At 37.4% G+C, this 72089-nt stretch overlaps 5 protein-coding genes across 6 annotated transcripts in view; 2 read left to right on the top strand and 3 right to left on the bottom strand.

Annotated features, from left to right (window-relative positions):
- Positions 1-17356: 17356 nt before the first annotated feature.
- LOC140780963 (uncharacterized) lies at positions 17357-18380 on the bottom strand. The gene has a single exon (XM_073126697.1). The coding sequence runs from the start codon at positions 18266-18268 to the stop codon at positions 17723-17725; it is 546 nt and encodes a 181-aa protein (XP_072982798.1). The 5' UTR covers positions 18269-18380; the 3' UTR covers positions 17357-17722.
- A 13047-nt stretch (positions 18381-31427) lies between these two features.
- Positions 31428-36761, top strand: LOC140780924 (uncharacterized protein At2g34460, chloroplastic). The gene is made up of 5 exons (XM_073126643.1): positions 31428-31621; positions 31710-31913; positions 32025-32141; positions 35976-36248; positions 36360-36761. The coding sequence occupies exons 1-5, from the start codon at positions 31445-31447 to the stop codon at positions 36522-36524; spliced, it is 936 nt and encodes a 311-aa protein (XP_072982744.1). The 5' UTR covers positions 31428-31444; the 3' UTR covers positions 36525-36761.
- Positions 36762-39057: 2296 nt separating this feature from the next.
- Positions 39058-41393, bottom strand: LOC140780923 (GDSL esterase/lipase At4g10955-like). Its single transcript, XM_073126642.1, has 2 exons — positions 41177-41393; positions 39058-40178 (listed from the first exon to the last, which is right to left on the bottom strand). The coding sequence occupies exons 1-2, from the start codon at positions 41260-41262 to the stop codon at positions 39317-39319; spliced, it is 948 nt and encodes a 315-aa protein (XP_072982743.1). The 5' UTR covers positions 41263-41393; the 3' UTR covers positions 39058-39316.
- A 16265-nt stretch (positions 41394-57658) lies between these two features.
- Positions 57659-61770, bottom strand: LOC140782607 (GDSL esterase/lipase At4g10955-like). The gene is made up of 2 exons (XM_073129267.1): positions 61586-61770; positions 57659-58856 (listed from the first exon to the last, which is right to left on the bottom strand). Exons 1-2 carry the CDS (start codon positions 61669-61671, stop codon positions 57878-57880), a joined length of 1065 nt encoding a protein of 354 aa, XP_072985368.1. The 5' UTR covers positions 61672-61770; the 3' UTR covers positions 57659-57877.
- An 8545-nt stretch (positions 61771-70315) lies between these two features.
- LOC140782606 (probable disease resistance protein RXW24L) overlaps positions 70316-72089 on the top strand; it is a 4352-nt gene continuing 2578 nt past the window's right edge. The window contains exons 1-2 of one of the 2 annotated variants that reach the window (XM_073129264.1): positions 70316-70770; positions 70889-72089. The exon at positions 70889-72089 is cut by the window's right edge and continues 1974 nt beyond it. In XM_073129264.1, coding sequence (XP_072985365.1) covers positions 71150-72089 — 940 coding nt within the window. In that variant the 5' untranslated portion in view covers positions 70316-70770; positions 70889-71149. The other variant, XM_073129265.1, reaches the window with a different exon arrangement.

The raw sequence follows: 72089 nt of genomic DNA, 5'->3' as shown, positions 1-72089 counted from the left end.
AATTCCAGCTATACACTAGAATATCGTCAAAGAAGACGAGCACATACCGACGCAAAAACGGGCAAAAAAGGTCATTCATTAGCCCTTGGAAGGTAGTCAGTGCATTGGTGAGTCCAAACGGCATGACTCGAAACTCATAGTGGCCATCGTGAGTCCAAAATGCTATTTTGTGCACATCTTTCGGGTCGACACGAATTTGATGGTACCCCGCTCTTAAGTCAAGTTTAGTGAAGTAAGCCGACCCTGTAAGTTCGTCCAGCAACTCCTCAATCACCGGTGTTGGGTACCGGTCTTTGACGATGATCGCATTCAAGGCTTGGTAGTCGATGCAAAAATGTCAACTCCAATCTTTCTTTCAAACTAGCAGCACTGGCGATGAGTAGGCACTCCTACTCGGTTGAATAATCCCTTCCTCTAGCATTTCCACCACCAATTTGTTGATCTCCTCCTTCTGGACATGTGGGTAAATATGGCTGAACATTTGCTAGTTCAGCCCCTAGAATGATCTGAATGCAATGGTCGTGCCGACGGGTTAGCGGCAGTCCTCGGGGCTCCTCGAAGAGATCCTTGAATTCCTGCAGTAGCTCGTGCATGTCAGCAGGTATTTCACTTAATGGTGGATATTCTGGTTCAGCAACAGCCATTTGCAATAATAGAGCTCGGTCCCCTACACATAGAAGTCCCAATAGCAGTTGCAACGTCGGCACTTGCCGCGGTAGATTTCCATCTAGCAGCACTCTTCGACCATTCCTCCGAAATGTAAGTGTGAGGTTTGAAAAATCAAATGTTACGAGCCCTAAGCTTTGAAGCCATTGAGTCCCCAAGACAATGTCGGCACCTCGCAAGGCCAACGGATAAAGATCCAATATAAAAATTTGGCCTTGCACCTTCAACTCCACACTTCCACAAATAAAATATGCCTGCAATGTGGTGCCATCTCTAATCATCACATAGAACCTGTCCGTGGGTTCTGACTCGAGCCTAATCTTCCTAAAAAGCCTCTTGTCAATGAAGTTGTGGGTCGACCCGGTGTCGATCAAGATTCTCACTGTGGTTTTCTTAACTACACCGTTCACCCGCAAAGTCGTTGGTGCGGCTGTCCCGGAATAGGCATGGAGGAAGATCTCGACCATCAAGTCCTCCATAGGTTGCTCCTCAGCTACTCTTCCTTGCTGTCCAGCCACACCCTCATCTTTAGCAGCAATCACATCCTTAGCCTCCTCCAACCCATCATTAGCATCACCGATCTCATCGGTTTGGCGCAGTGATGTTCGGCTCATCATAGCAAAAGCATAGTCCTTTGGCTCTTCATTCCTCCACTTGAGCTCGTGTGAGTGCTTGACTCAGACCTCTAGGTGCATACTTCACATCTTGGGAGGGCTTCAGGGGTGCTCGAGGAGGCACCATTGCAACAGTAGCTCTTGGTACGCTGGTAACATTTCCTGCTGCTATGGTAAGCCGAATCAGATTGCGGCTTTCTTGGCTCGTCCAGTCTGTTTGGGGTGTATCTTCATGGCTTAATGTTTGTCTTCCAATGAGTACTGCATCTTCGAAGGCCTCCTTTAAGGTTCTAGGCCTTAAAGCCCTCACGTCGGCTTGTATGTCTCCCCGCAGCCCGAAAATGAAGATGCTGCGAAGTTGTTGATCTGTCCATGGAGGTTGGCATTAGCTACTTATCCTCTCAAATTCTTCTTAGTATGCCCCCCAACTGTGGTCCTTTGCACCGTCTTTGAGAGGAGAGCATCGAAGTCTTTATACCCCGACACTCCAAATCGCTGCGTGATATCGGTGCAGAAATCGGCGCAAGTTTCAATCATATCATGGGCATTGGCTACTCGAAACCAATGAAGTGCTGTATCTTCAAGGTGAAAACTTGCAAGCGTCACCTTATATTCTTCCGTTGTACCCTAGTATGTGAAGAATTGTTCTGCTCTATACAACCCATCGATTGGGTCACCACATTTGAACTTGGGAAATTCGAGACGCACGATTTACCCTCGGATACCATTGTCTCGGTCCGGATCATATCCAAGTCCTTGTCTAACCGGAGGAGGACGCACCATGAATGGTTGCTGATCCCTCCTTCGGTTTTGGTTAACTCGACGCGGTTCCGATTCGTATTGCCCTGCCCCAGGATCTAGATCTCCAAGATGATCTCCATTTTGGTTCGCTTGTCGGATGGGCTCACCCGCCACATGGCCTGGTGGAACCATCCTTTCTTGTCTCTGCCCATAGGGTGGTGGTAGCAGAGGTTCTTACTGGTGCAAATTCTAAACCGATGGCAGCGGGTTCATGGGGGTGGACTTGCGTCGTGGGGTCGTCGGTGCATTTCCGTTCACCATGACTTCTCTTGTCACTTGTATTTCCTACATCATCTCTATCATCATCTGGTTATTGATGGCCATTTGCTCAGAAAGAGACACAATTATGGTTTGAATGCTAGGCTCTTCGGTATTTAGATTTGGTTGGGCGGCGGGTGGAAGTTTCCGTAGCCATCTCCCCTTACTCTATTAGGGAGATCTCTTCCTCCTCGTTTCACCGTGCAGCCATAGCTTTGGTGGTTATCATCGGAAGCGCGTGTCCGAAGAATGGTGGCTCTGATACCACTCTTGATACGATCTCCACTTAGGCTAAGGTTCGATCTATCCTATTTTTTAGATCTGGATAGGATCTGACATGGAACTTTGGAAAAGAATCTTGAAAGATACAGCCGTCAGATTGACATAAAATTTTAATATGTTGTAGCTCTAGAAAACTAATAAATCTAATTTTAGGGAAATCGGACGGTGGGATCTTGCGATATCGTTCGAGAAATAGATGAACATCAGGGAGTCCGTCTATGGATCCGTGGATGGAGGCACGAGATCCTAGGTGTTGATGGATGGTGATAGACCGGCGATAATGGGGTGGCACCGGTGAGTAAGAGGAGATGGAAGGATTATGGATGATGGAAGGGTTTAGGGCAAGGTGATAGATAGATTGGAAGAAGGGGGAGAAGTGGGCCACCCCTAAGGGACTAGGGTCTGTGGTCGGTCGAGGGAGGTTAGAAGTGGCGGCATCGGGTAACGAGAGAACGAGAGAGAAGAAGATGAAGAAGACTAGGGCAAAACTCAATTCATTCAACAATGACTCCTTAGTTGCCATCTATACCTTTAGAGACTAATCAAACAATTCAAAAATGACAATTATTAACTCTAGAAACAATAGATTTTCGCCGACCGCGTTCAAACACGCCTAATCGCGTTCGAACTCACATTTTGCGTTCTCTGTATTTGTGAACTTGATGCAGGCGAGCACGTTCGAACGCACTCCATCCACTTTCGAACGTGACATATATAAAACTTATTTTTCTATGAAATAAATACTAAAATAGGAATAAAAGACACCCCTAAAGTGTATCCATGCTTGAGACGACATCGGTGAAGTTCGAATCATATCAAGTTTTATTGATTTTGTGAAATTTATTATCTGGATTTAGATTTTGATTTGGTTAGGAATTTTGACCATTTTATCTTAAGAAATTGTGCGACGATGATTTACAGTTTCTAAGTTAGGGGGATGATATGCCAATGAATTTAGAGAGTTAGTGAGAGGAATTGGTTTGATATATCATTGTTCTATCTTGATAAACTTTGAGGTTACCTTTTGATCGGATTCGTGATTTATTCTTCTTAAGAATAGCCCAATTAAATTTAGGGATAATTTTCTTTTTACTATTTAAACTATCATCATTTTTTATAATAACTCTTAAATATTTTTTTTGGTATATAAAAATTATCTGAACTATTAGAAATACTTCACTTGACTTCTTCCATTAGAGAGTCATTATGTACTTAAGAAGAAGTTCAAGGGGTCATGTATAGACATTGGTGATAATTCATGGGTGAAAAAGGAAATTATCCCTTAGATCTATTAATAAAGAAGAAAATGAACAAAGGCCCTACGACTTACATAGAGAAAGAGGAGTTAAAGCTAATAGGAGAGACCAATGAGAAGCACGAGCTCTATTGGTGCTAGATCTCTGAAAAAGAGATCGTAAGACCGGAAGAAGTGCGAGCCCCTGACTTGAAAATCCTATGGTTTCTCTCTTTCATATTAACCACCAAAAAAAGACCTAGAAGATTGTCTACCACTGTCCTAAACTGGTGAGGGATGAAAGCCTTGTCACAATTTGACCAGTAGAAAATGAGCGAGTACGATTTGATCATAGCTCGTAACTTGGAGAGGACTTAAAACCCAGAACCCCAAGCTAAAGGGGCAGTGCTCTTATGAGTCAACTTAAGCAACAACCTAGTATGATCATATTTCGTTCTCTTTAAATATGTGACTAAGGAATAAGGAAAAGTCCTAAACTAAGTCTCATTCACAAGGACATGATTTAGCCTGGAAGAGATTATAGCTTGCCCTGCCTGATTATTACACCAAGTAAAAGATGAGTCTAACCCATCCTACATCAACCACCTCACATCTAGAAATAAAGGGACTTAATTCCCAAACTTTTTAATTCGTAGAGAAAATTTTATTCCATTTCATCTCCTTAGAAGAACATATCATCGATAAAATAAAGATCTTTGATCCAATGGCTATTATTATCCTATCCCTATCTAATCCAAACCCTAAATCTAATATAAAAAAACTCCCAACAAACCCAACACTCTTCATCCTCCTTATTTCCTCTTCACCCTCCACCTCCTCCTTAGCTTGGTGCACCACCCACCTGCCAAGGATCCGCCGATGGCTAGTGGCAGCGGTGGTCGGGCCTTGAGGGCAATGGAGTAGTGGAATCGTGAGTCGGAGCTGATAGCTCTTGCCGGTCTGCAGATAGTTCCCATGCTGGATTCCTCCTTCCTCAGGGAATCACGGCGGTCATCGTTGTCAGTGGAGGAGCCTGCCAAGGCATCGTCCATCCTCTAGATGTGGCAGGAACTTGAGGATATGTCCACCACTAGGGAGCGAGGGGCCACGAACGTCTATTTCCAGCTATCCAAGCTGTGCGGAGAGGTAGGAGCTTCATGGTGGCTCCAAAGCCTCGAGCGAGACAAGATGATGTGGGAGTAGTCTCTAGATATTTGCGATAGTGAGAAGGAAAGGGAGAGGGAGAGAGTGTGGCAGATCGTTCACGGGTGGATGACGGAGAGCTAGGTGGCAGTAGATAAGACATCTAGGATCCGTCGATGGTCGATAGCTTCCTCCTCCTCCTTCACCTCCTCATTCAGCCTCATTGTCCTCCATCAAAAAGCCACCACTGCCTTCTCTCCATCAACCCCCTTCTCCTCCTCCGGCTTCCTTATCCTCCTCCTCTGGCCTCAGCAAGCCACCGTCTCCTCCTCCTTTAGTGAGCCACCGCCCCGCCGTCTCCTCCGCCACCTCCTTCTCTAACCAAGCTCGAGCTTGGCTTGAGCTCGGGTTGGGCTTGGTCTGGCTCGGCTTAAGTTGAACTGAGCCGAGCCTAAACATCTTTAGAGGGTTCAAAATTAATTTCAAGTCAAGCTAGAGCTAGAGCTGACTCGCTCAGGCTCGGCTCATTTACACCCCTACTTGGCATTACTACTCCCATCTAATCACTTTAGAGCCTGCAAGACAAGATATAATACACTTTAACAATATCTACTCTAATTTCGTAATACCAATCCAAAATTTTACTACATTGAATAAAAATAAAAGTGGGAGAAAAAAAATCTAAAGTTTATCGTATGAAAACTCCATTATTAAGATTGGAGCACAATGAAAAAAAAGAAGAATAGAACAATAGCATGAGATGAAGAAAGCTGTCCTTCTAGTTGATAGTTCATTGTGGCAGTTCATGATGTTCATCAATGTCATTGATTTCATCCTCGTCCTGCTCATCGACGTGATTATGAGCAACTTCTCTTTGACTACAACAGCGACAGCAACAAAAGGTGAGCAAAATTTTCACTTGTGTGCAAAATTTATTGAAAAGAGCAGATATGCACACTTCATCAGCCTATACTTTGTAGTAGGGGGCCACTAACATAGTTAAAGCTTCCAATGAAGCTCTGCATATCATGGCTACCTATGGACGAACATATCTATTTTTCTTCCTGTAGCTCTTAAGAACGAAAAAGTGTTAATTATCTCTGTCTCTAACTCTATGCATATCTATATATCCTCGTTTATCTAAATTTGTTTCTAAGAGAAAGAACTTAAACTGATCATATTGATGTCTCAACTCATTGCACCGATTCATAATTTCTTACTTTGCAAGGCCACGACAATTCTATACGATGGCTGACATAAAAAGCTAGGTGGAGGTTTGCTGTCCTATAATAATTCTTTCTTTACAGCTTTGACCTTGTGGTATGGCTTAGTAGTTACCTCTTGTGCCTTAGAACACTCTCCTAAATCTACAAATAGTCATCATCTCAGGACCATTGACAGAACCAGATTTGTATACATGTGCCTCCTAATCCTTCCCTTGTCATTAGAATAGGTCAAGGGAGATGAGATTCAATAATATGTAGCATAGTAGGTAAGTACCGAAGACCCCCAAGGCACCTCACATAAAATTGACTCCAATGTAACAGAAACCCGTGACTCGCAGACAATCTCGCTGCACTCACGGTCATGGCTCCAAAGAGAAGTCATCTTTTGACACCGGATCACAACCTTATTATCAACAGGTTGTAGGCTCATCTCCAAGGACTCTGGAGTTGCATTGCTAGCCTCAAGAGATGGCTCCACCATCTTAGGGTCCACTGTGCAACCATCAACATTATGACCAACCCAGCCACAGTAGTAAGAGAACTCAAGTAGATCATCATACTTAAATCACATTTTATGTCAATAACCCACTCCAACCGACAAAGCCTATCTGAGACGTTTAGCCAAATCAATATCAACATACATTGTGGCATACCAGCATCGAGATTAGGTAATTATGGGATTGTCCACCCCCAATGGCTTACCAAGCTAAGCGACAATACTGGTGAGAATTTTCAGCTTCCAATAGTCCTGAGATAGCCCATAGAAGCGCAATCATATTAGGACAGATCTGATGACTTCCTCCCGATTAGAAGTTGGGCTTCCAAGTGATGAGGTTTAAGATCTACCCGAGGTAGTCCAAGGAAGTGTCTGGATAATCTTGTATCATGTCTCCTCAGAAACCAACATGAAAATGTAGAAGCTCCCTCTATGTCGAAGGTAAGGAATGGAATTAAACTAGCAAGATTCCAGAATGAATTGAACAAAGACTGAGGGATTGACTTCTCGAAGAATTTACTATATAATGAGAACCTCCACTCCTAGCGTCTAGCGAGGAGCTCCGAGTCTTTCAACCTAGTCCGAGATCGTGGACCCCAGAATTTGTCGAGACTTCGATAACCCCATTGCAAGGCGAGACTTTAAAAGAGAACTCAAGCTTTCGCTCTCAAGTAAACTTTTTTCTACTTCCTAAAGAGGACTCCACAACCCTCCTTTAAGGGATTTTGAATGCAAAGTCACTTCCTCCAATATTTAATGTATGTTTTGATAAATTACATACAAATACTATCAAACTTAGAATGGATAAGTGAGAGTAGTTGATTTTTATCTTAGTTGGTTCGAAAACTATTCTGTCTCATGTATTGAGAAAAGAGTGGTGGATGGCTATGTAACACTCATTGTTTCAACCTCTCAATATGGTATTATCCGTTGTACCTGATATGGTTACTCTGCATTTTCGCAATTTCAACCACTAAAGAATATTGAGTTTGCATTTACTGCATTTTTTTTCAAAACAACCCAATCCTTTTTTTGGTAACACCAGAAAAAATATATGCCACTGGCCTGAGCAAAGTTACAGCACTAGTAGCATTTGCAAGGCACTCGTGAGTTCAGCAAAATCCCCATGAAAGAATTTTATGATGATTTTTCCAACGGTAAATTAGCACCTCACCATAGACGTGATCATCGGGCGGGCCGGGCTTTTCGAGCTAACCGGGCTTAAGCATTTGTCTACTGCCCGACCAACCAATCACTCGGGCCGGGCCAGGTTCGAGCCGGGCTAGAATAGTCTAGCCCATTACCGCCTATCGGCCCGTGAGATATCGAGCTGGCCGGATCGGGCCAGGCCGGGCTCTGCCAATTAAGATTTTTAGCGAACCCGACCCGTGAGATATTGGACAAGAGCCAAGACGCTGGCTTTGGCGGCGGCGTCGCGACGGAGGGGGCGAGATCTCATGGCTGAAAGGCGGGGGCAGCGGCAAAGCTCCAGGTCTCCTACCTCCGACTCCGGAGCCGTAATGTCCTAATGAAGCCGCGGACGCTGAGAACGGAGTAGAATTCCGACGGTCGGCGACGCTCCACCGTAGATCTCAAGCGGATCTCACGCTGCTCGAGCAATACCTCCTGCGAGGTGCCGCCGGAAGAGCCGCCATTGTGGTATATCGACCAGAAGAGCCGCTATTGTGGTATATCGACCGGAAGATACGACGCTGACGAGTGCTCTAAGGGACAAACAGGTCGATTTGGAATCGACCGCCGGGATGGCGGCGCCTGAGGCCAAGATCGAAGAGTTCTTCGTTGCGGCTGAGCGCGCCGACTGGTGGCGATTCGCTGACGACAAGAATGGATCTAAGTGTGACAAACACAAGGGTCCAAGGTACCGAGGTAGGTAGGCTACCGTAGCTTTCGGCCGCGAGATCTCGCTGGACAAACCCCCTCCGTAGCTTGGGGCCTTGGGCAAATGGGCAAATGGAGATTGGAGAGACAGAGAGTTGTGGTCTTATGGAGTCTTGTCATGATGTCATTTTATGGAGTTGTGCCATTGTGGGTGGTGGCCAGCAGTTGCCAGTTGGCCACTACCCATTTGGCCAATTTTTTTTCACTCGGGCTGTCAGCCACTTCATTTGGCGGAATTTTTTAAGAGTTTTATATAAAATACTCCATATTATTATTCACCTAAATTTACACAGTTCGCCTTCACACCGCGTTCGAACACGTTCTCAAGAGTTCACACATACAGAGAATGCATTCAGGTCATTCGAACGCGAAAAACAAGTGTTCGCACATACAGAGAACACGTTGTAAATAAAGTAAATGAAAATTTAGAATTAAAATAAATAAAAATAAATGAGCATATGTAAAAAAATAAATAGTTAAACAAATGAGTAAATAGAAATATTTTTATAATTAAACAAATAGTTACACCAAAATTAGGAGGATTTTTTTTACATCACTATAGAATGAGCACATCCCAACTAAGTTGGCACCTACCCACCTATCTATCATTTGCATAATCCATCTATTAATTGTAAAAAGTAAAATAAAATTACATTAGTCATTAAGATTGAAAAACTCAAATTCTATATTTTCTATTGCAAAATGATCGTCCATTTGCGATCTAGATTCGGCAGCATACCAATCTTGTAGGCATATCAGCGCTTCAATTGTTTCTTTTCCCAAACATGATCTACATTGATCAATTAATCGCTCACTTGTACTGAAAGCAGATTCTGAAGGTACCGTAGACATAAGAATAGTTAATATATGGCAGCAACAATTGGAAATCTCGTCTTATTTGCCTTCCACCATACTAAAATATCTATTTCATCCTCACTTATAAAATGATTGTAATATGCTTGAAGTTTAGTGATTCCCCCTCGACATTGATAAAGTTATCCTTATTTTAAGTCGGGCAAGCAATAACTTCTTAATACTATCACTTTCAGGAGGAATAACAGAAGATGAAGGCGTAGAGAAAAAAGAACCATATATAATAGAATAATCATTAAAAGGCCTTTCAAAATAACTTTTAATAGTTACCGCACGAGAAACATAGTCATCTTGTTTATCTTCATATAAACCATTAAAAATATTAAAAAGGCTGATCTCTTTAAATTGAGGTTCTAATAAAATGCCAAAACCAATAAGTAAAGGAAAATGTTCAAAATATTTAGCATATTTAGTTTCCATTTTTTGTAAAATATTATGTAAAATCTGATTATTTTTAAAAGCAATAAAAAGTTGAACAATATTAACAAGTTGCATACCAGCAATTGTAATTGTAGGAGAATAAGAGCTTGATAACATATTAGTACCATCAAAAAATATTTTTAAAAAATCTTTTATTTTTTCTATATTTTTCCATTCTAAATCAGCAGGACATTCTAGTTCGTTATTAATATCTAAATAAACATAAAAAATTATAGCTTTTTGATATTCAAGTACTAATTCTAACATTTCATAATTAGAGTTCCATCTATGTTGTACATCCAATTGAAGTTTTTTAGCTTTTAATCCACACATTTTACACATATTTGCAAATGTTCTAGCTCTTTTATCATTAAAAATAATATGATATATAATTTCTCTAATTTTATGAATTAGCTCAGTAATTTTTTTAGACCACTTTGTATAATTAAATTTATAATATGACACATGCATCTATTATGTAATAATTCACCGTTACAAAGTAAAGGAAGAAAACATCGAAGATTAGAAATTGTGGAATCATTATTAGATGCATTATCAAAAGTGAGAGAAAAAACTTTATTTTGGATATTATAACTTGTTAACTCTTGAATAATAGTACTAGAAAGATATTCACCAGTATGACTCTCATCAGGCTTTCGAAAAAAAATTATTTGTTTTTGCATTTTCTAATTATCATCAATAAAATGTGCGGTTATACACATAAAAGACCAACGTTGGCATAAAGTCCAAATATCACTAGTAAAAGAAATTCTAGCTTTTAATTTTTCAAAATCTAAAATTAATTTTTCTTTTTCTTCTTCTTCAGCAAAATATTTTAAAACATCTCTTCTAATTGTATGACGAGAAATTCTTTTAAAAGCCGGATTAAAACCTCTTTGCAAACAACCTTCAAGTTCTGAATCATCACCCATAGCAAAAAGTTTATTTCTACGAATAATATATTTAACTATTTTTTACGAGCATTTTCATAATTCCATTGAAAATTAGAAATATTTCCGGAAGCACCTTAATTAAGCAACATTTAACCAATATCAAGTTGACATTTTTTATGCTTGTCTTTAATATGCCTTATTAGATGAGTAATGTTATAGAAAAATCATGATTACATTGAAGACATTTAGCTCTACAATCTATAACATACCTTGATCATCTTTCGTTTCAATCTTTTTCAAATATTTCCAAACTTTTGAGGTTGAGATGCGGGTATAGGATTAATTGAATCTCCACCCTTCAATTGAGATTTTATATAATCATTTGGAGAGAATTTACTAATTTGAAGACTAAAAATTTTGAAACCTTTAATTTGGAAAGAACTTGAGAGATTAGAGAATTTGAGAATGTGTGATAAATTTAGAAAAGTTAAAATTACCAAAATACCCCTATAAACTAGTTTATTTCTATTAAAAGGTAAAATGGTAAAAAAAAAGTAGAGCTCCTATTTTGCTAATTTTCAGAATATTTTAGCTATTTTTAGAATTTTTTTTTGTAAATATTTATGTTCTTCTCTGTTTAAAAAAAAGTATATTAAAAAAAATTAAATAGTACATGGGCTGATATAAAATGGTACAGTGTACAAAATTTTCCATTATTTTTTACTATAGCAATGGGCTGAACGGGCGGACTTTCGGGTCGGGCCGGGCAAGTTTTCGTGCCAAGCCGGGCGGGCAAAGGGTTGGCCTGTGCCGCCCGTTGGTAGTTCAGGCCCGGCCTGGCCCGGGCCCAAACTGAGCCCGGGCCGGGCTTAATCCGGTCCAAACCGAGCTAGGTCGGGCTGGGCACGAGCGGGCTGGGCCCAATGATCAGGTCTACCTCACCAATTACGCAATTAGAAACCAAAAATCAATCAAACAATACTTTTGGAACTCTAAATACTGACATCAATATCCTAATACATATGCATTATTATCTCAAGATAGAAGGAACCAACCAGCTCCTAGACCGACCAACGTCCACTAAGATGCTATATACTTATTTTGGTGTCCATTACGCATCAATAGTTGTGCACCATTACAGGTAACAGACTTACAATAAAATTTGAAACCGCACTTGATCCAAATAAATGAGTTCAAAGTGGATCAAACTTGAAGATTATGGATATATGAATGACTTAGAAAAGGTAAAACGGAACGCATATATGATTAGAACATAAATTCAGATACATAAATCCTGAAAAATGAAAGTTATGTCAGAAATTCTAGAGCAAGCTACATTGGGTTCCATCGACAATTAAATTACATGTAATATTCCAAAATAAAGGTAGAGGTTGCCCAACATTACCAATTAGAACTCTACCTCTATATGAAGAAATGAAAGGCTTGACTGCATGATTACAATATAAATTAGTCATGCAAGACAGTCTAGAAAAGAAATTGCCAACTAACCAAAAATAAATAAATGATCATGAGTGCAGATTTCTCAGATTGAAAATATCACCTCAGTTCTGCTAAAATAGCCAGAGAAAATCTTACAGTGATTTATAATTTCCGTTAAGCTATTAACAGAATAAGTTTCATAAAACCTTCATCTTGAAGATGGATTTCTAATATTGCTGTAAATGCAATAGAAATTATGCAATTAATCGCTTGTAAAGGAAAGATTTTCATCTTTGACTCAATAGCTATGGTAGTATAGGCAACCTAGATCCAGACAGTACCCACACTAGCTTAGAGTTGCAACTTATGAGCAACATTTGGCTTCCTGCTAAGTTAAGCATTTCTAGTCAAGGTTTAAAACAAGAGTAAATTTAAATCCATAATTAACAGCATAACAGGCGTGCACCAATGTACAAACAGGAGCAGATGAAATTACAGGAATATCTGGAGAAAAAAAAAAGAGATGAGCGAAAGATATATTCCAGTAAGCGTCCCTTCCATCAGCAAAAGCTATTCACTTTATTTGGTCCATTATTCACTTTATTTGGTCCATCCTATTCATGTATTCACGACAATGAGGTTTCAGATTAGTCCTGCAAAGAGAAGAATAGCTCGAATGCAAATAGTCATCTGTCTAGTTTCCCTCAGAAAAGAAAGTTACATTTCTGTCTCTTGGCACATTGAAAAGACAAACTATAACAGCTGAGGAATAGCACAACATTGTGCTAAGATATGAGAAATATCCTTACTCTGGTTATCTAACTAATTGGCTCAGAAAATTAGCTGCTAAACAGTATGTTTACTCTAGAGGTAAACAGGTGAACACATGAACTGACCATTAATTCATGTTCAGATGACCCAAATATTTAATTCACAAATCACTAGGATCATTGTAATAGGAACATGCAATTACATGGTACTACTCGCATGTTTGTCGCTAAACAGTTGAGATCACAAATCACCACCTTGAAGTCTCTCAGAACGTGACATGAAGAAAGGCAATCAAGCTAACATAAGATGGATCTCTGAAAGCCACTTAGCCGCCACCTGACTTTTGCTGGAGTTGTTCAGCAACTTTGTCTAACCTTTTGAACATCAAGATGTAGAGAGTAAATATTCCTCAAACACTGTTCATATGGATTTGTCATTAGGAACAGGGAGCCATGGCAGTGGCACCATTCGTTGTAAAATTTGTAATCATTTTTCTTAATCAAGTCATAATTTTCAAGCAATTTAAGGGTTCAAGGATATCTCAAGCCAAATTTATCTGAGAATCATCTGGTAATGCAAACCGGGTCAAGTCAAATCACATCATGGGATATTAAGCTCGATGAATCAAATCTATTTATCTTATTTATCTTATTTATCTTATAAGCTTATATAATTTAATCAAACTCTTAATAGGTTAAAATTTGTTTAATTAGTTAAATCTAGTTTTAAGTAGTTTCGGAAAAATATTTAGAAAATATTCATCAGACGTCCAAATATTATAAAACCAGTTAGGTATAATCAATGATGATCTAGAATTTTTGTATTCAAAGTTTCTTTAAATTCGGATTCTATCTGCATCGAAACGGAGAATTAATCCAAAAAATATAAGGAGATTAATTTAGTTAAGTTTATTAATTTATTTATTATTCAAGTTAGGATTAGCCTCTATATATATGTGGAGTGTAACCATAATTTTCATTATCAAAGAATCAAGGAATATTTTGCTCTATCCCTAGCCGTCCCCTCTCTCTTCCTCTCATCTTGGCCATCAACCTTTCTCCATCCTCCCTTTTCACCAACTATCGTCGCCTCTCCTGACAAATTGGTTTCGTCTTGCTTCTAATATTCCTCTTCTCTCTTAAATCTCTTTTTCTCTCATTCTCTAATCAAAATCAAGGACAACTTAAGCTTTCTCACAAATTAGTCATTAAAAAGACTTGAAAGGTACTACTTGATTATACTGTGAAATTTTAATTATATCTCCAATCTTCAGTCACTATTCAGACGATATCTCAAGATCTAGCCGGCCAGTCCTCACGCTCTTGGATTCGTTAAAAAGCTTTCTTCCATAGCGACAATATATCCAAATTTAAAAAGTTCCAACGAATAGATCTCTCGCAATCACCCTAGAAAGGTCTATCCTAGAGTCTATCCAGAGATCTTTGTGGACCGAATCAAATCACTTCAAAGTGGTTTGTGTCATCTTGATGAGCTGAAGATCATCTTTGAAAAAACTAACGAACATTCATGTGTATATCACTAGATTCGCATATCCAAAATTTAGATTAGTCTTTTACACTTTTTGATGATCAATCCTTGAGGTGAGAAAAGTATTCAAAGTATGTAGACCAATTCTTTTTGTGCAGGATTATTTTATGTCCAAAGAGAGATTTGAAAAGAGAGTTGTTTGGATCATGAAATAGGTACTTCTACCTCCATGACAAATAAATATAGCAATCACTAACTCGATAAGTCCCTAGGAAGCAAGGATACTTCAACTTTCATCCTAGCTATATCTGCATAAGTATTTCTACCATACCAATCCACTAAGTCCCTGAGAAGAAGCACAGATACTTCAACATCCTAATTTTCCCTAAGAAGTGCAGATCTTGTTATGTCCAAACAGAGATTTGGAAAGGACTGTTTGGATCTTCTTCCTCCATGACATATACATACAGCAATCACTAAGTCACTAAGTCCCTAGGAAGTATGGATACTTCAACATCACAGTTGTATCTGAGATACTGTATCAGATATAATATGATCGTGCAATTATGTATTGATGGCAAATTCATATACAAAAACACTTGTATCGAGTTATACAATCTAAGATAATATGAATATGATCAAGGCACGATACTAATAGAGGATCAATTCAAGCAAAGGCGATTGAAACCAGAAAATAGAGCAAGGTAGTTCAGCAGCTGTATCAAAAAACATTTAATCGACACCAGGATGCTTTCAAATGCTAGCTTCTCTATTGGTCCTATAGAGTCTAAACAACATTTGAACAGTCTTCAAACGATTTATGGTGTCTAGCTATTAAAAGAGCATTTGAAGAATGCTTGAATGTCGCATAGGAAAACAATAGAGATTGCAACACAGCATTCAAACAACAGTTGGGCGCGTTCAAGCACTGAGCCACTGACACAATTATTTTGAGGACTAACTAAGAATTGCTCAATTGGCATAGTGGGTGTTTGAATGGTGTACACAGAATCAATATATTTTCCTTTGGTGATTCTTCTCATCCGAATCAGTGATGTCCCTCCTCCTTTATTTATGGACCCCCAGCAAAATTCTCAAGGCATCCCTCAAATTTAAAAAGTATGAGAATTCTCTAAGGAATATCTAGTCCAGTGAGGATATCAAAGTCCAAATTGATTCTACTTCGGCATTTAGTGTCAATGTTTCGGAAGAGCTTCATCATCTACCATTGCTACTATATGTTCAACATCTCGATGCAATGTAAGGTGTGTGATCCAAGTCAAATGATGTCAACCGGAGTTGTTTGCATGGCAGCACCGCATTGTGAGGTCTAGCAAAAAAGAAATTCTTAATTAATAGTTATGGCCCACAAAGTTTTCTTGTAATTGTGATTTATTGCAATAGATTGATCTATGTGTGATCGGAATTCATGTTTTTCTCCAATCTATTAAGAGGGAGAGGGAGGTTTTCAGTTTAAAAAAAAAATTTGTTGATCTCTGTGTTTGATTGTTGTCCATATTTGGAAAGCCTATGTCGTATAGTATCTCACCCATACAAACTTTCACAATACTTGTTCGATACTTAACTGGTATGCATGGGAAATTTCCAAGGGATAATTTCCAAGGAAGGGAGTACAACTTGCCTACAAACAATTGGAACATTATCTTGAAAATAGAAACAAGATAATATATGATGGTGTATACTTAAACAACAAAAATTCAAGTGGCATTATTGTATCCAGTGTTCTATGAGACTTTTGTCTATGAGTACATACGGTTTTTACATGCATGCATGAGGCACATCTTTTGCCCATGTTCAAATATATCAAAAATATCTCTAGGTTTAAGAAACATCCAATAATACATAATAAACTAGAAACCATAAAACAACCAAGAAGAAAAAAGAATAGAAAAGGATTTATCATAATTTTTCATGTCAGGTAATGCAAGGAAAGATTAGGCTGCTGTGAAGGCTGAAATAACAACAGAAATAAAGAAAATATGAACATATATTGAGGAGTTTCAGTAACTAGTCATCTACTTACCATGTCTAGTCCTTGGATATTGAAAGGGCCTCTTTAAGATATTTGGCAATATATAAAATAGGAAAATTTGCATATAACACTCTGTCTTTTAATGAAATTGTGGTTTACAACCTACATTTTCACTATTTATAAATCGAGCTCTATGATTTAGCGAATATGTACAGAAAACACCTTATCATTAGATCAGTTAGTTAAACTTAACCAAATCTCTGAGTTAAATTAACTAAACTAAAAAAATTACAAAAACACCCTCAACCAAGTCATACTAAGGATATTATAGTCATTTTAAAAATAAAATATCTACTTAACGAAATATTCAGACAATATTAGTTCAAATCTAACCTGAAGTGTTTTCTGCACATATTTGTTAAATCAGAGGGCTTGATTTGTAAATAGTGAAAATGCAAGGTGTAAACTATAATTATATTATAAGGCAGGGTGTTATATACAAATTTTCCTATAAAATAAAATAAAAAGTCCACAGACTGAACTGCCGATCATTGGACTAGGATCAAGTTTGGAAACAATAGCTTTCCTAAGCAATATAGATAAGCAATTAGTGAGAATACAGATCTAGATAAGTATCAGTGTGTCACTAATGATAAAAATTCAATTTGTGATTCCTGTAAGAACCATTTTGTAGTACTGAAGCACACACACGAGCTGTCAAAAATGATAAGTGATGATCCAGTATTTATTTAGCAATGAAGCCTCGATTACAATAGAGAACTAAGAGCTGAATGATTACAAGAAATCCTATTCAGATCTATATTAATCATATCAACAATAGATAAAGAAGACAAGGAAGTTACACAAATAGGATCATATGCATTCACTTTCTACTGCCATCTTCTGTTTCTTCATATCCTTCTAACAACTTATACTGAACGACTGAAAATGGTCCGACCAATTAAATTGAAAAACTTGCTCGCACGCAGTGCGAACACACACACACGCTCGCACGCGCACAACAACAACAACAACAATCATTCAGTCAATTGCAAAACTTCCATCAAAAGGTTTAATTATCCATCACAAACATCTAAAAGGTGGATACATTTCATCTTGTAATACAACATTCAAGCAACTAACACTACAAAAGCCTCATAAATCAATTTATTCCAGATCAGTCTTCATGCTCTCTAAAGAAGGAAATTTCCGAGAAATTCTAACCTCACCAGAGGTACCCAGGGATCTTGATGCGGATGAAGAGCATGATCATAGCATAAGCAATGACGACTGCGCCGATGCCGAATCCCGCAAAGGAGAGGCGGATACTACGAGCGCGGTTGCGGTCGAGGGCGAGGTCCATGAGGATGATCCCGACGCCGCCGAGCACGAACATGAAACCAGAGGAGAGGCCCTCGATGATGTACTGCATGTTGACGCGGCCCTGGAGGAAGACGACGGGTTTGACAGCGCCCGTGACGGGGTCCTGGGTGCTGCCGATGCCGGGGGGCTCGACGATGACGTCGTAGATCAGGCCGGAGACGACGGCGAAGTAGGTGAGGAGGACGAGGGAGAAGACGGTCATGGGGGAGGGGAGAGAGAGGGAGGAGGGGAACCTGAGGCGGGTGCGAGGGGGCCGAAGGAAGGAATAGGGGAGGTAGCGGAGGATGTGAAGGAAGGGATCGATGGAGGAGAGATCGGACGGTGAGGAGGAGGTGGAGGACGGGGGAGGGGTGGTGGTGGTGGCGGGGTGATCGGATCTCGAGCGCATCGTGGGAGATGGGGTTGAAGCAGAGGTTTGGTTTTGGGAAATTTGTTAGGGTTGTGTTATAGTTTGTTTTGGTGGCTGAACAGCAAGGCTGTCAAAATTACGGATTTTTAAAAATTCTATCAAAAAAATCGCCTCTAAGATCCAATGAGCTAAAGTTACCGATGACCAAGTTAGACTATCGAGATATGAAATAACTTCACAAAAAATGATAGCTTGTAAAATTTTTCACAGCCCAAATAAAGAGGTATTTGATCATCTTCCAACAATCTGTAAAATATTGTGGCCTCTTTATTTGGTTTTTTCTCTAGATCTACACTTGTTCCACAACGTCGGGGCCCTGCCGCGGCTAGCTGGCCGCAGCCGGTTGGCTTTGGCTGCGGCGGTGGGCGCATGGCGCCTCACCACGCAAGCTGCTCATGCAGCTTGCATGGGCACGAGGCTGGTCACACTGTGGTCGGCCACGTCATGCCCAAAATTTTTTTTTGAGCAGGTTGTTACAATTAAATATTTTAATTTTTTAAAATTACTTCATTGCCCTTGTGTCCCTCCACTTTTCTTCCTCTCCTCTCTCTCTCTCTCTCTCTCAATCACCAACACCATCTCCTCCTTGATGGTCAATCGAGCCCAAACACCAATACTATCTCCTCCCTAAAGTCGATGCCGACTTTGCCTTCACCGTCAAACTAGGTCATTGAGGTCGGGAAATGAAAAAGCTGTCGGCAACGACTCCTCCAACTCGGCATCGGGCAACATTTGCTCGCTGGCCTTGGAGAGGCCAGACTGTGTTCTTGGTGAGCTTGTGGAGAGTGCAGTTGATGTCCTTTTTGGAGGTTTTGGTTGGCTTGGAGATGGAATTAAGCACCTTCTTGGGTTGGGTTTTGGCTCGATTGGTAGTATTCGACTTGGCAATCTTAATAGATTGGTGGATTTGGTGGAGTTGAAGGTCTTGCTGAGCTTGGTGAGCTTAATTTTGGCGGCGACGAAGGAGGAAATGGTGATAGTGGTGGAGTTGGTCTTATTCGGCTCCAAGATAGGTTTTTTCTTGAGGGGTGATGACTTTGAGACTAAGATTAGCTTGTCATCTTCGTCGTTGGAGGTAAGGTGGAAAAAGAGGAGCAAGAGGAGTAGGGTGGTGGTTATGACAAAACCAATATCACACATACCGTTTAAATTGTTCCAACTCTGGTATACCAAGTAAAGAGGGAAAGCTAGCCTCACTATAACGATCATGGCTTCTGCACCTAAACACATCCCTTCCTTCTCATTTGGCTTATGGGATGCCCAAAGCCGGTCTCTTTAGCCCAGTTCCTTGAGAATAACAATCATTGTTTGACTTTCAAAAGGAAAGAGAGGCCATTCCTATGATCCAAAGCATGGATCTTGTTATAGAAGTAAGCACGGAAAAAAGGAAGGAAGAAGAAGAGGCTTAGAGGTGAATTGAGATTAATTTATATTATATATATAGAGATAGAGATTGGAGACCAAAGAAAGAAGAGTGTTAGGAGGAAATCGCGTTGATTGAGGAGAAAAGGGAAGGATGGGTTGAACAAAGACGAAGTGTAAATGGCTAGTAGGTAAGCTAGTAGCGCTGCCGGTGTCGGTGATAAGGCATAGGAGTTGAGAAGGTTTGTCAAGGTGGAGGGAGACGACATAGTGGCCAGCGCTAGAGATGATGGGAGCGGTGAGGGAGGAGTAGGAAGAAGAAGAGGAATTAAGGCCTAAAAAAATTGAGAACTAAAAGTATTTTGGTCATCATAAAAATCTATCTTAAGCTTTCATATGCATATGAGGGTATTCTGGTTATATTGCCGTCATATTATAACGCCCTTGCCCGGCACGGGCACGTGCACGCCCATGTGCCCACACGGCACACGCGACGCACGCGACAAGACGGGTGAGGTCCGTCACGCACAGACACACTCATGTGCATATACAATCATGACATCATCAAGTACTACCTGCTAACATATCCATGCTCACATAATCCAACACCAAATAAATCATACTATTAACCAAATAAACTTATTAACATATGAATATCCAAGTCTGTGCGCATATAATCATGACATCATCAAGTACTACCTGCTAACATATTCATACTCACATAATCCAATACCAAATAAATCATACTATTAACCAAATAAACTTATTAACATATGAATATCCAAGTCCACAATAATATACACTAGACTACTACATAATCTGGCAGGACCTACATAGGCCACAACAAACCATCAAGATACAACTAAACAACTAATACACATGTACACTATAATCTGACATGTATTATATAAATCACTGTTTGATACAATAAAGTATAAATATCAAATAAGGGTACAACTCAATATTTGGTTAAACTATCTTTTATACCATCTCACGTCTATAGCTCATCTCATCCTCGCTCTAAAATATCTTCTCAAGATATCTAAAGTCTCTATCACGTACCACATATCTGAGGGGATTAGAAAAGAAATAAGAAAGTCATGAGCAAAAAGCTCAGTGAATAGACTTTACCCCGAATTAGTTATGTCAAATAGAGATAAATCATGTAATAGATAATATGAATCAGAAAGAGCATCATGTCATGAATGAGTATATGAATGTTCCTCAATAATACATAAATTAAAAATAGATAACATGTATGTCATAACAGATAAAATATATAATCATCGACAATGTATAAATAAATCTCCATGTCATACTATCATCATAACTCTCTTTCAAATATAACACATATGATGCATGCCGATCATGATCATGCTATGATATCAAATGCAATCACCTATGATGCATATTGACTATTCGATAATCAGGTATAACAGATGATAATGAAATCATATGTATTTCTCAACATCACGATCATCACCGACATCTCGGTATAATATCATCATACTAGACCGCTATGCATAGTCAACATCTGGTACCCGATCTCAACATTCTATCTGTAGGCTCAAAGCATACCCTGCTATATGCTAAGGGTATCTCAGTCATAATCATACCCTGCTATACGCTAAGGGTATATCAAAATCCATCTAGATCGGGTACCCCATTAGTTAATAGAAATCACATGAGAGTAACTCGCCACACGCATGCCCTAGCGAACGGCAAGTGTCCAATTGTCTATGCGCACAAACTCAACTGACCTCGGACATGGGCCACAAGATATCACATATCAGCAACCATACTCATCACTCCAGGCACCCCTAACTCTGGCGCCTACTCGGGTACCCTCATGCTTTTTCTATCAACTTTCATATCAATGAGATTTATGCATTTCCTTCTATATGATAGATCACTTGCATATATCCAGTACTATAACAAGTCATGCATATCAGGAATTTAGGTGATAAGGAAGTCAAGAGGAAGATAATGCAATGCAGTCTCCAACCATATATTTAACACATGCATACTCATGTTAGTTTTATCACATACACACTCATGATAGAAATCATCTTGATATAAAACCATAACAGTATAATCATCTTCAATCATCTCTATATACCACCAATGTACTCATATCCTAGATCAGCCTAATCAAATGTATGATAAAATATGCTCGATTGAAATCATCTCTAGATAAAATTATATAATCATGTTGGAGGCCAAAATATGTATGTACATAATATATAATAAATCCTAATTTGAGAAAGGCATTTAGGTGATAAGACTACTCACATCTAAGCAGAAGACCCGAACCACGTATCCTTCATATCCGTTAATCAAACGTCAACTCATCGACAGGGTCCATAGGGTCTCAAATAAAGAGGTTCGGGATCTGAAAATATTTAAGTAGCATGAAGCTAGTTGTTTATCTAATTAGAATTAATTCAAGTAAAATATAAATGTTTATTAAGTTTAGAATCACTTATTTTTATTTTTTTATTACATAATTAGATCTATATTATAGATACGATTCAAACGCTATAATTATATTATTATCATAAAATGCTAGTTATGACATAAAGAGAAAGGTTTGTTTCTTTTTATTTATAATATTCTAAATATATAATTATAAAGTAAAAGCTAAATAATTATAATGAGCCATAGTTCAGGGGTGAAAAGAGTCCCTAAAATTAATAAAAAAGATGCAATACTTATAGTTGTATATGCCCCATGATTTATTGATCGTTTATTTCAGGGCTAATTCAATAGAGTAAAGTTAATGCTAATTATTCAATCTTAAAATAGGCTAAAATGGTTCGATAGTAAAAAAAACGAGAACATACACTAATTTTAAATAATTAAATCTAGCTTCTTTTATGTATGTGTACAGAGAGATAGATAAAAAAGGTGAGAAAATGTAAAATAAAATTCGTCATACCAATATGAGAAGTAAACATAAAGAATACCTTGCAATGGGAGCTGTCAAGATTGATATAATTTGCAATTGTATCCTATGCGTGAAATGAGATAGAAAGAGAGGCAAAAATTGATAGGGTTCTACGGTACCAAAAGATAGACTCTGATACCAACGACTATGATACCAATGATAGGCTATAGAACAATTCCTTTAAGATCTGAATTTATTGCAGGAAGCAGTCCGCGCAATCGAGGGAAAATATTCACCTACTATTTTTCCGTAGTCAGAAAATTATGAAACTAAGTGAAATCAATCCGTAACTCCTTGATCTACGTTTTTTGTATTTATTCCCTTTATAGATTCGAACTACAACTAGGACGAAAATACGATATAGTGCAGATGATGGTGGTGGTGATAGGTGGAGTGGAAGTTAGGGTTATAGATGATAATGGAGATGAGGGTAGATGGGTGATGTTGTTTAAGGGATGAAGTGATCGAGATCCCAATGAAGAGGGATGACTCGATAGATGAGGGAGATTAGAATTTAGGAGAGACTTTGCCAACGGTATTGCATTCTGATTTTGGTTGCCATCCACACCTTTATAGAGGATCCACACCTTTATAGAGGTTAGCCAACAAGCCAAAATAACAATTATTAACCCTAATTCTAGTGGACTCCCGTCGATCGCGTTCGAATGCGCCCGATCGTATTCGAACGCAGAAAAGGCGTTCTCTGTCGATGCGAACGCGATGAAGGCTTCGAATGCGCACGACCGCGTTCAAACGCGTACTTCACGTTCTCTGTTTTTGCGAATCTAATGCAGACGTTCGCAAGGCCGTTCGAATGCGACCTCTTCCGCATTCGAACGCGATCTACAGAAAATTTATTTTAATAAAAATAAACAACTAATGCAATAAGAAAAGACTCTAGCAAGATGTATCAAAAATACCAACAAAAAAGACGGCTAGGTGAAAGTAAAGATGTCCTACTTAACTACTTGCAATATAGATAAGGAAAATAATTAGGGATTTAGGAAAATCAACGTGGGCGAGATTTGATCTTGTGCGCCCAAAAAGAAATTTCTCACATCGATTAATTCTAAAAATTTTAAGTTATGCGGCCCAATATTGATTTATATAAAATTATTAAAATACTTTATATAAATTTATATAAAAGCTTTTACTAGTGAACGAACACGTATTGATTTATATAGGTTACGGGCCCATAGTATTCAACTTGTTTAATCCCTTTGAGATCTCAACGTCATCAACATCATGATCTTTTTATGATGTAGATTTGTACTTATCTAAACAAATCTACATCATCATAAATAGATAAAAATAAATAACAACTCTGTATTTCAAATTTCATAAAGTATACCTTTTCTTTTCTTTTTTATACTCTATTGTTATTTTTCCTAGTTTATGTATATAATAGTGATGCGTGAAAATATTATTTGTAATGCTATTAATTATTCTTGAGATATTTTAAGAGTTAGTAATCAAATAGGTATTGGAATTCAAGTTGGACTAATAATTCAAAGTTTTGTATCCCTTATTAGTCATCACTAATCTTTCGTAGAGTAAGTTATATATGTGTCCATCTTAATTGAATTATTTTTATTTAGTTTTATATTTGTGTTTGTTTTACAAATGTTTACAGAAAACTTATACTTTTACATAATTCTTAGTGGCAATCTTGTAAAATAGTCACTCAAGTAATACTTGTTGTGACACTTATTTTATATTGTCCCTAAAAACTATTATTTATGTCAGCTTTTATACCCTATCATGAAAATTCAAATAGTTGTGACACATTATATAATCGTCATAATTAAAATCTTCTATATGTCAACCTAACAAAAAGTAATGCAAACAAATCTATCTTTTATGTCCATTTTGGTAACTGTGACAAATATATATATAGTTGTGTCCAAATAAAAAATATGTCGCAAATAATATGTATTATAGTGGATTTAAAGTCCATTGTAAAATAATGTGTCATAAAAGGTATGATTTCTTGTAGTGAGCCTTTCTGAATTTTTAGGGCAGCCCTTCTCCTATAAAGAAGCTTACTGAATTCCTATAGCTTTATTACAAGCATTAAGGCCTGCACTAATCAATCTATCTTATGTCTTTTGTGTTGCTTATTATTATATGAGGGGTTGCCTTCTATATATATAAAACATATCATATTTGAGTACTTAGTTGCTAGTACAAATAAAATTTTCATAGTTTAATAGTCTTATATCTAACTTAGAATTCCTATTGCTTATCTTCTACTTTAGCCTCTCTTTTGTGCTCAAGTTGGGTGAGACTTACCTCCCTTATGAAGAAGAAAGAATGACACAGATTTCAATCAATACAACATTTAAATCTATAACAAATGGTATCAGAGTCATCTTCGATTTGATGTTGTGATGTCCTCCTTCAAAGCTGCCATTATTGACATTGCATCTAAGAAGAAAAAGCACACCAAGAGAGATACCCATTAAAGATCATTTGTCTGAGATTGTTGACTACTTTGGGCGCCTCAGTGATGGACTGGAGCTATTAAAGAATCTTAACATCGATCTGAAGAAAATATGTGAACCACAGAGGAAAGCATCCAGGCTGCCATGGGTGCTTCCAAACCTCAGTTTCATGAATTTACGACATAGCTTGTTCTATGAAATGATAAGAGTTATTGAGGCAACCAACAATGAAGAGTTTCAATCAAAAGTCGATGAAATGTCGGTCTCAAGTTATTATAAGCAATTACATTATTATGCTTGTCCATAAAACAAACCCGAATAGAGGGGTGAAGGCTTATTCACCTAGAGCATTCTTGAACAATCAGTACAATTATCATTTGCAGAGACATCAAAGTCATATATCATCTTTATCATCCTTACTAGGGTAAGCGAGTCACTAAAGAGCTTGAAGTTTGTCGTGCTAACCTAATTTACCAATCTTTTTATCTCATCCAGCATGGCTAGGACTTCACCATAAAGAGCATTTAAGTAGTAGTCCACATAAATAGAGTAACCATTTATATGTAATATAGTTTTCAAGCTTCCTATAGCCAAGCCCAAACCATAATTGATACCATCCATCCAACTTGTGTCCACCCCATAATCAAATCACTAGGAGCAAGTCCCCCGGAGCTACAAAGACTCCCATGCCACTTGGCAATGCAAAATAAGAATCCTTAGGTTCTAACATGCAAGTGACCTCACAAACACTGGAAAGGGCAATCGAATCGACCACTATTACATGAGAAGAAATATTCACCTACTTGAAGATCTTTGAATTTTCTAGGCATCCAACCCCAAAGAATAGAGAAAGCATAAGAGAACTCAATTTGAGTAATGGTGGGGTTAATAATAGAGAGCTAATCATTGAGCTTGATAGTGTTCACCCCTACCTTGAATGTAACAACCTAGCACTAAAAAAATCATGCACATAGCATGTCCTCGTGCCTATGTAAGCAGCAAGCACGTAGGAATGCCACGCACCATCACCGTCGCTATAGCACCCAAGTGGTCGCAGGGGCCCTATGACGTCATAGCCACCGCACTCCCTCACCATCTCTCTCTCTCTCTCTCTAAATCCCTCTCTCTTTCTATCTCTCTATCTCACTCTCCTCTGTCAAGCTCTCTTTTTCTCTCTCACTCTTGCGACACCGACCCTGCTGCCACTAAAGTGACCTCCCTCCTCCTCAATTTTCTTCTCTTCTCTCTCCCTCTTGCCTCTTTCCTTTGGGTTTGGGTTCGTCGAAATGGAGTTGTCGACAAGAGGCCGGCTACTGGCTAGCCAATAATGACGGTCCCCTCCCCGCCGACCCATATCCCCTCTCATTTTTCTTCTTTTTTCTCTTCCTTTCTTCTTCATGTTCCTCGATTCTCATCTCTCCTGCTACAACAGTGCTAGGCTTGGCCCAGTTTTTTAGTAGAGGGATTTTGTTCCCTTTTCTTCTACTTATTTATTTTGTTAAAGTAAATTTGATTTCATTGGACAGTTAATTAGTTTAATAATGAATACTCTCTAACACAATTGTTAGCTAAGTATAACTAGTACAATTACTAATTAATTATAATTATATTTACATATAAATATATCTATAGCTTATTTATTACTATTAGATTAATACTTATAATTTTGTCAATTATTTATATAAATTATATTTTTGTTCATATTTGTGTATAATGTATTTTTAACATTTTATTATTATATAATATTCCGTATAAAATGAAATACTAAGTCTTGATAATTATTTTTATACTGGATAAAGATTATTTGTCGTATAATTAGTGATTAGTTAAGTAAGAGTATTAATAACAAAATAATTGAATTGTAATTAGATTTTGTATGAACTTGTAATTTAATTAGTGATTAGTTAAGTAAGAGTATTAATAACAAAATAATTGAATTGTAATTAGATTTTGTATGAACTTGTAATTTAATTATACTATTGTATAATTAGCCCTTTTATGTTTTATATCGAAAGAAATCAATTATTATATGTCTCATATATAATTAGAAAACTAAGGTCTTTAGTAAATAAATATAATTTATAGTAACAACATATTTTATTTAATAAAATAACTAATCATGTGTAAACCCAATTATTTAATATAATATAAACCGCCAAGGAATATGTATTTTGTGTCTTCTAATCGGGCGGTGAGCAGTCTTACCTCTTAAAGAGCTTTATCATATTATGATATATTATATGTTATGTATATGAATTCTATTTTGGCCTCTAGTATAATTATGTGATTCTATATAAAGATGGTTACAATTGAGAATATTTTATTATTTGTTTCATTAGACTAATTTTAGATATGATTGTGCCGATGATATGTGATAATATGTAGAAGTGATTGGAGATAACTATACTATCATGTCTTTATGTCCAGATGGTCTTTAACATTAGTATGTATATGATAGATATATGATTGGAGGTTGCGTTGAATAATATTTATTTTGACTTCTTTGCCACCTAATGTAACAACCGAACTCTGCCACGTGACTCTCACAAGGCTTACCCCTCCCTATGAGCATCATGTGAGGGTTTAGTGGCTCAACAACACGCCACCAAGAATGAAGAGACCCAAAAATTAAACGGAAGCAGAAAGAGGGCCTATATGCCACAACAAATCCATTCAAATATAATAAAAATGTAAGAACCCTTACAAGTGTATATGCTCCAAGTAAGATACAATAAGAGAATATAAATCCCTTAAATATGAGTATAAAATAAAGCATAAATTGTGTTGTAATTACCCTCATGGAAGATGACTTTCCATCCGAGTTGCTAATCTAGGCAAAACTAAATATAAGACTTTTGAAGGCAATATGAATTGATCCAATCATTGAAACGATCTAATATTTAGAAATATTATTTGTCTAAAAGTTAGGAATCCAACGCAATTAGAATCTCATTGACCCAGCAAGTAGATCAAAATATATGAATAAAATAATGACCAAAGGTTAGGAGATGATGGGATTGATGTGGTTAGGACTTAGGAGATGATGATGGCTGTGATGGTTGGATTACTACCTGAAACAAGATGAGGCGGGAGAAGGGAGCTTCTAGGTATGGCTAGTCGTTGGAGTGAGAAAGGAGAAGCGACGAAGATTTATCCTCGGCAGTAGAAAGAAAAACGGGTTGGATTTTGAGGGGAAGGAAGGAGGAGGGAGAAGTTGGCTCAAGCCTGGATGCAAAACAAAGTTTAATATTCAATAATGCAAAGATGACTACTTTTCCACATATTTGGATGCTAATCAATCATCTAAAACTCCTAAATAAATCCTAATATGAAATAACTTAATCGACGTGCGTTCGAACGCCTCTCAATCGCATTCGAACAGCCAAAAATAGGGCTCTAGATATGTAAACGCAAATTAGACGTTCAAATGGCCAAAATCTGTGCTATGAATATGCTAATGCAATTCAAATGTTCGAACACCCAAAAATAGTTTTACATATATGTGAACGCTATCCAGACGTTCTTATGCCCTCCACTCGTATTCGAACGCACTTGCTAGAAGTCATCTTATTATTTTTTAAAAATAAAGATAAAAAATGTTATAATTTGAAGTGGTTTGGTCATGTCCAATCTATATCTCAATTAAGAACCGCAATAAAAGGAAATAGCCTATCGCCTTACGAGCTAAACTATTGCTAAGCATCCTGCTAAGGTACAAGTCAATCTGCATCTAATATCAGCATAGAATGAGCCTAACGCTTAGCAAGTGTCACTAGCACTAGTTAAGCATCATGGATAAAAATGCACCAAGCTTGGAAAGATAATAGCATGTGCAACTATGCAACTGAATATAACGTAAACTTAAACATACATGTCATGAAATGGCTAGCATGGTCCCACGAGCCTATAGTTATTTTATCCATTGTTTATACATGACACGCCTTCTACATAGAACCTCGACTCTAACCTTGCTCAACAATCCTAATGGCCCTCGAAGAGAAGGTAGACCATAGCTATAGAATTGCCTACCCGTCACTCGGCGAATAGTATGATTGGTCGTCTACCATTACAAACTAGGGATCCTAGTCGTAAGCCCATCATATAAGTTAGTATACACATTGATATGACTATTAAAGCATGCGGCTCCATATCATCGCACCATTGTGTAGTAACTCATGAGTTGTCGCTCATGGATTCCCTTGCCCGCTGTCTCCTCTGCCTCCTCCTCCTTCTCTAATCAAGATCAGGCTCGGCTTGTGCTCAGGTCTAGCTCGGCTTGTGCTCAGGTCTAGCTCAGCTCGAGCTTAGCTTAAGTTGAGCCAAGCCTAAGCTAGAGCCGGCTCGCTTAGGCTTGACTCGTTTATACCCCCATGCACTAGAAGGTCACAAGCAATAGATGTTATGGGAGGAAGAGGGTCTGAATGTGGATATTCAAAGTCGCCATCCAGTAGGTGAAGCTCTTATCGAAGAACATCGACATCCAAATAAATTGATACGCCTCGGACAATTAACCTCATACTTTTATAAAGAACAGTTGCATTGCAAAAAAAAAAAACTCCTTAATGACTTCAACATATGCAGTCCCGGCCATCTTACATATGTGTAACCAACCACACTCGATAAACAACCTCTCAATATCCAAAGATGCAAAATCAGATATCACAGCTAGACTCTCATAAATCACCAGCCATGACCAAATTTATGTTACTTTCCTGTAGCAGTAGGTGTCAAAAACTTTCTAGGGGAGGATGATGACAGAGTAGAGGTCCTTGGCCTCTTGGATGTGATTATTTTTCTAGGCATTCTAGAGAGAAATAAAGATCATCAACAAAAAATAACATAAAGATTCAAGAATGGTTGTCATGTCCAAGACCAAAAGTAAACTTTAGGAAAGTTCAAGAAAAAAACAAATGAGATCAAGACGCCATGCCAAAATTGTGAATCTACCAAATTCAATCACTTGAAAGATCATGAAAATTGAAACTCTAACTTTAAAAAATCTCAAAACCCCACAAAATTTTTATTGTAATCAAGATATTATGGGAAACTAAGAACAAATTAAACACAAATCATACCTTACGAAAAAGTGAAGAAATTCTAAAGTTTGATCCTCAAAACCTTTAGATCCGAAGGAGAAAATACCTTTTGGAAGGCCTAGAGTGTGAGATTTGAGAGGAAAATTAGTTTGTTTTATAGGTGATTTGAGGAGGTGGGGAACGTGTGTTAGAAAGTGGGAAGTTGGGAAAGATGAGAACATTAGGGTTTGGATATACTATATAAAAGAAACTCGCCTACATTCGAACAAGGCCATATATTTTTTATTTTTTGTCTAAAAAAATCTAGAAAATCCTAAGTACTTTTGGAAATGCACTTCTAAAACTTCACAGATAAATTCAAGATATGATTATGCCGATCAAATAAAATAAGTCATATAGATCAATCAAGCCATCAAGAGCATATTATGTTCAACTCTAATTTGTTGCTACACGGAAGAAGAAGATGGTGTAATTATTGTTTGTTGCTACAGAAAAAAAAATAAAGAATTCCAAATGATGTTTAGTAGTTCCCTCTATGCTTGTTGTTGGAAAAATTTATGAAGTAAAGTGAAATTAAAACATAAATTTGAGTTTAAAAGGCAAACTATTAGAAGCTTCCTTTAAGATAATAATTTTTTCACTAAGGTATAGATGGACTATTGAAAATTTTATCTCCAAGATATAATGCATTCACAATTAAGTTTCTAAAAATTGTACTTCTAAGAAACTTAGAGACCAATCACAAGCCCAAAGATTAAGAAATTTTTTTTTTCAATATTTTTGTACGTATAGTTATTTTTCTTATCATTTAAATATCCTGTACCTCTTAAAATGAAATAAGCATCTCTTCGTAATGCGAGACATTTCACTCAAAGTGGCACTATTTAGACTAAATAGAACCATTTTTTAATAAAAGATAATTATTTTCTAAAAGTCACTTGAACATATTTTGAACATTTGATAGAATTTGCTCTTGGAAAAATTATGTTTGAATAGATCAATCTCATTTTAACATATTTCTAACCGTTTTCCTACAACACTATTTTTTTCAATAAAAATAGCTCTATTTATACATGTTTTATTTTATATTATTTAAAAAATACGTGACATGCCATCTTTTCACATGAAATAATAAACACAAGACAAAATTAAAAATTAATATTGCAGTAAACATGGAATAATTTTATATCCTCGCTATATTATAATTATTTTATACATGGGATAGGTAAATTATAACGGATAAATCGAAATAACTAGAGGGTGCAAAAAGGAAGATCACATTAGTTTTTTTTTCTTTTGTCCACATCGCGTAAAATATATATTTAACCCTTTTTTTTTTCTTGCATTTTCTTCTCCGTCTCATTAAATGGTAGATAAGAGAGAGAGAGAGAGAGAGAGAGAGAGAGAGAGAGAGAGAGAGAGATCAAACATTATGTCCACTGTTATCCACCGCATCCCTCTCCAACGGCCACCCGCCCCAACACACCTCTCAGCTTGCTCCAACCCCACCAAATTCTTTCGCTCCTCCATTTCACCTCCCAAGGTTAGCCTCCAACTCTCATCTCAGAACGCCCTTATCTCCTTTTCTCTCATTCACCTCTCTCCTTCTCTTCTCCTCCTCCTCCTCCCAGATGGAGGCGTCAAGCTCAAGTTCCGAGGCAACGCAGCAAGAACTCATCGATGGAGGCAAGAAAATTTTCGTCGCCGGATCCACCGGTAGAACTGGTAAACGAATCGTTGAGAAGTTGCTCTCCAGAGGCTTCGGAGTCAAAGCGGGCGCCGTCGACTTGGATAAGGCGCGGAGTAGCCTTCCTCGGGACCCAAATGTGGAATTTGTGAGTTGGAATTCTGTACTCTTGGAGCTTGGAAGATTTTGATTTGCTGCTCTCTGTTGTAGATTTCATGGTGTGCTTTGGTTTTCGATTCTTGGTGGGTGGGATTGGCAGGTCAGGGCCGACGTCACGGAGGCCCCCGACAAATTGGTGGAGGCGATCGGCGATGCCGATGCGGTGGTTTGCGCTACAGGATTCAGGCGATCATGGGATCTTTTTGCTCCATGGAAGGTTGGTTCAGAGAAATTATCTAATACTGGATGGGTAGATGGTTTTAGCCACGTTGTAGTGCAAAACTGACCAGTGTGGCTTTGGAATTTAGTAGGAAGATTTCACCTAGAGAAATTTGGAGTGTGTCGTATGAATTGCATATTTACTGGAAACTACACTAAAATGCTTCAGCTTTTAATAGATAACAGTGGTGTTTTTATTTTATATTATAATAAAAGGATTTCCTAAATGAATGGGATATGTTTGGCTGCCGTCAGTCCAATGGTTAAGGACTCCTACAAACATAAATTGGAAAGAAATCTGATAAATGTGGTATTCTTTTGATAGATATTGTTCACTATAGTTGTGTCCCAGTTAAAAGTTCTGTTGGGATTCTAATCCAGGAATACTCACACAACGTGGGCCTCTTTAATTATTTGAGCACAATTTTGTTGACTACCTAATACGAAGACAAAACTAAGTAGGTTATACCTGAAAACATTACTTTTCCGTGTTTGTAGAATCTCCAAAAGGGAACTTGTTGTTGCTGTTCTTTATTTAGATACATATTGGATAAGATTAAACCACTTCAAATTATATTATTTTTTATTTATATTTTATGAAAATAAGATAACTTTTGGCAGGAGTGTTTAAACCCAAGTGGATGATGTTTGAATGCCTAATTTCACGTTCGCATATCCAGAGTCCTATTTTGGGGGATTCGAACGTGATCGGGGTGAATTCGAAAGCGCGACGAATAAGTTGAATCGTAATAGGATTTGTTTAGGATTTTTGGATGATTGACTAGCCTCTAAATATGTGAAAAAGCAGTCTCTTTGGATTATTGATTATTAAAACTTGTTCTTTTATCTAGGCTTGAGCTAACTTCTCCCTCTTCCTTTCTCCCCCTAGGAATCCAATCCGAGTTCTTGTCTACGGCTGAGGTTAATCCTCCGTTGCTTCCTGAAAGCTCTCTTCTCCCACCTCATCTAGTTTAAAGCACTAATCCATCCACCATGCCTATAATTATATCTCATAATCCTAACCACATATTCCACATCTATTTGCTACCTTCTAATCTTCAGTTATTGTTTTCTACATAACTTTCGATTTACTCACTTGATCGATGAGATTCCGATTGCATTGGATTTCTATCTCACAGAGGAACAATCTATCTGAATCTCAGAGTTCCAACGGTTCGATCGATCCTAGGTACCTTCGCAAATTTCTTGCTGAGTTTTGTCTAGATTATCAAATCGGATAGAAAATTATTTTCACTAAAACCAACCATAACAAGTTGGTATTAGAGCCAGATTTTCGTCACACATCCGCAATGACATCAACCACTAGATCCATGGCGGCTCGAAGAAGAGAAGAAGAAGTGGAGATATCCAAGCGCGCGGAAGAGAGAAACTCTACACCTCCATGCACAGACACCCAAAGGCAAGAGGACCAAGCACACGCAATGCTACCTCCTCTATTCTCCTTCACGGATCCAAACATAGAGATGCTATCAAAGTCTATTGAAGCATTGGGACAGATCTTCTCCAACATCCTTATTCAAACCATCGAAACCTTGAGTCAAATTATTACGCAACAAAATGCCAGGTTGTTGTGAGCGATCCTAGAAGGGCCAAGTTGAGGACCAGAGGTACCCAAGTCTTCCACCTTCGAACCCCCCATAATGGTTCCACTAGTTGACCAAGGACCACGAAGGGAGACCACACTCGAATTGAGAAAAGATGAGCTTCATCGACAAGTGCGGTTCGTTGACGAAGAACATGATGATCCCTGGATTGAGAGGGAAGAAAAAGAAGATAACGCCATAGCTGCAGCAAGAGGATGCCATAGAGAGAGGGAATGACCCGTGGAGCATTCTCCCTCGGTTAGGATTGAAGCTTACTTCAATCTAACCCATGATACTAGTATCCGCGTGCGAATGGTGCGGTTGGAATTCCCTAAATTTAAAGAAGGTGATCCGCTGGATTGGCTTTACCGCGTCGAGCAATTTTTTAACTTCCATGGCACTGAAGAAGATCAAAAGGTGCTCCTTGCATCTTTTCATTTGGAGGATGCTGCATTGCATGGTATCTCTTGGCGACGATGCATAGAGGAATAGCAACTTGGGTAGAGTTCTACCGTTTGATCTACAAATGGTTTGGATCGTCGGTGTACGAGGATTTTGATGCTTTGTTGACAAAGATGGTCTAGAAGACAATGGTGCGGGCATACCAAGAAAAATTCGAGCGAGTGTCTAATCGTTGTGTACCACCTTGGACGGACCAGCAACTTAAAGCCACCTTTAATGCTAGATTGAGGGAAGAAATTCAAGCCAATGTGCGTGCTTTGCGATCCCTAAACCTAGGGCAAGCAATGGAGGACGCCTTGCTCATAGAGGATAAGCATCGAGCACTTAGAGGGCACTTGAGGCAACCATGGAGTAGCAAGCTACAACCAATGCCGACACATGCACTTGATGGACCTGTACGGTGATGCTGATTGATGGAGAAATTGAGGAGAAGCCAAAGGGATTACCACCAAAGCATGAAGAAGGATGTTCTAGTAGAATAGATTAGACGGATCACTAACAATGTGACGTGGGAGATGAAGGATGACTTGACGGACTATTTTTCTCACTTTACACCTTAAAGACAAGAAGAGGGAAGCATGGTAGGTTGCTGCGGTTCTTTATTTAGATGCATATTAGCAAGATTAAACCGCTTCAAATTGTATCATTTTATGTTTATATTTTAGAAAAATAAGATAACTTCTAGCAAGTGCATTCGAACGCGGTGTTCAAATGCCTGATTTTGCATTCGCACATCTAGAAACCTATTTTAGGGCATTCGAATGTGATCGGGGTGCATTTGAACGCGTGACGGATAAGTTGAGTCGTAATAGGATTTGTTTAGAGTTTTTAGATGATTGGCTAGCCTCCAAATATGTGAAAAAGCAATCTCTTTGGATTATTGATTATTGAAACTTTTTTTTTGCATTTAGGCTTAAGCCAACTTCTCCCTCCTCCTTTCTCCCCCTCGGAATCCATCCCGAGTTTTCGTCTATGGCTGAGGTTAATCCTCTATCGCTTCTCCCTCCTCTCTTTACTGACCAACCATACCTGAAAGCTTCCTTCTCTTACCTCATTTAGTTCAAAACACTAATCCATTCACCATACCCATAATCATATCTCATAACCTAACTCACATATTCCACGTTTATCCCACTACCTCCTGATCTTCAGCCATTGTTTTCTACATAACTTTCAATCTACTCACCCAACCGATGAGATTCCGGTTGCGTTGGATTCCTAACTCACAGGGAACAACATATTCAAGTTTTAGAATATTCCAACAATTGGATTGATCCCAGTTACCTTTGTAAATTCCATGCTGAGTTCTATCCAGATTATTATATCGGATAGAAAATCATCTTCACTAAAAGCGACCGTAACAAAACTTACTTTTACTAAGCTTACCATACTATATCTCTATGAATTCAATGATTGTGTAACCAGGTAATATGATTTCTATTCTCTTTCCTCTTCTATATTCTGCCCTATTGCATTGTGAGACTAATATCTTTCATAGTAAAACCTTGTCCTAGGTAATTGTTCATCATCATCATCATATGACAATACTTTCTTGGAATTTATCGGAACCTTTTATTAAATATCACTTCTTTTACTTGAAACTCGTCAGTGGATTTTGTTGAAATGTTGTATTGTGATCTTTCATCAATTTTGGGTTTTGTACTTGCAATATTTTGTCAAGTTCTTTTTTCAGTCTTTGCATCTCTATAGACACCACCTTCTCATAAATATGATTAATAACCAGCTGGACAAATATAATTTTATAGGTGGACAACTTTGGCACAGTAAACCTTGTGGAAGCATGTCGCAAAGCTGGGGTGAAGAGATTCATACTTGTCAGTTCAATCTTAGTTAATGGAGCTGCAATGGGTCAAATCCTGAATCCAGCTTACATTATTCTCAATGTATTAGGATTGACTTTAATCGCAAAGCTGCAGGCTGAACAATATATTAGGAAGTCTGGCATAAATTATACCATTATAAGGCCTGGAGGGTTAAGAGATGAACCCTCAGCTGGAAATATAGTCATGGAACCAGAGGTATCTTCAAGCTTTCTTGACCTTCTCACTGTCTGCTGTATCCTCTTAAATGCCCTAAATTCATCGGTCTTTTACATACTCTTTCTGTGTTCTCATCTCATTGGTTTGCAGGATACACTTTATGAAGGTTCAATATCTAGGGATCAGGTAGCAGATGTTGCTGTTGAAGCATTGTTGTGCCCAGATTCTTTCTACAAAATTGTTGAGATTGTTTCTCGAGGTGAAGCTCCAAACCGTTCACTGAAGGATCTGTTTGGTGCTATTAAGCAAAGCTAATTTTTCCCTTGTCAATCTTTGAATGGTATGACCTTTATTGTTCTATTTATTGTTCCTCATAATATGCTACTCTTAATTCTTGTTACATTTTCCTCCAGTCTTATGTTGAAGAAATAGTATTTATATTGAGCATGTATAATCTCTTTCTTGAGAGTTCTTGTATGAATTTATTTACTATTTAACTGTTGTATGCTTCTAAGTTATCATGTAAAGGGTAAATATGATAATTCTTGTTCATGGCTGGCTGACACTGTCATGTATCTTCTTTCACTACTTTTGATATGAATAGGTAATGCATGCCAATCTGTAACATCAATATCCATAAGCAGAGAAGATAATGACTATTACTGAGTCATGACTTGTGCTGAAAGTGCATGCATTCAGGGACATGATCAAGCACATAGTCCTAATATCTCTCTTGGCCCACAAAGTTTAAAAGTTTAGATAATTGATAATGAAATTTGAAATAACAATGCAATGGCCTCTATTAAGTTGGCAATATATGTTTTAGTGTAATTGGTATTAAGCCATGTTAAGAGGCCTTTGAGAAATTTGAAACCCATGCCTATGTGTTGTCAAGAGTTCTTTTAGTTTATGAGTTACTTAAAACCTAAAGATAACACGTTTCTTAGCATAGAACAATAACAAACTAGCAACCAAAAGAAAAGAAGGAAAAGAATGGGGAAAACATAATAGTAATCCAAGACTTTACATGAAGGAATCTAAGGGCAGAAGATCAAGCTTTCACACGATCAGAAGGAAAATGGAACTCTCACTCTGAACTTTAGTTTCATTTATCCTTTGACAAGGAAGGATAAGTGTAAGCAGACTGTTTGTTAGTATCTAGAACCTAATGATCATGCAACAATTTTGCAAACAAGTAACTGGTCTTCCTCATAAAGTAGGTTATTGAGCCTTAGCCCAATACCTATCGAGATGTTGAAGAATATTGGATTATTGAAAGTTTGGTACCTACATACAGGGATCCACAATCATCTAGATTTTAGGTAGTCCACTAAAAGCTAATAGTGATTGAGTGGATGAAGAATAAGATTGATCCTTCGTACCTGTGTCTAAAGTTTTAGTCAAGATCTCTGTACTTGCTATCTTGTTGAGGCCCTAGCTACTCTTCATCAACTATCCTATGATCTCTCTTTTCCATAGTCCAAGTTAGCATGCTTGTTCTTCATTCTTGCACTCCTCCTATTTCTTGATTATCTTTAGATTTTATTAATTAATGTCCTAATTGTGTATAATTAGCTTGGACCATCAATATTATCTGTTTAGTAGAAGATGATTAGTTAATCTGTGATTCTGGAGTATAAAAACCAAGGAAATATTTCAGATGAGACAGTTAGTAATTGGTCTTTTGAGTGTCTTTATTGAGTCACGTCTGGTTAGGTTTAAGTTTGTTTTGTCTACTTTTCTATTTTCGTCCTTTAATTGGCCTATTTTTATTTCTTAACTTTGGTATTTTGATCTTTTTTGGGCTTAGTTTGAGGCCTTTTAAGTCAATAACTTAGTATTTGGTGATATTTTATTGGTATCTATATGGGTAAGGTCTCTTTGGACCTAATCTAACTAGGAATTTCAAGTTTCTTATCTGCTTATTAAAAAGTGGGCTGGAGGTCTTTTGTAATAATGACTGCAGTTATGTTTTAAATTAAAATAAAGAAAAGACATGTTCTCTCTCTTCTTCCTTTCTGTTAACTGTAGATATTGGTGTGACGCCATACCGTGTGGGTTTGAAGTCCTACCAGAGTGATTCCGAATTATCTTTTGTACCTTTTATCTTTTCTTTTATTCACCTGTTCTTTCATCCCTGTTCCTTCTTTTACCGATTTTTTTTTCTTGTTTTCTCCTTTCACTGCATCGAAACCATAAAAAAGATAATAGTATCTTATCAGATTACTACTGTAGGAATCTATACAAACATTTTATTCAATCAAATTTCAGATCAGATAGCTTTTCTCCCTGTGTTGCTTTCTTGTTTTTTTCTATTGGAATCTATATATTTGCTCAATTAGGACTATTCTACCTTGAATCCTTCTCTCTCTCTATATCCGGCCTACATCAGTTTTGTATCAGAGCTGTTCGTCCTGCATCATGTTACTCATGTGAGGGACTTCCATGAGTTGATAAATGATATGGTCCAATAATGTGAAGAAAGGAGTGAGATGAGGATGGTATGACATGAATAACTCAGATGAGATGTTAAAATATAAAAGACATTATTAACATAAGTCCTGGTTATGGAACGAATTCCAGACAAGGTAAACAATTCCAATCTGACATGATAAGAGATATGATCTGCTAATTTTTATAAAGAACTGGCAAGAGGTTAAGCTACAATAGAAACCAGATCTTACATCAATCACATTTACTCAAGCAAGTCAATGAAGAAAAACTATATCAAATTCATAACATGACAACAGATATAATGCAATAATGTGAATAAAGAGCAGAAGACGGCATTGCAACATAAATCAAACCTTTGCATCAGCCCAAGTTTATGCTAGGGAATGTCAAGAGGAAAACAATCTCAAATGTCACTGAAAGATGTGCACAAGACAGAATAACATGAATATGTAGCAATGTAGATGTTGCACACAAGAAACTTGATACAAGGATAGCAGTCTGACCTCTTATTTAAACACAAGATATGATCCAATATTTTCACCAAAGAATCAAGTTGAGGACGGATCGTCAAAAATAGACCCTTGAATTGGCTCTATTGTGACTTCCTCATAGCAGATGATGGTGTGACTGTGTATATGACCTTATCTGCTTGTTTATGAACCTTTTGCATACAATGATCTTAGCTGCTTGTTTATGAGGTTGCTATCTTGGAGAGCTAGTTGGAGCTCCACATCATTAGACCACCATTGTTGCAATCGATGAGCTTCAAGAATACTCGTTGGGCCTTTACCCACCTTAAACAACTTTGCCTTTGCTGGAGTCGTATCAGTAACAACCCCTGTGCGACTATAATGGCAGGAGAGATAATCTCTCTCATTCACATATAAGTTTGGTACCCATCTCTTAGGGTTACCATTTGAAGTAGTAAATCTCCTTAAGGCAGAGCCAGCCGTTTCCCTTATAGTCTTTACAGTCCTAGCAAGTGAAACCGAGGGAGGATTAAACACATGGCAATCAACATATATTCCTTCTCCAGCCAATGCTTTGCCTACTTGGAGAGCAAAGGCTGCTCCCAAGGAGTGCCCAGCTACGCTCACATTGTCTTTGCCGCATTTCGCAACCATTGTCTTCAGTGCCTGTAGAGCTCCATGGAACCTGACTGAAGTCTTCAAACTTTCAAATGCCAGAATTCGAAGATCATCCTCTATATCTCTTCGAAAAGTTGGCCTTCTCAGTATTGTTCCCCTGAGTGCTAGGACAGCTTTTGGAGCGCCACAAGGTCTCATCACTACAAAATTAGATAGGGCTGCGGAGCGGTCCCATTCAAGAATCGCACCGTATATGGAGCCATCCCTTTCATCGATGAGAATTTCTGCAAGCTTATACTTGAAGGGCTTCCACCACCTTGGAGCAATACTATCATTTCCAGTCCTCTTTGCCTGCCTATCGAGTTCTAGCAAGTATGCTACCTGAATGAAGCATGCCATTACCATCCTCTTGTAATTTGGATCGCTCCTGAAAACCAGATTCCTTTTATTTTAGGCGTTACAATGATAGTTGAGATATCTAGGAGGTACATCTGAAAGATTGTAGCAACTAATAGATTAAGAAGTTTCATTGTGCTTTCTATGTTTGGATGGAGAGTGTGGCTGAAGAAAGAGAAAATAAAGGGGAGATAAAATAGACAAAAAATGTTCTACAGGAGATTTCTATTTTTTTTTTTTTTTTTTGGTTCTCATCTTGTTTGAATGCATTGTAAATAACACGGGACTAACATTTTTTATTTTTCTGCGTGGTTTGAGGAGAGAAGAAGAGAAACCAAGTGAAGCTACTACCATCATGACTTTCATATAGTACTTGATGTCTCCATACTCTCTTTAGGTGCTTGTTTATATGCTCTTAATTTTAGTCATATATTGAGAGATTATATAATTTGAGCACCAGATGCATTTTTCTTTGCTTTCCCTTCCCCATTTTGAGGGAAAGAAAATGGAGCAATTTGAGAGCTGTCTCAAGTTGTCACCAAAAAATCAATTCCAAAAAGGAAGATAAGTGTTTTAAAAAAAAAAAAATTCTATCTAGCTCTCTTCACTCCGATTGTCTTCATCCAAATTGGTTGAGTTTTTGAATGATCCAATACTCGAGTTGAAAGAAAGGTTTCCTTTTAGATACTGTTCAAGGAGGCATAAATTTCAAGATGCATCTGATGGATTTTAACTAGCGATGATTCCCTATTCATGAAATTCAAACTGATCAATAGTCTTTCTTTGCATTGCATTTCTTCCATGGGATTAATGTGCATTGCGAGAGCAAAATCCAAATTTCTTCTTGTTCATCCATTATGATCAAACAACCATTTGTAAATTATACAGAATCCTCTGACCCAAATGGTAGGAAATTGTACAAAATTGAAGAGTGAACCAACCAAACATTTGTAAACCTTGCTTCATCCAATCCATGAATTATAGTATTGAAAGAAATGTTAAGATAAACCAGTTGAAGAAGAGACTTACCAACTGGAGCTGATGAGATCTCTCCAGTTGGGCAAGGCGAGATCGCGAGGACCGTAAGCTTTGAAATCATGGGGATGCCCCTCCATCTCCGCGGCCGCCTCTCAATCTTTCTCAGTCTTCTCCACCTTCCTTTTCTTCAACAGACAGCAAATATTATTATTCTCGGTGCCTTCGTTTAATTCTCTACCTATTATTCTTGCATGCTGGCTATGGAGAGATAAAGAGGAGGAGGTCACGTAATGAGAGGCGTAGAGGAAGCAGTCAGCTCCTATTATATTATGCCTACTGCCCATAGAGTCTTCACTGCTTTAACTATTCATAAATCACAAACCTCTAATTCCGACGGTCAACTCCTATTAAGCCTTGTGTAGATAGTAATGCCCCCCCTCCCCCAAAGACAGCTAGGCTGACATTGGGTCACTACTAGAGACCATAATATCACACAAAAATGAGAATTCCATGCATCTCTTATGTCTAAATACAAGGGATAATTCTTTTTTCACCTCCTAAACTATCACACATTTTCATATTGACTCCATGAACTTTTTTTTAATACACACTTGCTCACTAAACTATCAGAAATATCTCACCCCCTGACGTCATTGACAGAATTAATAAATTGACCAAATTACCCCTCCACTTATAATGATGAGATAATAAAGTGGCTTAACTAATATTAAATATTTTAATTTTTTTAAACTCTTTCATTACTCTCTCCCTTTGCTTTAATCCTGATCCTGATCCCTCCCTCCTCCCCAACGGCTCTTGCGACCTCTTCGGCGACGCTGGGCTCGGAGAAGAGGGCAACAGTGATGCCAATCTTCGTCCTCCCCAATGGCTCTTGCGACTTCTCCGGTGATGTGGGGCTCAAAGAAGAGGGGCAATGGCGACGCCGGACTCGAGAAGAGGGATGCTGGGCTTGGAGATGAAGGCAGGGCATAAGACATTTGGAGAGAGAGAGCTCTAAGAAGAGGGCGACGACGACGGGGAGAAAATTAGAGAGAGAGAAAGGGCTTAGAGAAGATGGCAACGACAATGCCGGGCTCGGAGAAGAGGGTGATAGCAATGCCGAGGCAGGGCTCAGAGAAGAGGGCGGATCTGTCCCACCTTGATCGATTGTAGTTGCCTGAGGCGGCGGCGTAGCGGCTAAAGCTGCGTCGATCCAATATCCAACTCCAATGGGAATGCAGATCTTGTGATGTATTTAAGCTCGAGCACGCCAGAGAGGAAGACAACAGTAGGCTATGGAGGAGGCGACGGTGGTCAACGTTGTGGATGTGCGGTGGGCTAGGTTGAGGCCGCAATAATGGAGGGAGAGAATGAGGGGTATTTTCGTTCATCTAAATTCTCATGACTTAGCATGTGATTTGCATATGTACGAGAGTAAAATTGTCATATATTTATTAGGTGATTATCACATGACATCTTTTGGACAGAAATGGGTAACAGAACCCTAACAGAAAGAGTTAAGTGAGCTATTTCTAATAGTTTAGGGGGTCAGTGTGTACTAAAAAAAGTTCAGAGGGTCAATGCGTAAATGAGTGATAGTTCATGGGGTGAAAAGAGAATTATCCCTAAATACAATATGCATCTTAAAAACTAATTTTTTTTTCCTTTTATCGATAGTGCATTAAAAGAAGACTTGCAATGGAGTATTATTTGGCCTGCACTTTGAATAAGTTTAATTCCAAAGCAGATGATCTGAGGTTTGCTTAGAAGAAGCACAACTAGCATAACCCACAATAAATACTTGATGCAGAAATTGACACATCCTACACATAACTAAGTTTCAAGCTCTCATAAAGCCAAGAAAAATACTGAATTTGATTTCGAAATACAAGATTTAGGTATGCTTGTATTCCTAGATATAGTGGCCTCTAAATGGGAGGGGCACAAGAGAACAATAGATTAAGACTCCCACTGCTTAGACCTGACAGAAGTCGACAGCAAACAACCGACGGTAGAAGGGAGCTTGTACACTCCCATGCATTTTATTCCACATCTTTTCACTCTATAGTCTATACCATGCATAGACTTTGTTTAATTTGAGGCTAAGTCCTAAACTTGATTAGTTGGTCTTATTTCTTGAACTTAATTTTTTTTAAAGTAAACTTAATTAGATATAAAAAAAAGATAAAAAATATTTAATTACTGAACCAGATTAGAGGTCCCCGAACTAGTTCAGGAGGATTTCATGAACTCAAAGTAAACAAGGTCTTTACTTTTATACAACAACTAATGTACATTTAAAAGTGGAAAAAATGACACTATTACTGTATCCTCAACAACGGCCATAGAAATTTCCAGTAGAAGTTTACTTTTAAGAGAGTAATAACTTATGGGATTCTAACTGAAGAATAAATTGCTCCAGTGTGGGAGCGAAAACAACTACTAGGGTACTGGTTACAAGACAGAGAATTATATAAGTTTCTGACCAAACTAGCCATTTTTTAAACTTTGTTTACCGAAATAGACTACATCTCTATTTTCATACCAACAAAAGTTTACTTTACTGTAGCTACTAGTAAAATGCTAATAAATTCAATGTTTTACTTTTATATGAGTCCAGGGTCTTATCTTGTAAATAAAACGATAAAATTATCAATATTTTTATTAAAAAGAAAATGTTGAAAAGTTCAGTGGTTTAGTCAGGTAAGAGAATTCTATTTTTTTACATAAAATATAGGATAGTTAGCATTTTATTGTTAAAAATATTAAATAATTCAACATTTCATGAGAAACTGAATTACTCTGTTTTGAGAGTCATAACTTTGCAGCAAATAGTTTATTTTAGACATATGATGTACCATGAAAGAGAAATAAATGTAATGATGTTACGAACTAGATCTGGATTGATCTGAACCTAAAAAAATACAAAGAATTTATGTCTTGTAGTCTCATGAGTTAGGGTTCTAATAGCTCTAGATTAATATGAATTGGAGATCAAAATAAAAAGTTGTAAATAAAACAATGGAGGAAGGTCGAAATATGGCAGAATTATAATTATCTGACATTGCGGCAATCGTTAGAGAGTGACGGACGGCCAAGGGTGGTGGTAGACGACTATACAGTAGGATGGCTCGTGGTGGAGGAAGATAGCTAGGGTTTGGAAGCTTAGAAGGTTCTACGACTATAATCTACTCCTACAAAGATAAGAACGATTTAACGGCCGAAAGAAAAGGTAAAGGCAGTAAAAAGTAATTAGCTAAAATCAAGATTAATTCTCCCTCCTAATTAACACATGTCCAATCTTATGAAGTGAAATCCTAACGAATCGAATCTGCATACGAACGAACTATCCGCTTTATTTAAAATTTAAAGTAATAAGATATAACTAACTAACTCAATTTAACTCAACTTGACTCAATCAACTCAACTGACTTAACCCACATGGTCGGATCGTATCAAATGATTTTGAATGAAACTAAATATGATTAATGAGAAATATATATGTACAAATATAAAGAAAAATTTAGAGAGTTGTAATTTTTTATTCAATTATCCATTTTGATTATAAAGTATGTCGCTATGAAGATGTGGAAAAGATCTATATGTTACAATGTCATAGCAATTCCTTATAACAAACTGTGCTCAGAATCACAAAAAAAAAAAAAGGACGATAACTCTTTCAAATTTTAATTTTAATCTAAGTTTTTGTTAATAAAACACTGAACTAAACAATTCAACATCTTCTAGAAATAATTTTTCTACATTTTCATTTAAAAGTAAAATGTTGATAAGTTCAACATTTTCTAATAGCTACAATAAAACAAACTCATTTTGATAGTAAGGTTGGGGTGTCGTCTATTTCGATAAATAAATAAGATAATTTCCTTTTTATCCCCCGAACTATTACCTATTCCGACAATGACCCCCTTAATTTTTTTTTTTGGTATATATTGACTCTTTAAACTATTAGAAATATTCTACTTGACCCCTTCCGTTAGGGTTTCGTTACTAATTTCCGTCCATAAATTGTCACTAGTCACGTGGCAACTAAATAGCCAGAATACCCTTGTATGTATGTGACAACTTAAAATAGACTTTTATAATAATCAAAATACCTTTAGATAGTCAATTAAAATCCTCTCCCCTTCTCCAATAATCTCGATCCCCACCATTTTTCTCTCAAAATCTGATGCATCTCAACCCTTTCTCCAATCTTTCCACCCTCTTCCCCTTCCACCACTTTCTGCCATAGAGGCGGAGGCAGCAGGTCTAGTTTTGCGCTTTGGGATTAGCTTGCAGGCATCAAAGGAGAACCACGACGGGCATCGAAAATCGCTGCGATAGATCTTTTTGTACATGGCGATGAGGTTTTCGTCTTGGAATGGGACAACCAATCAAGCATAGTTAATTTGGCCTTTGGATGGCTTCTAAACTGTGATGGTATGAGCTTGTGAAAATATTGGACATATACATATGGAGTGGATTGAAGTGAAAACAAAGAGTTACTTATGAGAGGTTTGGAGGCTTCCCGATCCATTTGTGCTCGGAAAAAGAAGACATTCAATAAATCAGGAGCACTTCCATTATTTCTTCAAGCAAGTACATAGAATTTGATGGCAAAAAGAGGAAGATGAAAAAGAAAAGTATACCATATCCAAGTGGTATTCCTCTTCAGCCTGATCGATTTCCTTAGGCCAACACCCGCAAAAGAAAGAAGAACATAGAAGCTAAGCAAGAGATTGACATGCTTGAAATGATACTCTAGTGGGCTTCGCGGGAAGTCGAAAAAAGGGAAAGAAAAATTGGTTTGCTGAGCAATTCTGACCTCGTAATCAACCATGGAAATGACAAGGAGTGTAATGGCCAACATAATAAGCAGCTTAGCCATAGCCATTGTTGGCGAGGAGGACGAAGAGGATGACGCTGAAGGACCAGAGGTCGGCCTTGGCGCCATCGTAGCCCTTCTTGCCAATGACCTCGGGCGCCATGTTGGCCAAGGTGCTGCACGTGGTGTGGAGGAGGTCGTCTGTGCGCGCGTAGCCTATGAGGGCAGAGAGCTCGAAGTCGACGATCTTCCAGGTATCATCGAGGATGAGGTTCTCCAACAATCTTTGGGAGAATAAGATGCAGCAGATATGGTGGAGGGCAACGAAGGAATTTTTTTTTAATAAAATATTTAATATTAGCTAAGCCACTTAGTTATCCTGCCATTATAAATAGAGGGGCAATTTGGTCAATTTACTAATTTTGTCAACAACGTCAAGTGGGGTCAAGTGGGTGAGATATTTATAATACTTCATAGGTAGTTTAGAGGGTGAAAATGAAATTATCCCTAAATAAATTATAGGAGAAAGCTCGTTTGGTCAAAAATACAAAAATATAAATACTTATAATATAAGTCTCCGCCTAACTACATGCATGCTCACGCACCCACACAACATGACAATTAGGGTGTCACATAGAGACACAAATGTACTCAAGATAATCTATCCCAAAGATAAATCATACTACAATCTAAATATACATATTAACATATGAAAATCTAAATCTACAAGAATAATACTAAACCGCTATATAATTTAGCAAAACCCATAGGCCACGAAACTATCAAGATATAATTAATACATAAATAAAATATAATTCAACTTATACAATATTTTCTATTATACAAATCATAGTCTAATATAGTGGATACAAATATATACAATATCGGTACAACTCAATTTTTACATAAGCTATCTTCTATACTATTTCACGTCTAGATCATATTATTTTTGCTTTAAAATATCTCTTCAGGATATTTCAAGTTACTATCAGGTATCACATATCTTGGGAGGGTTAGGAAAGAAAATAAAGTGAGTCATACTTTACCATCGATGCCAAGTAAAGAATAAATCATATACTGAATAATATGAATGAGAAATTAGCATCAGTCATGAATGAGTATATAAATGTATTGTCAATAATATATTGATAGATAATAAGTTATGCCATAAATAAGTATATACATATATCTTTAATAATATATATATATATTAGTGACATAGTCATACTATACTTCCTCGAAGATATTAACTACTATGCTATGATAATTTGTTTGCAACCACATATAATGCATGATAACTACTTGATAATCATGTATATCAATATTATAAAAAGATTAATACATTTCTTAATGTCAACTTTGAATAACATCATCATATTAGACTATAGTGTACATTCAACAACGAGTACCCAATCTCATAATCTAATTCAAAAGCTTAGAGCATACCTTACTAACGATTAATGGTATTTCAATCATAATCATACCCAACCAACCATTGAGGTATCAATATCATCTAGTTTAGAATACTCAACTAGCTGATAAAAATCACATAAGGATAACTCATCATATATGCCCTAGCGAACGATATATCTTCGAATATCTACTACGCGTATAAACTATTGATCTCAGATGTAAGACTAGAAGATCGTGAATATCTATTGATTAATCAACTCCAGGCACTCCTAACTCTCAAGCCCACTCAAGTATCCTCATAGTTTCTACCAATTATCTTATCCATAAGAACTCCTGTATTTTCTTCTAAATGACAAATATCATGTATATAAAAAATTTAGGTGGTAAGGAAGTCAAGAAAATTATGATGCATTACAATCTTCAATTATATATTTATCATATGCATACTCATGCTAGATGTCAACTCAACATAAAATATAGATAATATATCCATCTTTGATCATCCTATATATATATTATCAACATACTTATATCCAAGATCAATCTAATAAATACATGATAAAAGTATGCTCGTCCCATAATTATATATATATATATATGATCATATAATTATGTTGGAAGCTAAGTCAGAATGCATGCATATAAATATGTAATATATTTTAACATAGGAGAGCTGTCTAAGGGTAAAAACTACTTACAATTTGATTAAGAGACACAAAACATGCATCTCTCATATTTATCAGTCAAATATCAACTTATTATTAGTAGAGTCTATGGGGTCTCAAATAAAGAATTCGAGATTAGCAACAGCAGCTCAACAATGATAGTGGTAGCATTTCGAGGTGGCAGGTGGTTGTAGTACGAAGGGATTTAAGTGGGAGGTCAAAAAGAAAAAAGAGGGAGAGATCATGCCATACACTTAACTTTTTCTGTTAGGGGTGGGTTGTTACATATACTTTCTGGGACGTAGTTTTTTCTTTCATCTGATGATGCATAATAAAGTACAAAAGTTTCTATCATTTGATAGCCTTGGGATGTTTAGTACGAGTGCTATTGAAGTTTTGATCAAAATGGGCATCTATAAAATATGATTTATTAGAATGGTTCACTAATAAAATTTATTACTATTTGGTCCGACTCTGTTGCCATGTCATAAGTTAATAATAAAACTAATGAACTGTTCTATTATTTACATAGAAAATAAACTACTAAACACTTCAATAATTTTACTATTTATAAAATGCTGAATAGTTCGGTGAATATAAAGCTCTCAATGCTGAACAGATAGAGTACTTATCATATTACGTGGCAACGATAAAATATTTTTTTTATCTAATAAATTTGATGAGTAGACCAAAATCGTCACAAAATAATAAAAAAAAAATCTAAGAAACACAGATTTCGGTGAAAAAAAAAATCAGTGATCTTAGCAAATTTCTAACGCAAATGCTGCAGAGAATTCAATCCCTTCCATCTACATTACTACCTTGGAATTGGTTCAGAAGAATGAACAAATGGGACCATCTAGAGTCTGGATTTCTACACGCGATGTGCTGTATAAAACTAGAGATACAACTCTTCATCTCGTATAATAAATGTTTTAATAGTGTGTACAAGAACAAAAGCAAGACAGAATGTATTATAGTACAAGATAGTAATAAGATCCAATGTCATATTCTTGACCAACCCAATATGAATTCGAGATCAATCCAGAATTAGCATTAGTGGGGCATAAATGTGTTGATTCATATAAAACTCATTAGATGGGATGAACAAGTCATCACTGTGTATTATTCTATTTTCAGACCATTTCATTATTTCAGCCTGTATAATTTGAACGGGTCATATTCAAGTTAACACACATGATTTGATGTTCGAGAAATTAAGATTTAGAGTTTCAACTCTTTTTAAATCTTTTTAAAACTCTTTTCTCAAAAAAAAAAAACTTTTCCTTTTTGTGAATAAATTGGCAAAGTTCTTTATGCGATAGCGAAACGGAGTCTATTTTCTTAATATAATTGTTACTAAAAACTTTTAAAATATCATAACTGTTATTACATATTTGAAAGTTTAATTACTACTAAAATCTTTTGACTCTTCAAGAATTGCCATTATTGTTGATTACCTTTTAATAGAATGTTCACGGTAAGATTAACATGCTTGACGTGCTTAGCGTAAAGTATTGATCAATATCTTTGTCTTGCATAAAGGAAGATAGTTTTCCTTGGATGTCTTTTGGCTCATTTTAGGTAATTTTTTTTAAAAAAAAAATATAAGTTCTACTTCAATCACAATTAATTAGATCTAACTAACGGTTTAATATTTTTTTGAAAGAGCACAATGATAGTATTTTAAAGAATGTAGCGGGAATTATGATTTTTTTTAAAAAAAATTTGATGACAATTATGTAAAACTTCTCAAAACATATGTTTCAAAAGAAAGTGGCAGACAAATAATGGTAAATTTGTTTTAAAAAGAAAAGTTATATATCCATTCTTGAGAGATGGTTAAGGTCTGCTCACAAGATTACATGCATTCCAGATGTTCACAACTAGAATCCATAATTCACAGTTGACCTAACAAAACCCCAGCTCGATCGAGATGTTATTCTTTAAAGTGGTGGATCTTTGTTCAGAATTGACTCGCTTGTTTAATATTATGTGAAAGATCGATGTTCTTTCAAAGCCCACGCTTGAGATGTGCTTCTTTTATACTATGTGAAACAGTGGATCACTGTAGGATCACCTATTGATAGTATTGGCAACAATGAGAATAAGATATGCTCATATAAAGAAGGCAACTCAGTAATCTAACTGTTACATCAAATTATTGAAATATTTGTAATTGATTCGGAGAATCATGCTTTACTGTTTTAAGTTTTCCTTTGTACATTCTTATATATATTATTAACCTATGTTCTCAATATGTGAGAACAAAACCCAATCAATTGTATACTCTCTTTCTTTATGGTATCAGAGTAGTAAACGGACTGTGCCTCTTTTGATTCTTTTTTTGTGCTTCTTCTCCATAGCCAATGCTTCTCTTAATGTGGGTGAAACACCCACTTCTAAAAATCACGTGTTTCTCACGTGGAGAGATCCACGTGACACTCACATGATCTGTGTAATAATCTTACAAAGTATCTAAGCTAAGTCTAGAAATATCATAATAATTCAAGCAAATAATCTAAAGTTATAATTATTACATGCCTCAACAAGCCTCCAAAAATACAAATCCATACACAAATTTAAAACATAATAATCCTCGCAGGGGCTAAAGTCTAATTAGGAATAATAAAATAAATAATGCTAATAAAAAAATAAATCTGCTATTCCTCGATATCCGCATCCTCCATAATTAGCTTTGAAATATTTGCACCAAAATGGCGGTAAGCACAAGGCCCAGCAAGTATAATTCAATAGTAATATATGAATATTATATTGTATGATAAATAAAAATGCATAGCCATAATTATCAACATATCAAGGTTAATGTGTACAATGTAATTTTTTATGAACATTCATCATCATAACTCAATATATCATAATCTACATAGCAACCGTGTCAATATTGTCATATTTCACAAAGCAACATAGTAATGAGGGGGACTAGTCATCTAGCGGTATTATTGCCCTAACATGCCTAGCGACGCTGCATATGACCGATTATCTGTGGTCATTAGACTAAGAACCCTAATCATAGGCCCATCCTCAACATCATCACCGCTATAGTAAATCATCGCACGGAGCAGAATCATTACTTGTAGCTGAATCATCGCACGAGCCAGAATCATCGCATATAATGGGAAAGACCTCACTACTTATTAGACGCCCTAACCCTACATCCTCGGGTACCGCTGGAGCTATAATCCCTATCTCTCAAATATCTTACTAATATCATCCTAGGCTAGTCTCCTAATAGGACAGTGTAATCACATAAATGCTCCATCAACTAACAACCTTAGGTGTAGACCGATATATAATATTTATATACTACATTCTACCCTTAACCCCCGGGTTGAGTGGGTGAAGGGCACTGCCTCGTTGGAACTAGACTAAAAATGATACGTGCATGTGGTGCCATAACTTCCATTATTTATTATATCATGATCATCAAGGTAATATGTATCATAACTAAGCATAAAATCTATCATACATAAGCGATAAATAATTATCATCATAATAATATTATTTTACATAGACTAACATAGGATCTAACTTGCCTGAAATATCCCTGGAATCGGTCCCACTCTCCTAAACAGTCAGCTGCTCCTGAATCTCGAAATCCTCCTCTCAAAGTAATGAGTCTAATAATTTATAAAATAAAATAAAATATAAGATTGGTAACTTATAGAGCTAACTACCTTGTTGCATAAATTAAGTTTGATTTTCTAGGTCCAGATAGGTGACTTGGTCTTGCATTTATTCTTCCCTTTTAATATATTATTTTGTATTAAATTAAAAAAATGGTCATTTATGGTAAAATTAAAATTATCCTTATTTGCAAATGTCAAATGAATTAAATAAAGATAATTGAAATGATTATTAAATTCACCTACCTAATTTTCGTTATCTATTATCTTAACTTATGTTAATATAATGATTGAGAAATTTTTTAGAAAGGTAACTACATTTATAAAACAAAATAAATACTAATAGTGGTTAGCCTATGGTCCAAAAGTTGGGCTGGGCTCAAGGCCTAGCATTGCATTCATAAAAAGGAAGTGGGTTGCGGGTACTAGGCCAAAACAAATGGGCTAGCTACAAGTGTAGGTTGCAGCCCACCCTGTAGTTCACCCAAAGATTGGCTGGGCTGGGCTTAAGAGCCTAGCCCACATTGGCTATGGGCATGGGCTGCGGCCCACCCCGTAGCCCACAGAGATCGGGTGGACTGGAGCCAAGTCCATTGCTAGCTATAGGTGGCCCACAGAGATTGGGTGGACTGGACTCAAAATCACTAGCTATGGGCGTAGATTGTGGCCCACCCCATAGCCCACATACCTAGTGGGGGTTTGATCAAACCCCCACCAGCTCAGCCATCCTTAAGAGAAGGAGACTAAGGGAACTGACAGCTGAGATCACCGGCTCCCAAAGTCAACAAGGTTGACTTGAGTTAATGGCCACGATTGAACCGTTGGCCGGGATGGCCAATAGTGAGGAGTATGGAACTCCATGGGCGACAGCCATGGAGGTTCCTACTTCAATGCAAAAAGGGCTCGTAGCCCACAACCTGAGTACCCACCTCTTCCATACGAAGAGGTGAGTCGATCAGGGTTGACGAGTGAGGCCACCACTGCCGGTGGTGGCTGCCCATGACTAAGGAACCCGGCGGTCTATGCACCTCGTGGGTACCCAAATTGGGTACCCATAGTAAGAGGTTGACGTAGGGAAACTTCTCAGATCGGTGGTTGATCAAATCGAAGTTTTCGGCCGGTGAATTTCTCCGGCGAAGATAGAAACGAATAAACTACAATTTAACTATAATTTACTGAGCAATATTCAAATTAATCTAAAGGGGAGAAGGAAGCTAACCCGAGGATTGAAATGAGGGGGTTTTGATTGGCCGTCGACGCTCCGGTGATCCACTGACCATGGCGAGATCTTCGACGGCTTGGAGAGAGAAAAGAGAGGAAGAGGTGGAAGAGTGAGAGAGAGAGAGACTACGAAAGAAGAAAGTATGAGGGGGTGTGGATTTATATATAGAGAGATGAGGGGGAGAGTGAGGGTGGAGTGGAGTCCGGCTGCACTCCGGCACCTCTCCCACCTCTTGCAATTGACTACGAGAGATGGGGGAGAGGTGGGCTAGGTCAGCAAATGCGTCAAGCGCATGCACTGTAGTTAGAGTGCACATGCATGACACGTTATTATTATTATTATTATTATTATTATTATTAGTCATGAGTGTTACAATGGGCAATTTTGTCACACTCCTCTCAAGCAAGAAAACTACCCTTTATGGCGAGAGCAAATTTTAGCCTTGGCCGAGAGCCAAGAACTAGTTATCCTCTTTACCAGCAAAATATCAATGCCGGATCAATTTCTTCCTGCCAACAAAGAGACTAATGATGGGCTAATAAGTCCAAATTCATAATATAATATTTGGAAGAAGAGTGATCGCCTTCTTTGTGGGTGGATAATTGGTACACTTATTATACTTATTGAAGAATCACTTAGCCCAATGCCTTGAAACTTCAGCTCAAGTTTGGACAACATTGAAGGAATTCTATGCACAATCCTCCCAAATGAGGGAATTTGAGTTACTGCAGCAACTTGCTTATATGAAGAAAGATCCTACAACTTTGTTGCAAGACTATCTTCGCCGCTTCAAGGGAACATGTGATAATCTTACAGCAATTGGGAAGCCGATAGCAAATTGCATGAAGGTATTGTCACTCTTTAATGGATTTGGACCACGCTACGAGCCCTTCACAACTTCGATGCTTAAGCCACCCACACCTTTTTATACCAAGATCATTCTATTATTACAGAGTTATGAAACTCGAACATCTGCTTAAGCCACCCACACCTTCAGCTCAAAGTGTTTTCCTTCTGTTTGGGATAACACTTCCAACAAATTTGACCCTGAATTATTATCATGTGTGTTCATAGGGTATAGTGAAAAGCATAAAAGATACAAATGCTTTTACCCTCTTACCAGAAGAACTTACATCTCTCGATAATTGACATTTGATAAAGGATCATTCCCACGTGGTGCTTTACATGCCACTCCACCACCTCATGACATGACAATATTTCATCAATGGCTTGATTCACATCTTTGTTCCACTAATACAACTTCAAGTAATGTAGGACTAAGAATTTTACCACATGTTATCCTACCAAAAGTCATGCAAATACTCCCACAAGTTTGTTCCCCTATTGTCGCAAAAAATAATCAATCAACTCTCGATGATCAATCCTTCGCCATCGATGAAAATTAGTCACTATTTGGACTCACAAACTCTGCACCACCGACTCCAAGCTTCTCTACACCTATGGCATCACGTGGTAGCGTTCTCACTGAAGCAAGTGCATCTCCCATGTTATCGCTAGCATCGACCCTCCTAGTGCACCAACAGATATCTCTACTGAACACACCATGGTAACTAGAGCAAAAGCAGGCATTCGAAAACCCAATCCTAAATATGCATATTACCATGCTTCTATCAATTTACCTATTGAACCTAGATATATTCATACAACCTTAAAACACAATGGATAGAAACAAGCAATGCTTGATGAGCTTCGTGCTCTGCACCATAATCAAACATGGACGCTTATTCTTCATCAACTAATATGCATGTAATTGGATGTCGATGGGTTTTTAAAACCAAATTAAAAGCCGATGGATCCCTAGAACGTTTGAAAGTCCGATTGGTTGCCAAAGGGTTTTATCAATTAGATGGTGTGGATTTTACAAAAATATATTCCTTAGTAATCAAACTGGGAACTATGCGCACTGTTTTAACTATTGCCCTTTCCCAAAATTGGGAAATTCAATTATTAGGTGTTAAAAATACATTTCTACATGGCATCTTAATTGAAACTGTTTTTATGGAACAACCTCTTGATTTTGTGAATTCCTTCTTTCCAACTCATGTTTGCCAATTGAAAAAGGCTCTTTATGGTCTTCGATATGTCCCCGTGCTTGATTTGATTGCTTCAGTACTTATCTTTTGCAAAATGACTTTTTCTATAGTATTTCTAACCCTTCTCTCTTTATATATTACATGCAAGATGTCACTATTATTCTTTTATATGTCGATAATATCATCTTCACTAGATCAAATAGCTTTCTTTTATGGTCTTTTATTAATTCTCTTTATACTAAATTTGACATGAAGGACCTTGGTTCTCTACATTTTTTTCTAAGGATCCATGTGACCCCAACTACTAATGATTTGTTCTTGTCTCAGTCTCAATATTCTAAAAAAATCTTACATCGTGCCCATATGACAAATTACAAGCCTATGATTACACCTATGACTTCCAAGAGTAAGGAATCGACAGATCCTACTCTCTTTACGGATCCTACCCACTATAGAACTATAGTAGGAGTTTTGCAATATTTAACACTCACTCGACCAGACATTATCTTCAGTGTCAACTTCATTTCTCAGTTTATGCAATCACATACTATTGGACATTATCAAATGGTCAAGTGAATCCTTCATTATATCCAATGAACACTACATCTTGGCATTCATCTACGCTGATCATCTCATCTTCATCTCATCTTCATCTCATAGCCTTCTCTGATGCGTATTGGGTCAGATGCTCCCAAACTCGATGATCTACAACAGGATATTGCACCTTTTTGAGTTCTAATTGTATTTCTTAGTGCACCAAGAAGAAATGTACTATCTCTTGTTCTAGTATTAAAGCAGAATATTGTGCCATGGCACACACTATCGCTAAAGTTACATGGATTTCCTTTATTCTACGTGACCTTGGGTTCCCCCTTCACACCTCCCCAATTATTTATTGTGATAACCTAAGTGCTCTATATATGACCATCAATTCTGTGTTTCATGCTCAAAGAAACACATTGAGATTGACTATCATTTTGTACATGAACGAGTTGCCCTTGGATTACTATGCACCAAACATATGTTGTCCTTTGATCAAGTCGCTAACATTCTACAAAACCTTTGCCTCAGCCTAGTTTATATAAATTGAGCATCAAACTCAGCCTTATTGATCGGCTATGTTTGAGGGGGCATATTGGCAACAATGAGAATAAGGTATGCTCATCCAAAGAAAGCAACTCAGTAATCTAGCTGTTACATCAAATCATTCGAATATTTGTAATTGATTCAGAGAATCATGTTTTACCGTTTTAAGTCTCCTTTACAACTTGTATACATTCTTATATATACTATTAAACCTATATTCTCAGTATGTGAGAACAAAACCCAATCAATTGTATACTCCCTTTCTTCATATAGGAGAATAACTTGTATTTGGCTCAAAATTTTATTCCAGATTTACTAGCTCATTTAATAAATTATTAAATGAATGGAACAGAGATTCAAAATTTGAGCTTGAAATATAAAGGAGTCGAATATGAGTAGGCAAATATCTGACTATATATGGCTATATATATTTATATATGAAAATTAGTTACTACTTAATAGGTATTCTAATCACTATCTGAGATAGGTGAATAGCTTGTTAGGGCCAAAACTATCTATCAAAGATAAGCTACAAATATGCTCGACATAGCTCTCTCTAAGCTTAACAAGCCAAAGGAATCAATGGAACACGAGCAAGCATTTCAACTTGATTATTCAGGCTGGCTTTGTTAGTAGGATTATATGTAATGACAAATTAATAGACATAAATCATTTTGAAATATAGTATAGGTTTAATATAAGACCAGGACATACGACTTGCAGAAGGGTGTATTGTGAAAAAGATCGTAGAGCAAACGAGAAATCAATGCTAAAAGAACAATTTCAGCGTTACAAGGGTCTATATTTCGTTTCAAAATAAGAGTCTATAACCTACTCAAATTTAGTGTTTTCTTTTGAAATTCTCTTGGTACAACATTCTTCATCTTTATATAAGTGATCCAGAAATTTAGTGGAAGTCATCCAACTCAAGAAAGCTTCAAATAAATTATCTACTAGTTTTATGATCCCTCACAGAATATATTTCCTATCAATTTGAGGAGAACCATCTAGAAATATCTGACTACTTGCGCTTCAACAAAGGATGATCTAAAAGCATAGGAGAAGCTAAATTGACATTATCTACATCGATATCTATCACCACATGAACACGAAAATTGAGAATTGGCCTATAGCTCGAATTCTTACCAAAGACATCCCTTCTACTTTGCAAGAATAATTAATTAAGTAATTTATATTCAAAATGTTATTTAAGCACTATAAGGAGATATTATAAGTAAATCTAATTTCTATCTCTTGGTGAAATAGATCAATCAGCTTTAGATGGGTCTGTGATTTTTTCCTCTTATTTTAAAGAGGTTTTCTACGGTAACGAGGTGTGTTTACCATATTTTACTTTTCTTATCCAGTCTTGGCACTCACTGAATAGTAGATATGAGACAATAATGAGAATAAAGAATAGAAGCAAGCACATTGCAAGGGATGTAATCCAAAGTGTGAACAAGTCACTGCAAAGAAATTACGACATAAACCTAATACTTCTACCATTCATTGCAAGTAAATTAAAAAAAAAAGTTATAGTCCCACATCTCAGTTGACAAAGATATGATACAATAATGTGCATAAAGAAGTGAGAGGGAGATGCTACAACAGAAACCAAATGTCACCAGAGAAGAGATGATGCAGTAAATATTCATGAGATGTTGAGATGAATATGATACAAAAGAAACCAAATTTTTACAGCGCTAACGCAAGGAGCTTTCAAAAGGAAAAAAAAAGTCTCACATTTCATTTGAACATGATAAATGATCCAATAATTTGGAGAAGGAATTGAGATGAGGATTGACAAGAAAAGACCCTCAATTTGGCTGTATTATTATTTTCACAAAAGTACTGGTGGTGTGATTGCATATAACGACCTTAACTGCCTGTGTAGGAGCTTGCTGTCTTCAAGAGCTAGTTGGAGCTCCACATCATCAGACCACCACTGCTGCAATCCATGAGCTTGAAGAAACTTCTGCGGACCTTTGGACACCACAAAAAACTTTGCTGCTGTAATGCCATTCCTATCATTTTCCGTTTCTTTTGCCGGGGTTATTTCAGTAGCAACCCCGGTGCGGTTATAATAGCAGCAGACATAGTCATTGTCGTTTACATATAAGTACGGAACCCATCTCTCGACCTCTGTAGCTGCTTGATCTTCTCGATTTCCAGAAGACTCTGAACCCTTTGTGTCAAGTTCGACCTCACTATTTGAAGGAGATATAGCTCTAAATCTCCTCAAGACAGAACCAGCCTTCTCTCTCACAGTTTTTAGACTTCTTCCAAGTGAAACTGAGGGAGGATTAAACAAATGACACTCGACAAACATTCCTTCTTTGGCCAGTGCTTTGCCCACCTGGAGAGCAAAGCCAGCTCCCAAGGAGTGCCCACCTATGCACACTTTGTTGCTGCCATACCTTTCGGCCATGTTCCTAAGTGCTTGTAGCGCTCCTTTGAACCTAACAGAACCTGCCAAGGTCTCCCATGCCAAGAAACGGAGATCATCCTCTACATCTCTCCGACGCGTTGGCTTATTCAGTAGTGTTCCTCTTAGTGCTAGGACAGCCTTTGGAGCACCACTAGGTCTGATCAGTACCAAATCAGATAGTGCAGATGAGCGATCCCATTCGAGAACCACACCATATATGGAGCCATCCCTTTCATCCACAAGAGTCTGTGCAAGCTTATACTTGAAGGGCTTCCACCATTTTGGAGCAAGACCATTGTCCCAAGTTTTTTTCTCCTGCCTATCTAGCTCTAGCAAGTACGCTACCTGGATAAAGCATGCTATCACCATCCTCTTGTAATTTGGATCCTTCCTGAAAAAGCCAATTCTGATGTCAGCGATGGGTTGCAATATAAAGGTTTAGATAGTAAACGAAATAATGCATCATCCATGTACATTAAGAATTTTTCCAATTTTCATTTGCTTTCCGTATTTGACTAGAGAGAGTAGATGAGGAAAGAAGAAATAATTTTCTCCCATGTTTTTTGGTCATAAAGAGAAGAGAAGAGAAAAATTCCTTTTAGAAAAGAAGGAAAAGCTAGTAAAGCTATCATATCACTATCATATACTAATTCCATGAAAGAGTAGAAAGTCTCTACACTCATTCATTGATCCCCAATATGATCAATATGATCTGGATTATCTGGTGCATTATATGACCGGAATCAAATTAAACGGATATGGATCTTAAAAGTAATATCATTTAATAAATGGAACCTATATGGTTTGCCATCTTTATGATTCGATTGTAGCTCCAATAAATATTTTGTACTTAAACCAAAACATAAGTACACCTAACAAGAATGTTGGTATTATATTTTATAATTGGCAATTCGTCAACAAAATAAAATTGTATGATATATCTAAGTCTAGAGAAAAAATTATTAGCTATGACACAAGTAATCATGTGAGGTTGTCGGACATTTTACGTTAATAACATGGTGTACAAGATAAATTCAGCAGGAGGGTTTGGACAGGCCATGCCCTAAGGGCGTTTTGTTCCCATTAGAACTTGGAACATTTACAGAATTCCATAGAGAACAAAGTTAGTAAAATGTTCGAATTCCGTTTAAGTCCATTTGAACAGAAGGGATTTAGCTTTTACATGTGTTTGTATCACATTCAAACAACTCGATGAAACTTAACTATTGTCAAAAGGATCCCGAATTGTTTGAATATGCTGCATTAATTTGGAAAGTTTTGGAGCCAATTTGTTAGAGATCTGAAAGAGATTTTAGGGCGACTTAGTCACTAATGCAAGAAGCTTTCTTCACCTATATAAGCAGGATGAAGATAGTTTGTTAAGTGAGCCTTTGGACATCTCTTCCACATCAAAACTCTAGGAACTTTATTAAGAAGAGGAGAGATTAAATTTTGTCTAAGATCAACTTCATCATTGGAGATACAGTGTGAAAATCTTAGAGGTTACACAATTGTTTAACTACATCAGCGTCTTGAGGTGTGGGCTTCAACTCAGTGGATTGTAATGGTGTTGATCGTCTAGTGCACAGGAACTTAGTCGTCATGGGGTCTACCGAGCAAGAAGAACTTCAACCATTAGCCATGGATCGAGCGATAGGACAGGTTATAAATATATATTGTATCTACATTTATAGTGTGATTGGTTTGATCCTTAGGGAGGATCTATGGCTATTTTTCCTTGGTGATAGGCTTTTTTTCACATAAAAGATCTTGTGCGTGGTTGCATGTTAGCGTGATTATTTTGGTTTTCCTATTAGGTTTATTATTTTCTTCTACTGAACTTAACTAATATGACTTATGAAACCATATTCTAGATCCACCCAGAAAATTCTTTTAAAGAAACTTTGCAAATCAATTTTAGTATAGACCTAACCTAGGGTTGTAACAATTGACTAATTCAAGATCATAAGCCTTCGACATTGTAACCTGAGGAAGCTCTCTCATCAATCTCCGAAATGCTTAAGCAGTGGTGATAGTGATAATCACATTCACTAGATACTGGACTGCGTAACTAGGTTCCACAAGAGAGCCACAGACATTAAGCATATTACATGTACATTTATAGTTGATATAGTATGAGATTTGAACTCGGACTAATTCACATTCCAAATGATCGAATTCTTAATAAACCAGACATGGATCACTAATTAGATCCCAACTGAAATCTATTAAATGTACCTTGACTCAAATTCATAACCTACCCAACAGAATTCGACCATACAACACCCTGATTCAGAACTAATAAAATCTGAAAGTACCAACATAAATAAAAGAATGCATATTTTGAAAGTGTTAGTTTCAGTTTGTTTGGCTTTTTTGTCCTTGATCAATGAGTTTCAGCCTTATTCTTCAATTAGTTTTGGCTAGTATTATTTCATCTCAAGTGAAACTTCAAACTAGAAGGATTACCTATTTTCTCTTCTCTACGTTTCCTTTTTTGGGAGGAACAAATGGTAGGCAAAAACAGTTCTCATAGTTTCTCTCCTCTCCTCAAACCATAATTTGCTGTTACCTTCTCCTCTCTAATATCTCCATCCAAATTGTACGATTATTAATTCAGGCCACTTAATTTGAAAGAAAACATGCTTTCAAATACTGTCAGTAAGAAAGAAGTTCGTTGGATGGCATAGTATTCCTTTGTCTTATTTTCTTGTAGTCTAGAAATCAAGTAAAAAGGGCTATAACAGGATGAAGAATCATGAATTCCAAAGAGATCAATATCAGAGATTTTTTTTTATACACATGTTGCATTTCAGCCAAAGGATTGAAGAGCATTATCCAGAAGAATCTCATTAATTTTCTTTCATCTTCTTTGGATTTTTGACACCGAAAACCATTTCCCTCTTATTCTTCTATGTTGATTAATGTGGAAAATGGTTACATAATACCCTCAATCTAGCTAATTACATCCCATTTCCTTCAATGGGCCACGGACCCAATTCATCAAAAATACAAGAATGATCCAAGATATGCAAACCTAGTTAGCCAAATCCTATGGTTATCCTACTAAAAAGAAAATTTCAGTACAGAAGAGAAAGGAAAAGAGAAAAGGTAACATACCAACTGGACTGGAAGAGATCTCTCCAGTTGGGCGAGGAAAGGTTGCGAGGGCCCGAGACATGGAAATCATAAGGATGACCCTCCATCTACGTCGGTTTCTTTCTTGCCCTCTTCTTTCTACCACTTAGAATTTCCTCATTCCAGACCTTGCGTGATACTAAAATCAAGGACAAAGTATTCTGATAGGAGAAGAGTTTTAGTCGGCCGGAGGTCTTTTCTGCTTAATGGTTTAGGTCGTTTTGCATTTCACCACCTACATTAACTCTTATTTCAAATCATTTAGGAAAATGATATTTACTGAGAAAAAAAACCAGAAAAATAAATGGGGTGTATGAATCCAAAACTCGAAATTGATTATTACTATGTCAATAGTAATTCGTGCTCTTTATCCTGTTTGAGAAGAGAAGAGAAGAGAAAAATAAGAAGAAATAAGTATTTTCTTTTATTTAGATGAAAATTTTAGAAGAGAATGGAAAAAGTAAAATGGAGAGAAAGAAAAAGAAAATAAAATGACCTGTCACTTTTATTCATCTCTTAGAAAAAAAAAAGAGAATTCTCTTTTAAATATTTTTATTCTTATATTTTTTTTTTTTGACTTTCATTTCTTTCCCCTCTCCTTCCAGCTTCCTTCCACATAAAATGCCCTTTGAATGCGGGAGAGATGTTTCTTAAAAAGAGATCTCTTTGCAATTAAGCGAAAAAAGTAGGTGCTAATTTGCAAAAATTCCAAACGTCAACCCAAAACAGTATGAAGACGTGGAATGTATGGAAAAAGGTATCTTCGAGGATTTTTCTGCCGTTAGACACTGCCAGGTCACCATGAGCTGTCACGTGCGACAGTTGAAGCTCAAAATTTGCAACTAACTTCATGTCTAATTAAGAGCTCAGTCGTTGAACTCGTTTACAGCATATTTCATTATAGTAGAAGTAGCTAGATTAAACACTATGTATGCTCTACTACTATTAGAATACTTCAAAAAGATGTCTCCAAGGAATCAAACTTAGTTAAATGTTTCCTATCATGAAGAATGAAACATTTGCTTTTAAGAAAACCTGAAAATATTTCACATTAGGCTTTCTGTATTTCCATAGATCATAAGATGTTTTCTTGGTACCTAGACTAATTAGACCCAATTAATGACATTAATATTACGAACTAGATTTTAATTTATGTAAAAAGAATTATGATATTTTTGTGAATGATAGTCTCATGAGTTAGGATTCTAATGGTTCTCGTTTCACGTGAATCTAAAGTAGAGATAAAAAGATAAAAATAAAAAATAAGGACAAGTTAATAAAATAACTAAACTCAATGATCAATTTCACGATAAATATGAACTCATGATGACTCTTATTTATAAAAATAATATCTTAGCAGATTAGATCAATATAGAGATTATCCACTTTATTTAAAATTAAAAATAATAACTTGACTCTACTTAATTTGACTGACTCGATTAACTTATCGTATTAATCCACCATACTTTCGACACCTTGTTCTCAAGCTAACTAGTACGTGAGATGGATCTTCTAGGTTCACATCGTGCTCGTGGGTTCCCAACTAATTTATTCGAGATGGTCGAGCTGAATTGACAACAATTTAACACTCATCAAAATACATGCACTTCATAGCTTCCACTCAATAGCCAAAACACTAACCTTAAGGCTGAAAATATTTTTTAGCCTAGAGACACTGCTATTGGCTGTATAGGCACCAACGGCTATTGTGCAAGTTTGCTGGTCGTTGGTAGTTGACGTCTGATGGGTCCTCATGGCAGCGGAATGGTGGTGAGCAGTTATTGCAGGTGAACATCAAGCTCGGGCTTGGGTTGCTGTAGTGATGTCCATGGAGCATTGCCGCATGGGTCCACCAGCCCCCAATTGCTGCGGTTGGTAGACATGGCTGCACTATTGTGGAGCAAAGTGGTAGAGACCAGTGAAGCCACCTCGATATGGCTTGACTCAAGCGACATCGCCGCAAGCGTGGCTATCGGGTTTGGCCATGTGGCATGCTCTGATGACTACGATGGCCACTACTAGATGGCCATCAACCTAAGGAAGCCGATTGTGGCTGCTGGTGGCCGTTGGAATACCGGACCCAAGCCAACGAGTTGTGGTTTAACTACAATTAAGGAGGCTATCGACAATAGCCTTTTGGCCAATGTTGGCACAAATGAGCCATGAATCGAATGCGAGTGGTCAAAAGGTGCCGGCGGTGGCAACTTGAAATATGAACATATTTATAAGTTTTGGTAAGATTTGGTTTGAAGATTTTTAAGATTTGAAGCATTTAAGTCAACGTGTTCAAAAGCATTCACATATACGAGAAAATACTTTTGGCCCTTCAAACGCACTCTACACCATTCGAAGGCATTCAAATGCACTTGGAGGACGTTCGAATAGGGCCAACTTAGGTTCAAATGGGTTTGCAGAATTTCGCAAAATTTGGGATTTTATGAGACCTAATTTGACTTAGATTTGACTGTATGTTCATAAGGTATATAAGGGTTATGATGCCCTAACCTTTGAGGATGTCGAGCATTGATTAGAAGAGAAACTTTTGAAAAAAAAATAATGTTTTTCATCGACAAAGATTTTCACTCATTTTCTACATTAAAAGGATTCGTCTTAAATGTCACTAAAATGAAAGATCAATCTCGAGGGTTACTGAAATTAAAGGTCAATCACAAAAAGCAGTGAATCATAGGGTCTAGCAATCAAGACAATGCTAGATAAAATTATGAGGATTGATGGATTGTTTATAAGTTAGTCTTGTAAACTGTTACATTTATTAGTGATTGGGTTGTTTCGAGTTTGAATCCATGGTTATTTTACCCATTTGAGATTTTTCCACATAAATATTTTGGTGTTCATCTTTGCATTATTTGTTTATTTTTTCTATATTTTTTAATTAAGTAAAAAGTCAAAAATTGTGCCTAGGGTTCTTGTAGATATATCTATACGTCTATAAGTTTTTAATTGGTATCAGAGTAGGCTCTCTTAACTTAGAGAGAGATCTGCTAGGAATAAATTTTTTTGTAGCACTATCATCTTTTTCCATTAGATCACCTTCCATGTTAGATAAAGCAAACTAATCTTATTAGAAGGCTAGGATGCATGCATATTTAAAATCGATAAATGAAGAGTTTAGTCTTCCTACTTATGAAGTAGAAAATAAAATTGTTGAAGAACTAGCCGATATATGGAATGAAGTTAATTATGAGAAAATTGATTAGAATAACAAGACAATAAATGCTATCTTTTGTTATTATGTCTCTCCTAATCAATTTCGACGGGTTTCTACTTGCGAAGTAGTTAAAGATGCATAGGATATTCTTGAGACTACTTATGAAGGGTTATTTTTGAGACTACTCATGAAGGAGAATTAATCTTTTGATAAATTTTATGTAAAACCTAGTGGCATCTATAAAAAATTCTAACGCATGCGTGACTCACACGTGACTCACCTGCAGCTGTTGTTTGCCTCTTTTGGTTCCCGCCACGCCAAAACATCGCCGAGCTCCCCTATTCAGCAAGTAAGTTTGATTTAAAATTTGTTAATTAGTTTTCTTTTCCTTGGCTATTCACCCTTCTCTTAATTTCGCTGGAATCCGGTTAGTCGACAGCCTCATACCTTGTCGAGCCAACCTTGTTATCTTCCCCTCATTATCTTCCTTCCAGTGGTGCTCTTAGTGAGCTATTTCATTCCCCGATGGAGGCTATACGTGGTAGGCTCCTCATGTCTAGTTTCAAGCTATTTTTTAGCCATTGCCCATTTGGCTACCTGATCAATGAGTTAGCTTTCTCTTCGCAAGGAGTTGTTGTAGGTCCCAACATTTGGACTCTCGTGTTCAGAGCTGCTAGGCAATCCTTACCCTAGCTGCCAACATTGACGAGGACAGTTCTTACCGTTGGTCGCCCCTAGCGGTTGGGCTTCCCCTCAACTACTTCTCCTTATTGAGGGGAACTAGCAAGTTGTTTGGTTGGTTGTGAGTTGTCGTTGGCTCCTCTACTGGCCATTAGCACGATGGTGCCTTCCTCGACCGATAGGGTGTCGAATGGCATGCTGGCTCGACTGCTGGCAATAATGCTCGCCAACAGCTCCTTCCATCCTTCTCGGCTAGGCTGAGTTACGGGGGTGGTTGGCAAGGCTAAACCTTGCCTTGGTAGGTTGTAACATATCCTATGTCGAGCTTGGGTTTGTTTGTTCGCAACCAAAAGTGGCTTTGACTGGGTGCAACCCAACCCAAGGAGGGGGTGGGTTGGGTTGCAACCCAACCCATGTTGTTGGTGGGTTGCGGCCCAACCCATAGTATTGGTGGGTTGGGCTACGACCTAGCTCAAGTTGTTGGCTAGGTTGGGCAGCTATCCTAACCCAGCATGTGGTAGACTTGGTTGGGTGCGGCCCTACCTAAGTTTATGGTGAGTTAGGCTGTAGCCTAGCCCATTTTGTTTGTGGGTTTGGTTGTGGCCTAACTCATGTTGGTTGTCGGTTGGGTCGTGGCCCAACCCAAATGGCTTTTTGGTTAGTTTGGATTTCGGGCCCAACCTTGGTGGATTAGTGTTGTGGCCTTTGGGTTAGTTGCAACTCAGCCTATTACTTTAGGTCTTGGGCTGACTCAAATAGATTAATTCTTTCTAATTTTTATTAACCTTCTATTTAGTTAATCATATCAAACTCAAACTTTAATTAATTACTCTTAGAGAATATCTTGATAGTTATAATATTTATTGCAAATTAATTTTAATAATATAGATTGTGGCCTGAGAGTGCCAATGCTAATTGCTCTTATTGGGGAAATAGCTCTAAGTGGAATTCTAACATGCGTGGTTGATTATAATTTTAGGTTCACATTAAATATTTGTATGCAACTTTCTCTTTGCGTCAAAAGCTATTTGTGGAATTTTTACAAGAGCAGAGTATCACACTGTCCCAAGATGCATTATTGATTGCAAACTGAAGGAAATGCCCGAAGGCATTATCATAATCAATACTTGACTTATATATTTGTGAAAAATGTAAGACAATTCAGAAATTATGTGGTACAACAATTTACAAAATACTAGAAGGTAAATATGATCATCACCTTGCCTTACTCATCCAACTCTTATCCATATTTAGTTATTTGACAACCACCTATTAAACAAAACTTATAATTGTTAAATATAAGTTATAAAAAATTGTCTCTCTAATAAATTAAGCTTTTAAAATAATAGATAAGTTAACAATAAAAGTATATAACTAATAGAAAATTCAGTACATAGCTTTTAGAATAGTTCATTAATAGCTTATCTTCTCAGTTGTATTTCATATACAAGTGTGGAATCGCCATTGGAGCATTCTTCTCTATTCAAAGGAAAGTATTCGACAGACTGACTAAAGAATAATCACAAAGAATAAAGCCAACCATGCAAGCCTTAGCATTCTGAACTTCCACAGATTAGTTCCTTTGTAGACGATAAATATTTCATATTCTTATGCACATACATATAGACATATGATGCACATATGCACGTACTAGAAAACAAAATAAGGGTGCAAGAAATGGAAATCAAGGTAACATATATGAATATGTGTGTTATCAACACAGGCATAGATATGTAAATGATGCTACATAATTTAGATACATGAGGAATGCTACATAATCTCGCATAGAGGACTCTTGATATAAAGCTAGGTTCTACGTGCAGATTGAACGCTGCATTTGTGCAAGTTGCATATAATTTGTGGTAAATTTTTTAGAAAGATAGAAAAGCATAAATTATAAGAAATAGTTGATCTTTAGTCACATGCCATTGTGCCATACATATCAGTGCCCACGCAACAAGATGAGCCATCAATTTAAAAATTGCAAAGGGCAGTATTATTAAGTTGTTTGTTGTATGAATATAATTTTAAGGCTTGTTGCGGTTTGTGATATTTTTAGTTGGCAACATTTTTATGTAAATTCAGGTTTTTATGAATATAATGCTCACCCTAGCTATCATGTATTTCTCCTTTATCATATGGGTATATCGAGTACACGCGATTGACGAGCATGTAGTATAACTAGGGATGGCAAAATTTGATCTGATCCGATAATCGGACACGATAATCCGACTCTTAATCTAGTTCAAGTCGTAAACGAGTTAACCCGCATAATTCTTTTAATAATCGGGTCATGTTCGGATTTATACTACTGATCCGTTTTGACCCGTTTGACCTGTTTAAGCATATGGGTCTAATTGGATAGGGTCAACCTACGAACCCGTTTAACCTATTATATATATATATATAAAGTAAAGTCCTAACTACATCTACCCTAACTCACGCACACATGCCTCTCCACTCTTTATCCTCTCTAGCCGCGTCAACGAAAGGGAGAAAAGAAAAATCGCCCGCCCCTGTCTGCCGTCTACCCCAAGCATCTCCAGCTCTGTCTATCGTGGTGCCTATTGCTACGCTTGTCATTCGCCTCAAGCGTTTGCTACCTGCGGTGTCTTCGTCTCCACCTGCCATCTGCCCCGAGCATCTTCGTCTCCGCCTCCGCCTCTATCTGTTGCCTGCCGACCGCCTCACCATCTGCCCTCACCCTCGTCGGATCTAGTTGTTTCAGGCCTCACTGCCTTCACTCTTCAGATAAAATTAATTAGAGAGTGCTAGTTCACCTAAATCCTAAAAAGTATACTACTGACCAGTTTTTAATCTTTTTCTTTTTACCCTTCCTAACCTATCTATTAAACATTGTTTAATTCATGTCAAATATTGTTCTTTATATGGTAACTTGTTTATGGCAGATTAATTGGTACTTTTTAATGGTTAGATCTGTTTAATTGGTCTGCTAGTAGCGTTGATTAAACAGTCTTTAGTTCATGTCAAATATTGTTCTTTATATGACAACTTGTTTATGGCAGATTAATTGGTATTTTAATGGTTATATCTGTTTAATCTGCTAGTAGCATTGATTATGGCAGATTAGTGACATGCTGCAATAGGATTCTGCTTGCACCCATTTCACAATATTCACAACTCGCCTTATAGACATTATAGACAATATTTAGTGACATGGTGTTGTTGGAATTATAGTTTGTTCTGTGCTTTTCACCATGTTTTGAACCATTATAAGTTTATAACATTAACTTCTGTTGCTACAAGATTAATTAAGTTAATATGGGAGAATAAGACAAGGTGTTAATTAGTTAATTTTAATTATAAATATTTGCACATGAATATATTTTTACTGCAATATTTTAGATCTATTTAGTTAGTTTTTAGATTTGCTTAATTACTAATTCATTATAATATTTTAATTGGTCGTGTTAACATGTCGGATTAACATGACCCATTTAAGTATACAGATTAGATGAGTCATATTAGCGTGTCATGTTAATTTGATCTGTTATTAAACAGATTAAGTGGATTGGGTAGTGTTACCCATTTATTAATCAGATCGTATTTGTGTGAAGGTAATGTTGACCCGACCCTAATCCGATTCGGCCCGAACTCGCTTAACTCGACATATTGCCACCCCTAAGTACAACTAATCCTATTGAACCAAACAGCTAGGTTAAGTAAGTTTAACTGTTTTACTCTCTTGCGGACGCTTGCAGATGCCTATGGAAGTTTCAAAATTTTTGACCTGAAATTTCAAAAACTTTTCATTTCATATGATTGAGTAGCCAATCAAGAGCTGCCTAGTGAAGGTGGTCCTACCATAAATCATACAAGACCTAATATAAGACCTAAACAAAATATAGTAGAAGGTACTCCTATTTACAGCTTAAATCCATCGTCTTGAAATGCAAATATATTTGAGCATTTCCTAACAACTTCAAGTCAGTTATTTGTTACTCCAATAATAAGCCACTAAAACAAATCACAAGCAAAAGAAATGTTCAAGCTCATTTCGGACAAGTATACCAAGATATTGCAAATTGCCAACTCCACTAGCTAGTGTTAACAAACAATACATCAGAAAATTGACGCTAGACTTGGCTGGCAAGCATCTTTAGATCAATTGGTGTGAAAAAAAGTAAAAAAAATTAAGTTGATGACATCTGCCTAGGTTGTTCAATAAAGCAACTAGTAGACAAATGATAGTTGTACGAAAAAATAATTAGGGAGAAGACATCTGGCTATGGTGGTCAACGAAGAAACTAGTAAACAAACGATAGTTGTACGAGAAAAATAAATAAACATTTGAAACATAATGACATTTGGTAGAGTGGACAACTTTCTAATATCATCAAAAGAAATTGGGAAATGCAAGTAAAAGCGACCTGCAACCTATATTTACTAAATGACGAGTCCAACTCAAATAGAAATAATACTTGTTCATTGCTTGAGCTATCAGGCTTGACGAGAGGCTTGGGCTTGGCTCGAGCTTGGCTCGGGTGAAGCTCGAGTCTGGCTTGGCTCGAGTGAAGCTCGAGTCTGGCTCAGCTCGGTTAGAGCTGAGCTGAGCTTGAGCCGTTGTAACAAGCTCGAAATTAATATCGAGCCGAGCCTGAGCTATAGCCGGCTCACTCAGGCTCGGCTCGATAGCCTGACTAGCTATAACTAAGAACACTATAGCATAAAAAAATTGCCACGTGTCCCTCACTAACCCATCCTCATCCGTAACTAATTCAATATTCATTACCCTCACCTACCCAACTCTCACCTACCCAACCTCACCCATCACTTCACCCTGCCCATCACATCACCTTCCTCATCCTCAATTCCCTCACCCACCCCACCCTCACCTTCACCCTCACTTTCACCCTCATCCACTTGATCACCACTCATAACCTCACCCCATGCACCGCCACCTCCTCCCTCTCTGTCGGCCTCCATCAACAAGCCACCACCACAGCGCCACACCCTCCTCTCCGTCGGCCTCCTCCTCCTCCTCCTCGTCCACTCCGTCGGCTTCCTCCTCCTCCTCCTCCTCCTTCATTCACCATCTCCTCATCGTCACCTCCTTCTCTATCCATCTCCAACTCCTTCGGCAAGCCACTGTCCATGCTGCCATCGCCCATGCTGCCACTGCCTCATCCTCTAATCAAGCCTGAGCATTAGGCTCAGCTCGAGCTCGGCTCGAGTTGAGGTAAGCCGAGCTTGAGCAAAATTATGAGGCTCGAAAATAATTTCGAGCTGAGCCTGAGTCAGAGCCAGCTTGCTCAGGCTCGGCTTGTTTACATAGAAATTTCCATACAGGTTGCAGGTAATTCCTACATTTGGCGCTGTAAGGAATCACCAAGTATTTTATCAGGTGCAGATTGAAAAAAAAAAAACCCCACATAAGTTAAGATAATACTAACTAACTTTTGTAGAGTTTGTAGATGCTTTGCTCATAACAAAGGAGGTCATGAGTTTAACTCCAACCTAAAATAATATTATGAAGAAATTATTTGATGGTCGATGATTCGGTGAGTTGGCTCGCTCACGATCATCATAAAAAAAAAATTAAAAAAAACCACATAAGTTAATCTTATCTTGTAGCAGGAAGTTGCATCCAAATGATCGGTGTGCCTCGCCATCTGTGAGAGCATTCCTCAATCTCTAGATCTTATTCCAAATCCGTTCCAAATTAATTGAGAGCAATGGTGGATGTTATTGTTTCTCATCTGGTTTTCAAACTTGCCAAGCCAATCGTCCAACATATCAGCTTTCTCTGTGGAGTGCGCGATCAAGTGGATTCACTCTTAGCAGAGCTACGTGCCATTGAGAGCTTCCTAAAGGATATGAGTACTTTCCGGCCACCGCCAGACGAGAGGACGAAGAACTGGGTGCGGGAAGTGAGGAACTTGGCTTATGAAGCGGAAGACATCGTGGAGAATTTCATGCTCGAGGTTAACCCGTACACTCCTCCCCGAAGACCACTGAAGCACCATAAGATTGCAAAAGATATCGTACGCGTACTTTCCAAGATTCGGGAGATTAGTGATCGTAGGTCCAGATACAGTGCAACTACTACTCTTGATGAACGTGGAGGGGAAGGCACCAGCCGTACTACTAGTAATATATGGAGAAGATCTTCTCCACATCTTGGTGATGATGTAATTATCGGACTCGAGGAGGATGCAAACTCGATGTTGCAAAGGTTGTTGGCTCCTAGTGGTCGACGAGAGGTAATAGCTATCACCGGCATGGGTGGTAGTGGCAAGACAACTCTTGCTACAATGGTTTACAACAGAGCCCCTAAAATTATATTGCCTTCTCAAGGCTCCACAACTCTTCCCAAAGAAGACAACACTAATCAGAGAACGGAGAATTATTTTGATGCTTGTGCATGGGTGTCTGTGAATCAAGATCCTGATGTTGGAAACCTTTTGTGGGAGATGATGGTTCAAGTAGGTTTCCCAGTTTCCTTAATATTGTGGAGTAATGAATTGACTTCTTCAGAAGGAAGGGATGCGTGGATAAGACGACAATTCGTAGAGATGTTGTTCCCATTCCTGCTCCAGAAAAGGTATCTAATTGTCTTGGACGACGTGTGGAGGAATGAAGTCTGGGACCAAATAAAAGTAGCCTTTCCAAATT

This window comes from Typha latifolia, chromosome 2 (genome assembly GCF_019914945.1).
Source record: "Typha latifolia isolate L0001 chromosome 2, TyphaL0001v2, whole genome shotgun sequence".
NCBI lineage: Eukaryota > Viridiplantae > Streptophyta > Magnoliopsida > Poales > Typhaceae > Typha > Typha latifolia.
Note: the sequence above shows the minus strand (reverse complement) of the source record. Positions and strands in the feature narration are given on the sequence as shown.

Excerpts from the sequence above, each read along its gene's own strand:
- LOC140780924 (XM_073126643.1), top strand. The coding sequence starts at position 31,445 with ATGGTAGATAAGAGAGAGAGAGAGAGAGAGAGAGAGAGAGAGAGAGAG. Across the intron at positions 31,914-32,024 it reads GGGACCCAAATGTGGAATTT|GTCAGGGCCGACGTCACGGA; the intron begins GTGAGTTGGAAT and ends TGGGATTGGCAG. Across the intron at positions 32,142-35,975 it reads ATCTTTTTGCTCCATGGAAG|GTGGACAACTTTGGCACAGT; the intron begins GTTGGTTCAGAG and ends ATAATTTTATAG.
- LOC140780923 (XM_073126642.1), bottom strand. The coding sequence starts at position 41,262 with ATGGAGGGGCATCCCCATGATTTCAAAGCTTACGGTCCTCGCGATCTC. Across the intron at positions 40,179-41,176 it reads GATCTCATCAGCTCCAGTTG|GAGCGATCCAAATTACAAGA; the intron begins GTAAGTCTCTTC and ends TCTGGTTTTCAG.
- LOC140782607 (XM_073129267.1), bottom strand. The coding sequence starts at position 61,671 with ATGGAGGGTCATCCTTATGATTTCCATGTCTCGGGCCCTCGCAACCTT. Across the intron at positions 58,857-61,585 it reads GATCTCTTCCAGTCCAGTTG|GAAGGATCCAAATTACAAGA; the intron begins GTATGTTACCTT and ends TGGCTTTTTCAG.
- LOC140780963 (XM_073126697.1), bottom strand. The coding sequence starts at position 18,268 with ATGCGCTCGAGATCCGATCACCCCGCCACCACCACCACCCCTCCCCCG.